Source organism: Pseudorca crassidens, chromosome 2 (genome assembly GCF_039906515.1).
Source record: "Pseudorca crassidens isolate mPseCra1 chromosome 2, mPseCra1.hap1, whole genome shotgun sequence".
NCBI classification, from domain to species: domain Eukaryota; kingdom Metazoa; phylum Chordata; class Mammalia; order Artiodactyla; family Delphinidae; genus Pseudorca; species Pseudorca crassidens.
Genome location: NC_090297.1, coordinates 107953775 through 108022016, shown reverse-complemented (window position 1 = coordinate 108022016; position 68242 = coordinate 107953775). Strand labels below are relative to the sequence as shown.

At 50.9% G+C, this 68242-nt stretch overlaps 4 protein-coding genes and 1 pseudogene across 20 annotated transcripts in view; all 5 read right to left on the bottom strand.

Moving 5' to 3' along the window:
- ADAMTSL4 (ADAMTS like 4) overlaps positions 1-18154 on the bottom strand; it is an 18632-nt gene extending 478 nt beyond the window's left edge. The window contains exons 1-19 of one of the 8 annotated variants that reach the window (XM_067727660.1): positions 18022-18154; positions 15464-15694; positions 15188-15245; positions 14529-14884; positions 13663-14344; positions 13319-13421; positions 12413-12549; positions 11850-12054; positions 11450-11622; positions 11185-11296; positions 10895-11080; positions 10570-10699; positions 10028-10232; positions 9518-9694; positions 8994-9200; positions 8722-8901; positions 8306-8450; positions 2160-2211; positions 1-876 (exon numbers count right to left, since the gene is read on the bottom strand). The exon at positions 1-876 is cut by the window's left edge and continues 478 nt beyond it. In XM_067727660.1, coding sequence (XP_067583761.1) covers positions 2186-2211; positions 8306-8450; positions 8722-8901; positions 8994-9200; positions 9518-9694; positions 10028-10232; positions 10570-10699; positions 10895-11080; positions 11185-11296; positions 11450-11622; positions 11850-12054; positions 12413-12549; positions 13319-13421; positions 13663-14344; positions 14529-14884; positions 15188-15245; positions 15464-15483 — 3102 coding nt within the window. In that variant the 5' untranslated portion in view covers positions 15484-15694; positions 18022-18154 and the 3' untranslated portion in view covers positions 1-876; positions 2160-2185. Of the gene's footprint in view, positions 2212-7271; positions 8156-8305; positions 8451-8721; positions 8902-8993; positions 9201-9517; positions 9695-10027; positions 10233-10569; positions 10700-10894; positions 11081-11184; positions 11297-11449; positions 11623-11849; positions 12055-12412; positions 12550-13318; positions 13422-13662; positions 14345-14528; positions 14885-15187; positions 15246-15463; positions 15695-18021 lie in introns of those variants that run through there. The other 7 variants (XM_067727661.1, XM_067727659.1, XM_067727654.1 and 4 more) reach the window with 7 other exon arrangements.
- LOC137219303 (uncharacterized) lies at positions 15702-17409 on the bottom strand. The gene is given in 5 exon segments (XM_067727664.1): positions 15702-16557; positions 16559-16662; positions 16665-16811; positions 16814-17076; positions 17079-17409. Coding segments are annotated over 5 exon segments (762 nt in total). The 5' UTR covers positions 17203-17409; the 3' UTR covers positions 15702-16433.
- A 22732-nt stretch (positions 18155-40886) lies between the features above and the next one.
- LOC137209146 (serine/threonine-protein phosphatase 6 regulatory subunit 2 pseudogene) lies at positions 40887-42630 on the bottom strand (annotated as a pseudogene).
- A 5751-nt stretch (positions 42631-48381) lies between these two features.
- On the bottom strand, positions 48382-54821 carry ECM1 (extracellular matrix protein 1). 3 transcript variants are annotated; one of them, XM_067727651.1, is made up of 10 exons: positions 54323-54706; positions 53003-53065; positions 52821-52922; positions 52638-52715; positions 52463-52543; positions 50767-51089; positions 50124-50498; positions 49389-49609; positions 49132-49219; positions 48382-48704 (listed from the first exon to the last, which is right to left on the bottom strand). In XM_067727651.1, the coding sequence occupies exons 1-10, from the start codon at positions 54390-54392 to the stop codon at positions 48474-48476; spliced, it is 1632 nt and encodes a 543-aa protein (XP_067583752.1). In that variant the 5' UTR covers positions 54393-54706; the 3' UTR covers positions 48382-48473. The 3 variants fall into 3 exon arrangements, with proteins under 3 accessions (XP_067583752.1, XP_067583753.1, XP_067583754.1); XM_067727652.1 differs by lacking the exon at positions 52463-52543 and having other exon boundaries at positions 54323-54821; XM_067727653.1 differs by lacking the exons at positions 52463-52543; positions 52638-52715 and having other exon boundaries at positions 54323-54821.
- Positions 54822-54975: 154 nt separating this feature from the next.
- Positions 54976-66378, bottom strand: TARS2 (threonyl-tRNA synthetase 2, mitochondrial). Of its 8 annotated transcripts, none has more exons than XM_067727644.1 (18): positions 66103-66371; positions 65576-65772; positions 65138-65261; positions 64336-64460; positions 63436-63643; positions 63253-63317; positions 62920-62998; positions 61595-61741; positions 61306-61404; positions 60785-61002; positions 60144-60306; positions 59789-59926; positions 59529-59606; positions 57508-57608; positions 57194-57295; positions 56947-57019; positions 56352-56466; positions 54976-55349 (listed from the first exon to the last, which is right to left on the bottom strand). In XM_067727644.1, the coding sequence occupies exons 1-18, from the start codon at positions 66166-66168 to the stop codon at positions 55201-55203; spliced, it is 2247 nt and encodes a 748-aa protein (XP_067583745.1). In that variant the 5' UTR covers positions 66169-66371; the 3' UTR covers positions 54976-55200. The 8 variants fall into 8 exon arrangements, 6 of the variants coding, with proteins under 6 accessions (XP_067583745.1, XP_067583746.1, XP_067583747.1 ...); XM_067727645.1 differs by having other exon boundaries at positions 63436-63553; positions 66103-66367; XM_067727646.1 differs by lacking the exon at positions 57194-57295 and having other exon boundaries at positions 66103-66372.
- Between the last annotated feature and the right edge of the window lie 1864 nt (positions 66379-68242).

Here is a 68242-nt window from a genome sequence, read left to right as displayed (position 1 = left end):
ATGTAAGCTTTTATGTATAGAATGGAAAAAAACAACAACCAGGGAACACTCAAAGAAACATGACAACTAAATGCAGGGTGATCTTTGATTGGATCCTGGATGAAAAAAGCTATAAAGGACTTGGGAACAATTGGGAAAATTTTAATATGGGCAATATGTTAGTACTGTATCAATGTTAAATTTCTTGAGTGTGTTAATTATATTGTGGTTATATAAGAAAATGTCCTCGTTTTTAGGAAATACATCTGAAGAATTTATGCATAACAAATCCATGGAAAGAAAGCAATTGTAGCACAAAGTTAAAGCTCACAGTCTAATAGGAGTGATAACAGACAAAAATAATTAGGATACAGTACACAAAATACTATAATAAAGATATTATAGGACAAGGGGTGGGACAACTTCTGGAAGTAGAAGGTGGTCAAGAAGGCTTCAAAATAAACATTTGAGGTTGGACCTTAACATGAGTAGGAAACATGCACAAAAGCATGGAGCTGAGAAGGAACCTCTGGTGGGGGGTAGGAGAAGGGGGAGATGTGTAGATAATCTTTTTTCTTCTCATTTCATCTTCCCTCCCTGCCTTCCTTCCCCTTCACCATACATGGCCAGTGAAGGTAGTGTCTCTTCAGTTTCTTCCATTTAGGGCCTTATATAAAAGTATTGGAAAACACTGGTAGGAAAAAAAAGATGTCTCTTTGGTCGTAGAAGTCTGAATTTGGTATAAATACAGCTGGGTGGACTGTTTATTTGGGAAGTAAAGAAGATAGACTGTATTGGCCGTTTCCTCTGTCTTGTTAAAGTGGTAGCCCTGAACACACACAACTTAAGGATCATAGCCATCACTGGATCCTGGTGTAGGAGCTGGCATTGGCAGACCTGCTTTGAATAAAGATGTCTTAAGAGCATCACCTAAGTTCGCTCACACATCTCACCAGCCATCTTCACCCACCCAAGTTCACATAGTCAGGGAAAGGAACCAGGTTTTTGAACATGGACCCGAGACTGCTATGCTCTCTGCAGAACAGAATTTAATAAAGAACAGCCCCCAAAAGTTATTTAACTGGACCCTAAGATACTGAATGATGGCTCCACTCTCCCTAATCCTGTTCCCGTGGGAGACTCAATTACAGCTATTCGCATCCTGGTTCAAAAAACTAGTTTGCTCTGACTGCCCAGACTTCCCCACAGGCTGCATTCTTGCCCATGAGCTCATTGTTTTGGCTTCTCTGCCTGTATAAGTCCACAGACTGGGCCCGAAGTCTCAGTCCCAGCCCCCTAGCTAGCTGGGGCTGCATTCCATTCAGAATTTCACCACCCCCACTTGGTCTCCCCTCCCCCCACCCTCTGTGGTCACATGTGTATGTTTATTGACGTTATTCTGGAACAAGGTGTGCGGGGGAAAGAGCCAAGGAAGCAGACAAGGAAAAGAGTATTTAACTGTTGGGTTTCTACCTGAATTAGATGAGTTTTCTACTTTATTTTGATTAAGAAACGCCTTCAATTCCGTGCCCCTAAAAACAGTTCGTTTTCTAGTCTAATAGGAGGAGCTGGTTGCAGAAATTTTCCTACACATTTCGTAGACACCCCTACAGGGCTGGTATGACTCAGGTGTTCAGATTTGGGGTCGGGGGGGAGGTAGGGGTTTTCCCTAAGAAACATTGGTTTCATAAACATTTTATTCCTGAATCTCTATGCCCAGATCTTTCATGCATTCCATCCTCAGTTCACACCTCTATTCCTGAGGTTGCCTGGAGTGGTTCCCACCCATCTCTAGACCCTGAACGCCCAGATCTAAGGTAAGGTGGGGCCCACTTTGGCCGAAGCGCTATGGGAAGGGCATTTTGCTTACTTTGTAAAGCTTTGGGTTAATACTGTATGCCCAGTGTACGCCTTTCCTGTCTCTCCTCTTCATCATACCAAAAAAAAAAAAAAAAAAAACCAAAAACAAAACTGCAGACTGTGACTGTGGGAGGTGATTTTTTCATTTCTCAGAAATCCTCCGTGAGGCAAAGTAGAGAAACAGAAAGAGGGAAACAACTTCGTGTCGAAATGAAATGAGGTTGTCTGTGTGTGTTTTGAAATGAGGTGGCTTGTTTTCAGCTTTAAGGAACAACAGCTGTACAGAGGAGCTTGGTAATGGTGGGGGAGTGGTTGGTTACCTGCTTCTTTGCCTCTTTCTCTCACTTCAAAGTTTGATAGTTGGGGTCAGGTCTGAAACAGGATAGAGGTTCTGTATCTTCCTTTCCTCCCTCATGAAGCATGATGGATAGATATGTCAATCCATCATGGTACTATTGAGTGAAAGAAAACCTCTAATACAAAAGAAGGATTTGGTAAGCAATCCCAGAAATAGGTTATTTTAAAAAGAAATGCAGCTGCATTGCTTTTAAGTCCAGAACATATTAATACACAACTTTGATAAAGTTTGTTCTAGGGAAAAAAACTGTGACTCAATTAGTAATATATAAGCTTATGTTTGTATGACAGTGTGTGTACCTTACACAAAGACCATGTATATTTATTTTAATTATTTCGTGGGGCCTAAACACTGAATATATTTGAAAGGATTTTTAATTCCTTGAAACTGTGAGTTGAAAAATGAAATTTAGACAGGATTTTCCTAAAATGCAGAGAAGTCACGAAAGACGTTTGAAAACAACAAAAACACTTGATCCCATCCAACTTCCAGATCACTGTGGCCCAAAGAACTCAGTATTTTGATAAAGGGTGCTCTGTGGGAATGAAATTGAATAGCAGATCAAAGGAATTAGAATTTAAAAAGTTAAAAGACTAGACTTAATTTTCTCCCCTGTAAACTGGATTTGTCTTCCCCCATCTTATTATTGAGAAGATTCAAAGAGAGAATATATACAAATGCTTTACCTTAAAGCACTAAACAAAGTGCTTTAAGGAATTTCGGGAAACGTCCCTTAAGGATTTACTCTATCAGCCATGTCCAAGTCATTGAATTCCCAGGGAGAAACCACTAAGAAGCCGATGTCAATAGATAGGATGTTAAATTAAAAGGGTCTACAGCTGTATTTTGAAGCAGAGGGGACACAAACAGGACTTTCCACAGCTGGGCATTGTGGGAGTTCAACCAGATGGAAGAAGTCCCAGGGGTAAGTAAACTCCCTGCCAGCCAAATCTGCCCTATTGCCTGTTTTTGTATGGCTCAAAAGCTAAGAATGGTTTTTGCATTTTTAAATGGTTGAAAAAAGATATTTGGTGACACCTTAAAGTTATGTGAAATTAAGATTTCAGTGTCATAAATAAAGTTTGGTTGCAACACAGCCATGCCCATTTGTTTACAAATTGTGTAGGGCTGCTTCTGTGCTACAGCAGTAGTCAAGTAGCTGCAACAGAGATTCTATGCCCTGCAAAGCCGAAAATATTTACGGCTGGTCCTTAAGAGAAAAAGGTTGCGCACTCCTCTGCTAGAGCTAAAAAGGCGTCTTATGATGTCATGAAAGAGGCAGGCAACCAAGAATCAGTAGTAGGTGAGGGGAGGGAGGAAGAGATGAAAGAGGGGGTCTGGTTCCAGAGCAGATTAACTCTGCCCCTCCCATCAAGGGCAGGGCCTCTTGCCTGTTAGCCTAGGGATCCCAGGGACACACACAGTCTTCTTTTTATGAGCAACCCCACCCTCTCACCCCTAGTTTCTTTTCCTCCTCACTCAAAGTTCTGTAGAGCTGTCTCTTAAAAAGATTCAGGCAAGGCTCAGAGGGGTACAACACATACACATACATCCTAACCCCAAGCTGGGACATTGCTGAAATTGAACCCCTCTCTCCTCTAATACTGAAGTTCTTTCCCAGGACATTCAAAGACAGCTGTCTGGTGCTCGCTGAGAAAGTGCTCTGATCTGGTTCCTAGCCATCCCTGCGCCTCCCCTTCAGCTGGTGTGGCTGATTGGTTTCCTAGCATCTGACTGCTATGGCTCATGCATACCTTGTTTTGGACTAATTTTGCACATTCCTCCCTCCAATCCTTTCTACCTTCTGACCTCAGCCATGAAACACCCCCCTCTAGAGCTTCCCCCAGTCTCCAGGGTCAAGGAGCCCAAAGTCAGATTGAAGATTTGTGCTGTCTAGTTTGGTTAACCCAAACTGTTTCTCTCTCTTGTTGACTGACTTAGTCTTAGGTACTTTCCAGAGGCTTTCTACTTCCTGTGGAAGGTGCCTCTCACCCTTTAAAGCAGACATCTCTTCATCATCTGCCTGTGACAGATAAGCCCCCTCCGCTCTAACTTCCCCACCCACCTGACTTCCAGAACCAGAGATGATGGATTTGAGGGATGCTGGTCGGAGAGAGGGTGGGAATGCAGGAACCCACGCCCCCACTCCACCTCCAAACTATTGAGGTACTCTTTAGCATGATTCCCCATGCTTCAAGGAGAGGAGAGGTCTCTGATTCAGTTTACTCTGGTGGGGGAAGGGTGTTAAGTTCAAATGAAGTCTCTGTAAAACTGGGGAGAAGGGGAAACAGGAAATGAAAGAGGATCTGGTTGGAGAGAATCTGGAAGGGACCTCCTTGCATTTTGTTCTCTCATCCCTCTGCCCTCCTGCCGCCCTCCAGGTCTATCTAGATCCTCCCCTAAAGGGCTCCTGAGGGAGGGTATCTTCAGGTTGAGACACTCATGCTGTAGGTCAGCACCTGGGGCCCTGTGCTCTGCTTCACTCCTAGTTAAGTTAACCACAGAGGTTGAATCTGGATGAGTGAAGAGTGTGGGTCTGGTCTCCTCAGACTCACCCCTGCAGCTGTGAGCACCTGCTTGCAGGGAGGCCCCTGGTTGGGGAAGTATAGAAGCTAAATTTAGTCTGAAGGCTGAAGCTTAATTGGGTGGTGATCACCCTGGGGAAACTGGGAGGGGGGAGGGGAGAGGAATTCTGACCCAGCTGAACTGAGACCTCACAAGTTCACCCCTAAGTCCACTGACACAGAACCACAATCGCCTTCCCCCAACAAACACTGAGAAACGAGAAGCCCTAGCAATTTGCTGGCCTTCTGCACGCTTGATCTCTCTTGTGCACATCAAGATTGTTCCTATCACCACCCCACCCCCACCTCAATTCTCAGGGGTCCAGTTCCTCTGAGTTCTTCCCTAAATTCCACCCAGGGCGCCAAACCTAAGGGCCCCTCCAGCACATCTCCCTGACCTTGGGTTGCAGCTTCCTCTCTCCCAGCCCTCCAGAGGGTTTCGGAGGTCATCAAAGAGGCATCTGGCCACACTACTCCCCTCTAAGGGGCCAGGAAAAGGGGTGCTTGGGGTCAGGTTTCCCTTCCTGAAGACTTTCACATTGACACCCCCCTCCCCAATACTGACTTCAGTGACCAGAGAAAAGAATCCTTAGGGGCTGCACTGAATCCTCGCTTTAAAATGAGGTGAAAGGGGGCAACCCCCCCAGATGAAAGCCCACATCCTGAGCAGTCAGAGGCTGGAGGCTATGAGGGAGCTGGAGGCTATCAGAAAGGGAAGGGTTTGTTGTGAAGCAGAAACTAACACACCATTGTAAAGCAATTATACTCCAATAAAGATGTTAAAAAAATAAAAAATAAAATGTTAAAATGTATCCTAAAAAAAAAAAAGAAAGAGAAGGGAGTTACTGAAGCTGGGGGAGCCCTTAGAGGGGCTGTGGCTGCATTCCCCACCTGTGATTGGTTCTCAGGCTCAGGCCAAACTCCAAACCTGCCCGGCAACAGCCCAGAGGCCCAAAGAGGGAGGAGGAACTTCGGGGAAGTCAGCTGAGCTGGGGCCACCGCCCAGCCTTCAGCTTCCAGGAATCACTGGGAGGGCCCCAGCTATTCACCACACCCCTCCCTCGGTCTCAGGGCTCCGCCTTCAGCCCTCAGTATCTACAGGGCGGGCTCAGGTCCCACTTCCCTGATCCCCCAGCGTCTTTGATCCCCTTAGGGGTTCACCAAAGAGAGGAACACATCTGACGCCTTCTCTTTACACTGAGCAGAGACACTAAGACTGGGCTTTCCTTGTACCCCCTTCCTCACTCCTCGCCCTGGACTAAAGTCAGTTTCTTTCCTTTACCCCCATTTTCTTTTGCCTCCTTCCTCATGCACTGTCCTCCCAAGATGTTGTCCGGAGTCTTCCTTCTCAGCCACTTCCAACCCAGGGAAAGCCTGCTTCCCAAGGCAACAGTATGATGTGAGGGAGCTGCCAGAGCAGAGACGGCCTGTCTCCTCAGGCAACTCTGGGGTCCTCCCCAGTGTCTGGGTGTCTGGGTGTGCATGCTCAGGAAACAGTAGTCACTGAGTTCAGCTGTTTCTGCAGGCCTTTATTTACGGTCTTACCCGGCCAGACTTGTAGAGGTGCAGGGATGGGAGAGGGATGCTTCTAATAGGGAGAGAAGCTCAATTCTATTGCACTTCCCCTCTTCCTAGGCATGGGGACCCCTGGGAAGTCTGGCTTCCACAAGTGGAGATCTGGACTCAGACCTCAGAATTGTAGGGGGTCAGGGAGAGGATCTGTGTTATGGAAAAGGCTGCCCACTCTCACACCACCTCTAGCAAGCTATTTACCTTGAGAGTGGACATGGGTGGGGGAGGGAGGAGGGAGGAGACTAGGGTGAGACATCTCTGAAGAATGTGTCTTTGGCAGGACATCCAGTACTTCCTTGACTCCACCCTCGACTCCACCCCCAAGTCCCCTAGAGCCGGGCCAGGCTCCTCCTCCGGCCGTTTCTGCTGAGGGAGAGGGGTGTGGGGTGTGGGGTGTGAATCATTTCCTTTCCTCCCACCCTATAAAAAGCAATAAACCAAGAGCTTAATAGGGAAATGGGTAATAGCAGAAAGGATGAGAGGGGCAGGAAGGCAGGGCCAAAGAAAGGGAACAGGAAAAAAGACCCCTGAAAAGGCAGCCGCCATTCAGCTCAGCCCCAGATGGGAAAAAAGTGCTACTAGATTACAAGAGACTTTACAGAAAGACTCAGCCTACCAAGAAACCCACCACAGGCCAAGCAGTTTCTTCTTCAGCTCTGGACCCAAGTGCCCAACTCCATACCTAAACTGGGAGAAGTGGTGACCTCTAGTGGTCAATGACCAACCTGCAGGGCCTGAGGTCGGCCAGGATCCTCTCCCTCTCTGACCAAGGCTCCCGGTCTCAGGTGACTGGGGCTCATTCATTAGCCTTTCTGGGCCCAAACTCTCTCCACCTGGGCTCCAAGTACTAGTCCCCTTCCCACCCTTCATTCTGATCTCACACTGCTTGCTTAGGTGGCCTGTATGGCTGGGTTCCCACGAGGACAATGAAGAGCCTGTTTCTCATTTGTCATAATCATCTTTAATAAAAAATAAATTAGTTCTGGGGTGGGAACTGTTTTAGGAGGTGGGGAGCGGGAGCAGGGGCTCGGTTGTCTTATTCTAACCTTTCTCTTTGCCATCTTCTGCCCAGCTGGTCCCTGCTCTGGGGAGATAGTCTCTCTTCCTGGGGAAAAGCAGGATTGGCAATGGCTCACCCCATCCCTAGCTAACTATGAGAGGGAGGGATAGAGAGACTAAGTAAGGGGAGAAAGGGTCAGAGGACAAAAGGATGGTTTAGATGATGTGTGGCCTGAACAGAAGAAATGAGGTTGAGGACACAAAGTTGGGATTAATGGGAAGGCCAGACTCTAAGTAGCTCGGATTCCCAAAGAGTTGCAAACTTGCTTTCCTTTCAGCCTAGAAAACTCTGACAGAAACAGGCATCGTCCCCTCTCCCAGTTCCTTCTCAGTCTGTGTAACTTCTTTTTGAGAAGTGATACAGGTTTATGGGCGCACACACATCCACACAGGCCCATATACACATCTGGGGGCATATGTGCACACACACCATCACACCACCGCACAGACCCAACCACACGTCTTGACAGTTACTGTCCGTCATCTTGCCACCTTCGACCACCCTGGGGGACGTCCCTAGTGAGACCAGGACAGGCTAGAGAGCCAGAGGGTACAGAGTGGGCTGATTGACAGGTGACTGATGGTGGCATGAAAAAACCACGAGGAGAGGGTCTCCTGGACCCATTTCAGGCGGGCTCCGGGGGAGACCGCTCCAAGACATGGGCGCAAGAGCGGCAACAGGTAGCTGTGTAGTAGGGATAGACGCAGAGCCGGGCCTGCACCACCAGGGGGCAATGTGGAGAGCTGTCCTTGCATTGATCATCTGGAGACAGAGGAGGCCATTGGGCACAAGAAGTCACCAAGATCCATCCTGCTGGAGGTGTGTTGCCCACTCCCACTTGTCCTTCCTAATCTCCACCCACACTTCAGCTGACCCCGCTCTGCTGGGGACTGGGGAGAGGGAGCTCTTTACCGGGGCGTTGGCTGCAGGGTTGGCTGTTACAGGATCGTTTCCTGGAGGGCCGCAGGTGAGGAGGACATCGGATGCTGAGGGTCTGGTTGGCAGTCAGGCACTGGACCTCCCTTGTCTGCATGCCCCCCTGGCAGGAGCGAGAACACTGGGGAGACCCCAGCTATCAAATCAGACCTTTGCTGTGCCCCAGGCTCCTCCTGAACCCCAGGCCTCCTCCTCCTCTGAAAAGAGTTGGGGGGCTATCCTGGAGCATTATGAAACCCCACGTGGAGGGGGCCCACCTGTCCTCCTGGTCTAGGAAATGAGACAAGTTAAACTGCCGCTGGCTTTAGCCTGGGGCAGAGGGAGGTACAAGGAGGGACGCCTCCCCTCCCCTGGAAGTCCATGCTGAGCGGGCAAGGGTGCCAGGCACTCACCGGACTCCAGGGTGTAGAAAACCATCGGTCTTGGCAGTCCTGCCCCTGACAGGGCTGCAGGGCAGGGGGCCTGGGCAGGTGGGAACAGTTGCTAGGAGAAGTCACATTGAACTCAGTCCCCAGTTTGGACACACAGATGATGTCTCTACGCTGCGTGCCAGAGCCACATTCTGAGGAGCACTGATGGAGAAGACGGGAAGGGAGAGCAGGATTACTCCGACCTCCCCCCAGGGAATCCCACCGACGGGCCCCCTCCCAGGCTCTCAGCTCACCTCTGCCCAGGGCCCCGTGTACCAGCACCACGTCACCTCACAGGGCCCCAAGCTGCAGGCACGCATGTCAGGGGGGCGGCTTCCTGGAGCACAGGTCTGCTCAGTGGCTCCTGCCCCTGCTTCCTCCTGGCCCTCCCCATGGGTCTCCCCACTCCCGAGGCAGATGACAGAACGTCGCTGGATTCCCGTCCCACACTCAGCTGAGCACTGTTGGGAAGCAGAGTGTGAAGGGAGGCTGGAGTGACAAGTAGAGGAAGGGGAGGGGGCTGAGGACAGACACATCCCGGATCCGGGAGTTAGGGAATGCCCCAGGGGTACCAGCCAGATATGGGGAAACTTTGCCAGGCAGGGGTCAGGATGTCAGCGTAAGTTTTTCTCTGAGTCCCCAGCATCAGCAGTGTCTAGCAGACGGCAGGTGCTTGCTCAATCAACGTTATGCAACTGTGCTGGAAAGGCCCCGGGAGGGTGTCCTGGGTGGGGGGTACCAGGGGCGTGGGGCTCGGCTGAGGGGGTGTGGGGCCCACCTTGGAGCTCCAGTCGCTGTGGAACCAGGCTGTGGTGCAGGGCCCCATGTCACAGGCCTCTCTGCTGGGGGGCCGCGGGGGGCCTGAGACGCACTCCTGCTCGCTCACTTCATCACCGTTGCTGCCGACGCAGCGGACCTGTCGGCTCCTCTGGCCGCGCCCGCACCGCACAGAGCACTGAGGGGACGAGGGGCATTCAGGCCTGGGCTTCCCCCGCTGCCTCACCAGCCTCCAGCTCTGGGGCCTCTGAACCAGGATGTGCCTTTGATGCCTGGCTCAGCGGTTACAGGGCTTCGTGGGCTGAGGAGCAGGCTGAGTATGGGGCTCTGGGCCCCCAAGCCCCGGTTCCGTCTCTTCGCAGACTTACAGATGGAGGTTCTACATGAGATCTCATTTGTAAAAGTTTCTGCTGATTAGAACGGAGTTGGAAAAACCACTGCTCTAGCTCACTGGTGCCCATGCCTCCAGGATCTTCCCGCTCCAAGAGCTTCCTTGCCTGGGACCACTCACCTGGCTCCAGGGGGAGCGGACCTCCCAGTGGCCGCAGAGGCGCAGCTGGCACGGCTGGGTGATGTTGGGCCGGGGCAGATGTCCGCAGCGCTCCAGGGGCACCGACGAGCCGCCGCCCCCAAACTCCTGCCGGCAGCGCAGCTGACGGTGCTGGGTGCCGGGGCCACAGGAGCGGCTGCAGGACGTCCACTCGCCGGCCTCCCAGCTATGGGCGTGGGCAGGGAGGGGAAGGGACAGAGACACAGAGGGCAAGAACAGAGATGTGTGGGGCTGCCATGTTTGGGGAAGGGGACGACAGACTGGGGGTGGGGACCCCTCAGAGGAGAGTGGGCATATTTGGAGTCTGGGATCCCTTGTGGGGCTCAGGGTTTCCTTGTTGTCTATGGAATGTCAGCCTTTCTCACTGAATAACATCTCTCTGAAGCCAGGAGATCTTGTGTTGAGTGCAGAGTCCAGGTGAGATCCTATGGGGGCGAGGATGTGTTTCCCCGGGGCAACCGTCGTGTCCCCAGGACCCTAACCCTCCCGTGGGGCGCACTCACTACGGTGGGCACGGGGGCCCGTGGCAGGGTTCCTGGGAGGCTGGGGGCCTGGTGCCCACGGCACAGCTGCGTTCATCCAGTTCCTCTCCTGACTCACGAGAAATGCAGAGGAAGACAGGGCGCCAGACACCTGAAAGGGATAAAAGGGAAGCCAGGGGAGGCAGGATAGCTCGGCATCCAGTGTCAGTGGGGTCCCAGGCACTGAAGTCCGATTCGGCACAGAGTCAAGGTGTGGACCCACAATCCAGGGTATGGGGTCAGGAGTGCCAAGCTGGGCATCTGGGCTGAGGGTGCCAGGAATACAGGCTGGTGGGTGAAGTCTCACCTTTTCCACAGGATGCCGAGCACTCAGAGTGTCCCACCCGTTTCCAGTATCCGGCTGGAGACCCCAGGGGTGTCCTGGGGTGGGGCGGGGCAGGCATCTGGGGGATCCGCACCTGACGCTGGAGGGTGCCTGGGGTGCGGGCAGGGCGGGGTACTGAAGCAGGTGGGGGCTCTCCCCTCAAAACCTCTGCGCAGGGAGAGTCGGGTAGACAAATTAGACGCATCCCCATTGCCTCGAGCTCCCCTCAGCCTCTCCCCACCTCCTTTTAGGTCTGGAGATCAAAGTCTTACCAGGCTGGAGTTGGGGGAGCCGGGGCTCTGGGGTGGGGTTCTCAAGGTTTGGAGGAGGTGAAGAGATGACATACTGGTAGAAAACACCTGGGTTTTCCTCCTGAAAGATCATCTGGGGAGAAAAAGAGAAGGTAATGAATGTTTGGGGGTGGCCAGGGGGGCATCCACTAGCCTTCTGCCCATCTTGAGACCCACAGCTTTCCCCTCAGAGGAGAGGCAGCGGGGCGGCCTCCACCTCCGGCCCAGGTGCAGGCCCCTCACTCACGTAGACATCCACAGGCTGGGTCGTGGGGCCTTCCGCAGACAGACTTTCCCCCACGCCCTCCTCTCGAGGAGGACGGCTGTACCGGAAGACAGTCCCGCCGGCAGCGTAGGACCCAGGGGGATCTACAGCCCAGTTTCCATTAATGATGGACCGGCCCCCAGGGCCACGAAGTGCTGGAGGTGGCAGATCAGGACATGCGAGGTTAGTCATACTGTCCCCCTCTCCCACCACTTCCCTGACAGCACAGAACCCCACATAGCCCGTGCCCTCGCGGGAGGGAGGAAGGGAGGCCTGACTTCCCGGGTGGCTCACTTGCCGTGCTGAATGGGGGCGTGAAGGGCAGAACCAATAGGCCAGGAATGGAACGGGGGACCAAGACTCGGGGAATCCAGGGACTCACCAAGGTAGTTGGAGCTGGGCCGGAGCTGGGCGATCCAGAGCCGGGAGGCTCCAGCAGGAATCAACAGGATTTTCTGATAGCCCAGAGGGCCCCCCCGGTCAGTGAGGTTCCCCGAGATGAGGCGACAGGTAGAATCATCACCCCCACAGACTCCACAGCCATCTGGACGCCTGCCCGAGCCGAGGATCCCATCACAGCCAGGGCTCTAGGGGAAAGCGGAGTGAGGCAGGGGCTGCCAGAAGCCAGACACCACCTCCAACCCTGGCCTGGTCGTCTTGGAGTCTTCGGCTCACCACGTGTCTTGACCTTTGCACTACAAGTGAGACTTGTAGTTTCTCTGTCAGCCCCACCATTCCCAGCCAGCCTCTGGGAAGCTTGGATGGGCTTAAGGAGTTCGACTCTTGACTCTGCTCAGCCCTGCTTGGCAGGTAAGAACTTTCCTCTCTGCAACCTGAGTCTGGTGTTTTGCCATTGTGATGATGAGCAAGGAGACTCTGTGTGTGTGCCTGTGGCAGTTATTAACATCACCTCTCTCCCCATGTGCACACCCCGTCCTCCCTCACCAGACAGCGTCCGGCCACACAGATGTCTGGGGCTCCAGGCTGACACAGGGTCCCGTCCTGGACCTTTTCGGTGTGACGGACATAGAAGCGGAAGCCACGGGGACGGCAGTTCAGTTCACAGCGCTGGGAACCCTGAACTAAGAGACAGGGTAGAAGGGTGGTTAGCTGGGGTCCCGGGCAGGAGGTTAACTGAGAAAGAACCCAGGGCCCTGAGAGCGGCTTGGCTTGCCTTATATTAGCAATAGGGCATCCTGAGGTTGCCGAGGTCACTGTGGATGAAGGGAACATGACAATTCTGTACTCTGAAAGGTCAGTTTGAGGGTCACACAAAAGTTGGGTCAGATCAATTGAGGTCACTAAGACCAGAAAAGGGGTTGTGAGCTCTGAGAGAGGACAGATACTTGAAACTATGATTATGTGAGTTCAGAGCTCATGAGGGCTTGTCTTGGTATCAAGGTGACACAGGCTGAAAATCAAACGGATGGTAACTTGGGAGAAAGTGATACAACACTGTCCAGGATCCATGGGGCACCTCCACTGAGCTGTCACCACTGGGCAGGATCTCTCTGACCATGCCCTGCTCATGTCACATCCATCCCACCTCCTGGGTTGGGCTTCTTCCCAGAGAAGACCAGCCAAAGGGCACCTCTGGACACATCCCTTCTCCTAGCCTGACCCCTCTGCTGACCATACACCGCCATCTGACAACTAGGGCTCTGTCTGAAACCCCCAGCCCTTTCTGGTCCTGTTCTGTCTCTCTCCCCAGCCCTGGGAAATAAGGAAGACAATATGACACAGAAGAAATACAAGAGCCTACAGAGAAGAAAAAGAGGGGCTGAGTGTCTCCCTCCCCATCATCCCCCAATCTCCAGCCACCCTGTCCAGGGAGTGGGCTAGAAACCTCACCTTCTGTGAAGGGCTCCCACTGGTACAGCTGACCCATGAACTCCTGGGAGTCAAAGGCTGCACACTGCAGGGCCCGGGGGTCTGGCTGCTCAGGGGGGCAGGGCTGAGGTGGGGGATACAGAGGAGTCAAAGCTGGGGAGGAAAATGGGGGTGTGGGTCAGGGCTGGATTGGGGGGATAAGGAGGCAGGTCAGGTCTATGGAAGAGCTCCAAGGTCCCTACCCTGAAGAGGTCAGATGCCAAGGCCCTTCTCCCTCAGGTCCAGATCTGACAGGCTGAGGACCCAGGCTCAGGGTCAGGGAAGCAGAATTGGAAGTCTGGGGAGGGGTCCAAGAAGGAACTCACCGCTTGGCTGCAGGCTCTCAGCTGCTCACTCTCCCCAGAACATCTTGGGACAGGGCTACTGGGAGCAAAGAGGCTCCAGAGGGGGCTGGAATGGGGGCCAGCACTCAGCAGAGGCAACCAGCCATCTGGGTAGTGAGGGGCAGACTCCGTGAGGGACCCGTGAAGATTCCCCCCAGGTCTCCAGTGCTCCTGGCTCTGCTGGCCTCGGCTCCGAGGGACAGAAAGGAAAGGATTAGGGTGTCTCTCTGCCAGCCAGGGACCGGCCCAACCCTGGGAACTTGGCCTTCTTGGCTGAGGGGACATGTGAAAGGAGCTACCTTCTCCTGGGGATGGAGGGAACAAGGAGGGCTCTGTGCCAGAGGCCTGGGCTCTGGGGTGGGGCCATGTGAGGGCAGGCCTGGTTCTAGAGGGCACCTCTGTCTGAGCAGCTTCGGGGCTTGGGGGTTCTCCTGGGGGGGACGGGGTGTGGGCAGACGGTTCAGTAGGAGGGAGTTCAGTTTGCGGGGTGTGGTTTGCAGAAGATGGCTCTGTTCTTGGAGTCAGGGATGGAAGATCTGAGGTCTGCGAGAGCTCAGAGCTGGGTGGTCTCCTGGGGTGCCTGCGGTTCCGATGGAGCGGCAAAGCAAAGGGCACTCTCCCATAACCAAACATTCCTGGCTTGATGGGGTCTCGAACCCGGGACCTGAGAAAGTGTAGCAGACGTGGGGTCACAGTGCTGGCTACTTCGGAGCCTGGCTCCCCAGGCGACTCCCCAGCACCAAAGATAAGCCTTTATAAACCCTGGATCCTTTGCTCCCCTTTCCTTCATCCCTAGCTCTGCCCCTTGCCCAAGGCCCCGCCTCTTCCCTCAAAGCCCCACCCCTCACCTCCTGGCTCCTTGAATCTCCTGGGCCTCCTCTCTCCCTAAATGAGAAGCAGGACCTCGAAGGGGGCCACCTCTTCCCCGAGGTGGTGGCCTGTACAGGGGAAGGGTTTCTCGGGAAGTATGAGGTCTGGTGCCTTGACCCCGGGGGAACAGGGCTTCTGGATGTCTTGGGGGCCGGGGTGGGAGGGGCAGGCCCTGGTGGAGTTGAGCTGTAGGGAGCTGACACGCCCGGCTCCTGCGCTGCACCCCAACCCCGCAGGGCTGGGAGCAAGAGGCCCACTGGTCCCAAGGACCCCAGACACCCTCAGGGCCCTGGTTCTCCTCGGGAGGTGTCTGAAGAGAGTGCCCAGACAACACCTGTGTAGACAAAAAGTTCAGCCAAAATTAGAATGATTTTCGACGGAACTGTACAGAATATCTAGTCCAACGCTGGAGGCTTGGGGCAGTAGTGACTGGCCCAAGGTCCCATTCAGTAGCAGAGGTGGGACTTGAAGTGATTTAGCGAGGAGTTAGGGAGTTAGGGAGGCTGGGAGGGCCAAGTGTGAGAGAAAGGGGCTGCGGCTTATCAGAGGCTGTGGAAAATGCAGACGCGGCCTGGAGATTGCGGGAAGCCGGGAGGCAGGGAGAGGAAAGGATCGTAGTCTCTAGTCCCTGGCTCACCTCCTGATCCAGGCAGAGCTGAGGGAGGAACAGAAGCAGCATCAGACACATCCGGGGCCTGCAAACCAAAGGCAGGAGTGAAGGTGTCAGACAGGAGCCGGAGGAGGTGTTACGACACAGCCCTCACCCCAAGGAGGCGCCGCACATCCTGATGCCAGCTGCTCAGAGATCAGAAGTTACTCATCACTTCCCCCAGCCTCCCCCAGAGCTCCTTTCTCTCCCTTCCAGAGACCGGAGACCCAGCCATCCCTCCTCCAGGGCCGCCCCACCTCTTACCTGCCCGCCCACTTCTCCATCTCTCCTCCCTTGATGGCCCCCAGGGCCAGGGAGGAGGGGACCGGAAGTCAACTCTACTCCGGCATCTGGGCGTGGGGTGGGGGATGCGCTCTGCAGGGACCGAAGCCTGGTCCAGTCTCCAGAAAGCTGGGGGTTGGGAGGGATGACTCCTCAGAAGGACACCTCAGAGTGAGAATGGATGGGTGAAGACTGGCCCACCCCTTTTTGATCCTGAGGGAGGGAGGGAGAAGGCACACTGCCCTTGTCCATCCGCCCAGGCTGGAGGGGTGGTGGTCTGCCTTCAGCCTCCCAACTCAGGCTCAGTCCCCCTCCTCAACTGTAGGAACTTCTCAGCTCCCTGTCCTAACTAGGAACTGTCTCTAGGCCAGCTCAGGCACACGCATCTTTCTTAAGATGGTTTTCATCTGGCTCTCCCTCCTGCCCTCCCAGAGGTCCTGGAAAGCTGAGGAGGGAGGCTCAGTGAGGACTTACCAGACACCCCCTCTGAGCTGCTGACTGGAAGCCCCTTGGGCTTTCCGTTTCCTACCTGATTCCCAGCTTTTTCTTCCCCTCTTAGCTAATAAAGCTCCTTCTGGAACGCTCAGGCACATCTCTGCCTGCCTCAAACACTTCCCAGTCAAGGGATAAACTAAATGGGCTGATGGTTTAATCTCTAGAGAAGCAGGTGATTTTTCCCACTGAGATTTAACCTCTCTCTAGGGGCCAGCGTCCAGCATTAGATCAATGAGGCCTTACTTCAGGCAAGACTCTGATGGGCTAGGGAAACCTGGGAAGGGGATATGCAGCTAGAGATGCCGTTGCTCCCCAATCATGCACGGTCTATCTTCTGAAGAGCCAGGAAGTCCTCCTGAAGGCTAAACTTGATCCTTGGGGAAGTGGAGCTTGGAACCCTCCCTTGGTCTAAGCCTGACTCTCCCATTGCTCCCCTTGCCCTCCAGCCCCTTCCTGCTCACAATGAGCCCTTCCCACCCCCACTCCTCATGCTGCTCGGAGTTCTGCTTTCCAGGAAAAAAAAAAAATGTTTCTGTTGGATCTGAAAGGCACCCGGGAGAGGAATCCAAGGAGCTAATGCCGAGGTGGGCCAGCTCAGGGGCAGGAAAATGACAGAGAGAAGGGCAGGAATGTGCTTGGGGGTAGCAACTCTCAGCCCCACTTCCCTCCCTGAGACCCCAGGACTTGGGAAGTTAAGGGAGGGATCACAGTGGTTGAGCCTGAGCTGCAGGGTCTCCTCAGCTGCTTGGGGTTGGGAAGGGGGTTGCTGATGGCAGCTCCTTCCCTTGGCTGGGCTGACCACTGAGGTCAGCAACTCCACCCTGATGGGGGGGGGGGGCGGGTAGGGGCTCCAGAGAAGGGCCAACGTTCCACCCAAAACTTCAGCTCTCTGCCTGACTCTGTTACTGGAGGTTGAAGGAAAGGAGAGATGGGGTGATGATCACTGCCACTTCTTGCTGCCGGGTCCGGGTCCCCTCTCTACTCCCTCTCTGCCTCTGCTTCTCTCTGCTACCTCTTTCTCCATGGGTCTACCCAGTACACATAATCCTGTCCTGAGCTGGGTTTGGCTTTGGCAGTTCCCTGGAGAAGTAAGGGGTGGGGTGGCGTGAGCTCTTGGGGCCAGGGCCAGGCCTGGCTCCCTCTCTGGAAAAGTCCTACCCCACCCCCTGCATAGCTGGGCAGGGGGCCGACACTCCCCCTCCACCCCTACAGAAACAGATACACATTTGTGGTTTTCACCCCTTCTCATGTTCCTCATCTGGTGTGTCTCACTGCCCAGGATGAAGAAAGGAGAGGTCAGAAGTGGTCACTCTTGGGCCAGGCTGACTCTGGTCTAGACAAACCTGGGCTCCTCCCGGCCACACCTCCACACTGGCCAGTGAAGATCAAGGAAGAGAGAGACCTGGGCAGAACTAACCCCTTCACCCCCAGGGGACCCACCTCTGGGAAATGGGTGGTGCTGCGGGGCAGGGCGCCCCACAGCAGGCTCCAGGGCTGGCTGGAGAGTCCCTATCTTGGATGAGAACTCCTTGGTCCTCCTTGTGCCCTCCACTCCTGGGTCCTGGAGGCCCATCCCAACAGGCATCTTTCCTTTCTAGTCGTCAGGCTGAGCTGGATCAAGGGCACCCACATGCGTCCCTCATAGTGTCCCTGTCCTCCAACTCCAGGACAGAAGAGAGTGGCGGGGTTGGGGGATGGGGGAAACACATCCTCCAGGAGCACCCATCTAGAGGAGGGCAGGAGGCGCCGGGCGTGTGCCGGGAGGTCCTGGCTACGTTTTCCAATTTTACTCTGTGACTTCGTAGGAATTTTGGCTGATTCTCCGCCCGAGTGATGGGGGCCAGAGTTCCAAGGAATCAGAACCCCCTCCCCAGGAATTCGACCCCAGGGACTTTCGAGGCTATAAGAGCTGGGGCTGGGGTCGTGGCTGGGGCGCGACCGCGGGGCGCAGGGAACGGGGACGGCGCGTGCGCGCAGGGCGGGGGGTCTAACGGGACCGGGGAGAGAGGGCGGCCGGGGCCGGGGGTCCCAGGGAAGATCTGTACCTGCTCTGCTCGGCCCCGGCGGCCCGTTAACCCCTCTGCGCCCGGGCGCTCTCTCCAGGCAGCCTTGCTCCGCGGCGGCCACGGCTGCCCCTGAGCCCGGCTCCGGACACTGCCGCCTCCGGCCGCGGCTCCGCCCTCGGCCCGCCCCCCGCTCCGCCCGCCCGCCCGCCACGCGCCCAGCCCGCGTCCCGAGCCGGCCCCCGGGTCCCGGCGGCCCACCCCGAACCCCTTGCCCGCCAGGGCCACCCACCCCGGGCTTTGGACCTTGGCCACCCCAGCCCGGCACCCGCCAACGGCTCGAGGGGGCGAAGCCGAGGGGGTCCCAGCCCGGTTCGGAGGGAGCCATCGCTCCCGGGCTGTCCCAAGGCCCGGCTGGGGCTCGGGACTCCCGGACCCCGGCCTCCAGACCGGCTCCGAGTGGGCGGTGCGAGCGCTGCGCCTGCCCAGGCCAGGCGGCCGCGAGTGGCGCCAAGGGGCTGGGTGGTGCCTGTACCCGAGCGGCGTGGACAAGCCCCGGGCCCCAGATCTGGTCGTTGCTGGGCCGAGATGGTCCCACCCGACCCCAGATCCGCGTTGGTCAAGGCCCTCTCCTCCACGCAGCCTCCCGTGCAAGCCCAGTCACCCCTGCCTCTCCCGAGGTGGGCTGTGAACCATGTGGTTCTGACTGCACAGGGACCTCTGTGAGCCTCGGTTTCTTCATCCATAAAATTTTACACACGGGGCATAGCGGAAGGAATGCGCTGATTTAGGAATCAGACGAGCTGGGTTTGAATCTCAGCTCGAGTACTTATCAGCTCTGTGGTCTTGGATGAATACTACAACTTTTCTGTGCTGCACTTTCCTCATCTGTAAAATGGAGCTAATCTGATATATACGAATAAGCTTGGAGATATGTCTGTCTATTCATTTATATCTGGAAGAATATACCCTAAACTCGGAATTGGGGGCAACACCCGGGCAGGGGCTGTGGGGTTGGGAGAGGAAAAAAATACAGCTTTCACTTTTTACTCTACATGCTTATATGTTGTTGAATTTTTAACCACAAGCGTTATCTATGTTTTTAGTTATGTTAAAGAAATAAATAATATACATGAAAGTGTATAACAAAGTAGATAATAAATGGTCACTACTATTTTTAAAGTTTTATTTGCCATTTATTCATGAACCACGGTCCTGTATTGCTGGGTCTACTCAGTATTTGAAAGGTTTTGGCTTTTTTTCAGTAACTTGTCAATATTTTATTTTATTTTTTTTTATTTTAACTTTTTGGCGGCACCGCCCGGCATGCAGGATCTTAGTTCCCCAACCAGGGATCCAAGCCACGCTCCGTGCCGTGGAAGTGCAGAGTCTTAACCACTGGACCACCAGGGAAGTCCCTTGTCAATATATTTTTTTAATATAAATTTATTTAATATTTGGCTGTGTTGTGTCTTCGTTGCTGCGCGCAGGCTTTCTCTAGTTGCTGCAGGCAGGGGCTGCCCTTCGTTGTGGTGCGCGGGCTTCTCATCGCGGTGGCTCCTCTTGCTGCGGAGCACGGGCTGGAGGCTCCCGGGCTTAGTTGCTCCGCGGTATATGGGATCTTCCCGGACCAGGGCTTGAACCCGTGTCCCCTGCATTAGCAGGCGGATTCTTAACCACTGCGCCACCAGGGAAGCCCTAAAATGCTTTGACGTGTAACAGGTATACCCTTATTTGAAGTTTAACATCCATATTTTGTTTTCTCAGTAAGTCCCTAAGTTTTTTCAACACAAGGAAAGAACTTTAGGCTACATTGTGTCATCTGTATTTTTTCATATTTTTTTATGGTTTTTTTTTTTTTTTTAGAGTTAAAAGAAATATTTGAATTGGAATGATATACAACAGACAAATGAGTCCCAGGTGCCCAGGCCTGCTTTCCAACTTTTTTACCCAAGCTCAGGCCCACAGGATGGTGGGTAAGCTGGCTGGGAACCCCTAAGACCCCTGTTACTTTGTGCGGGTGCAGGACAATGTTGCTAGAGCTTTGTTATTAAGTTTTTATTTTTTAAGAGACATTATAAAGCATCCTAGTTTTAAAATATTGACAAGTCACTAAAAAAACAACTTTAAGACATCAAGTACAACCTCCAAAACATGACTGTTGCTCAGACTTGTCTGCAGGCCTTAAGTCTGTGCCTCTTCTGAAAACGTCCTCAGTCTTGGTCTCATACTCCTAAAGAGCTTGGGAAGATAATGGGTTAAGGCCCCCTCCCGGTAGGGGTGGTTTATCTTGGGACTGTTGGTGACATGCAGTCCTAACCCAGAGGCATATTTATAGTTCTGGATTTGGAATGGGAAGCCCCTTTGCTCAGACCTCAGAGTACAATGCTGACGATGAGATGCCCAGTCCACAGGGACAGAGGAAGATATTTTAGGTCAGGGGCCTTTCAGTGCCCCCAAGTCACACCCCAGCAGCATTCACTTATCTACCAGGAGGCAAGCTGCAGGACCAGAAGGTGTGACCGAAGACAGCAGAGTGGGAAGGAAGCCTGGCCCGAGGGAAAGGTCCGCCTTTGACATTTGTCATGCTGTGAACTGAGGGTCAGATATAGTCCTTTCCATTAAGAAGTGGCTGTGAGCCAAAGAACTCACGAGATTTATTACAGCTATCACCTCCCATGACTTGGTGGTCTGAAAAGATTGTATAAGGAAAGGAATTTCCTATGCCTCGGCAGTGTGCAAAAGGCCAGATGAAATTTGTGGACACTGTCTCAAGGATAAAAAGAAATTTCTTAAAAGATTATGCAGTAAGTAGATGTTCACCCAAAAGTACCTGTAGGGCTAGGACAAATGAAGGACAAAAAGGGAACAGGCTAAGTATTCGTCTGACTTTGAGCTTAACATAGTGATTTAATAATAATAATAATATAGCTAACATGTATATAGCACTTACTCTGTGTGCAGACCTCATTGTAACGGATTTGGAAACAGACACAGGGAATTCCAGGGGTCTGGGTTTGATCCCTGGTCAGGAAACTAAGATCCAGCAAGCCTCACGGAGTGGCCAAAAAAAAAAGAAAGACACAAAGAAAAATTCGGTAATTTGCCCCAAACCTCACAGTGAGAAGCTATTACCTGTGTATGTTGGGGGCAAATGAAATGTTTGAGAAATTTAGCTAAGTTCACTTAATAATTCTTTTTTCTGGTAGTAGAATAAGGAAGTTTTATTTGTGTTGAACCGAATAACATTTTAAACTCATGTTTCCTGTGAGACGTTGTCCCTACTCCAACATAATGCTGATGCCGATACCAGTGTGCACAGGTGGGGCCCGGAAACTAGTGTGAAACTGTGTGTCTTTTGGTTTGTGGCCATAGCACCCATTTTCAGAAAGCCCAGTGTTTGCCTTCCTGCCTATGGGAATCGTGGTTTGCTCAGCTCCTTTGTTCCAGAAGAGCCACTCTATTCCCAGTTGCTACGCACCAGCCTGGTCTCCAGCCGTTGATTCTCAGTGTCCTGTCACGTTGTTCCGCACTTTCTGTCACTGATGCCATTCTGCTGACCATTGGCCTAGTTAGCTTACTCCCCACAACAGTTATGAGAACAGCCTCTGTGACCTGTTCTCTGCAAGGAACCTGGAGGGTGGGGGCCACCCGGCCATGTTTACCTTTGTGTCCTCCACCTCGCCTGGCATTTAATAAATGCTTGTGGGATAAGCCATGAACTAGAAATGGTGATCCCTGCCTCAGCTATGGTCACATTCCAGCACTTTCTGGTTGTTGTGTCAACCCATTTTGGCTGAGCTGGTTCTAGGATGATGAAATCATGAAGAAACAGGAAGTGGCCCGTTTGGTAAGATGAGGTGCAAGATGAGGATGGGATTTTTCTGGTCTCCCAGTCACTGCTCTGGAGACATTAAATTTGGTCAGAAACTTTTTTTTTTTTGGCTGCCTTGGGTCTTCTTTGCTGCCCATAGGCTTTCTCTAGTTGCAGTGAGTGGTGCGTGGGCTTCTCATTGCAGTGGCTTCTCTTGTTGCGGAGCACAGGCTCTAGGCGCACGGGCTTCAGTAGTTGTGGCTCGCAGGCTCTAGAGCACAGACTCAGTAGTTGTGGCACAGGGGTTTAGTTGCTCTGCGGCATGTGGGATCTTCCCGGACCAGGGCTCGAACCCGTGTCCCCTGCATTGGCAGGCGGATTCTTAACCACTGCGCCACCAGGGAAGTCCCAGGATTCTTTTAAATTTGATTACCATATTTCAATCTTCCAGGTCCTTTCAGGCAGGTCCTGGGGTCCTTGGTGACAGACTTTGCCTCAGTACCGCCCTGAGCCATGTGTCTGTCTGTCCATCGGCATTCGAAAAACAGGAAGTGCTCAGTAAATGTTTATGGAATTGAATGAATTGATCAAACATAACCTTGGCAGCCATTAAGTTTACAAAATCGTCAGTACTTTGACAACTATGTTAAGTGGTTTGAACTCATGTGCACATCTTCTTACATATGTGCTTGGGAAACATGGCCATAAGCTAGAGCTTCTGGATTAGGCCTCCAGAATGTTTGAGAATATTCATTGTTTGCTAAATTGGGAAGATTTTCAGATGATATTCTTCCTCTGTTATAGTCTCAATATAACCGATGTACAGATTTAATAAAATGGTACCCATCACCAGGCATGGGGAACAATTAGCCAGGACCCATTCCTCTGACACAAGCCTCCACTTAGTCCTGTCCTTAGGATCTTGGAGAACATTCTCAAGTAGCCACACTCCCCTTGCCTACTAGGGCCTGGGGAGCCCAGAGTGGTCGACCGTCCCATGCTGCCACTGCTGCTACTGCTGCTGCTGCAAGATCCAGCCCTGGGTCCTAAAGAGATTAAGTGCTGATCCAGATTCCATCCCAACTTTGCCATTCAGGGGCTGTGTGACCTTGGGCATGCTAAGCTTCAGGCTTCTCATCTCTAAAATTGGAGTAACAAGAGTTCTCAGTTTATCTACTTCATGGATTATTGCAATAGCCAAAATAAAAATAAGAGCAGGTGTGTGAAGCTGTAGAGTCATAGAGAAAAGTCAGTCAGCGTTATGATTAATGATGCATTTAAAATTTTATTTTAGTTGACGTGCCGCGTAGATCAAAACTCTGCACTGTGTAAAGACTTAGACCTGCCCCATCGCGATGCCCACGTTCTGTGCTGAGAATCCTCTCTCAGAGCCCAGCAAGATTCAACAAGGATTTGCCAGTGACAGAGCACATATTAAATGTGTTCTCACAGCAGGTTGACAACGGTGGCCCAGCCTCTGTGCCAGGGGTTGGGGAAAAAAGTTATGTTGCTGTCTGGGTAGAAGCGATCTTCCTTACTAAGAAATCTGGCAGCAGATTGGCCACCAGGACTGAGTTCTGTGATGTCTTCCCAGCTTGGCAGGCTCCTTGTGCCTTGGGGTTCGTGGGCCAGAAGGTGAGGTGCTCTGGGCTGGCACAGGTTCAGCAGCTGCTGAGGGCAAAGATGCACTGGGAAGACATTGTCCCAGAGTCACAGAAAAAAGGGCAGGCCCTGCTTGGTGGAGGTAGGGCGAGGGTTGAGGCCTCCAAGCATTTTGAGAAAACAGAGAAACTTATTGTTTTGTTCTTGAGTCTGGAATTGCACTTAATGTACTGGCCACACATAGTACTGTGACCAATTCCAAGATCAACTACAGATGTGAATTAAGAGCAGGAAAGAGTGCGTTTTGTCCCAAGTAAGGAAGGTGGCAGAAACCCATCTTTCCTCTCCAAAGGGGCTCCTACAGAGAGAATAAATGTCCGGTGATAACTGGGCCCAGTGTCCAACCCCTCACCTAATTCCAGAAGTAAATTAAGAATTTCTCCAAGCAGAGCAGAGGTATACAGAGAGGCAGGCTCTGGGGGTGATGTGGGCCCTGTTTGTGGTTTGAACAGGGCACCCCTTTCAGTTATAGAGCAGAGCGGGGAGATCAGCTGATGTGCTGGACTCTATGGGACAGAATCTGAGCAAGTTATTTCCACCACTTGAGCCTCAAGAAATGGCTTCTTTCTTTACTGGATTGCCGCTGGAGACAGAGGATTCTAACCTCAGGACTGCCCTAAGGAAAGGGCCATGGTAATTCTCCCCACATGAATCTTGCTCTCGTGCCTAGAAGTTTCCCTGACTTTCTACAGAAAGCCAGCTTGGTGTCAAATTAATTTTGACAAATTGTGCTGAAGGCCTAAGAAAGGCAGACATAAAAGGGTAGGAATCAGGGTACAAAACTCAAAACTGCAGCCAGAGAGGCGGGCAGGGCAGCCAAAGGAGAGGCAAGAATTTTGTACATACCAAGAACTTGAAGTCAGAAATGGAAGACTCAGAGCTTGCTCTGAAGGAAATGAGTCAAGGCAGGAGGTAGTGTGGGCTTGCCCCTCTGACCACAGGCCCAGGCTCATCTCAGAGACCTTGAGGGCCCTGTGTGGACAAGCAGGGGGCCACATCTGCTCCTGGTGCTGGAAAGGTCTCCCTTCTCTTGCTCACAGCCTTCCCTGCTCCTGGCAGCTTCAGGATCTAGTCCAGCTCTTAGCGTGGCATTCAAAGCCTTGCCCTCCTGGCCACAGCCTGCCCCTCCGGCTTCACCACCCCAAACAGGCAGAGCCCCCAGCCAGGGCCTGTGTGCCTCCTTGCCTGAAATGCCCACCCCCATCTGTCTCCTCTGAGGTTGGAACCTTCCATGCCCCAGCACATTCTCTCTATCAGTGAGCCCCTCACCTCCCAGGACCACCTCTGTCCCTCTCTCTCCTTGGCCCAAAGCCCTGGCCCTGGCAGCTCTCTAGGCCCAGGAGTCTCTCACTTAGGTGTGTCTGACAATTGCCTGCGAGGATATTAAAATACAGCTGCCTGGTCCCCAATCTGGGTGATCTCGTTCCTGAGCTCCACGGGGGTCCTGTGCACACCTACAGGGGAGGTCCACTGGTCTAAGCCACTCCTTGGGAAGTTTGCCTGTGAACCAGGTACCCATTTGGGTCCTCCAACCCAGGTATGCAGGAACCACACTTCATTTCTCAATAACAGCCACATTTCTGATTCAAGCCCCCCTTCCCCCGGCGGGGATGGAAACTTAATTGTCAGTTTAGGGGCTTCCCAGCCTCACCTGTGGGCCCTGGGCAGCCACACATTTCCTAGCAAGATTGTGTTGGTGATGGAGAAGGTGTTTATTCACAGAGGAGAAGCTGACAAACCTCCTGGAGCAAAGGCCAGGTCCTCTTCCGTACTCTGGCCTTGATGCAGCGGGGTCACGCTCTCCCAGGGGAGGGAAGCAGCGGATGCCAGGCGAGACTAAGAACAGATCTGCCTGTGGCAGTGGGGACCAGAACCCAGTGGAAGGAAGGGTCACGGAGAGGTTACACTCAAATTCATGTAAAACTGACATCCTCTCCCCAAACCGTGCTTCCTCTCCTCACTTCTCCTGACCTCCTGTTTTGGGGACTCTTTTTCAAAATCCTAGAGTCATCTTTATTCCTTTCTCTCCTTTAATTCCAGAATAGTACGGAAATTTAGAGGTTATTTTGCCCAGTCCCTCCATTTTCCAGGTGAAGAGATTGTGGCAATTTCTGGCAAACCCAGAATTAGATCCCAGATCCTGTCATGGACATGAAGTCCAGTCCTCTTAGCCCAGAGACTTCCTGTCCTTCACATAGTTATGTGTCCTCGTCCCTTCTGTGGCCACCACCCGACAAAGCTCTCCTCACCTCCTGCGTGGATCACGGTGACAGTGACCAATACGAATGTGTGACACTTTGCTCCTGGTGTCCATGGAATGCCTTCTCTCCTTCCCATACCTTACACCCTACTCATCCTCCAAGGTCAGCTCAAATGCCACCTCTTCCAAAATCAGGTGTTGGCCCGATGTGTCCTCTCCCCCTCCAGCTGCATTTAGCACCGCGCCCCAACGGCTCCCGGCAGGTGAGACGGTAGGCAGGCTGCACCTGTACGCTATTCAGTTTTCCGTAATTAGATGAGAAATTCCTAAGAGCAGGGACTTGCCTTACACTTCTTGGTTTCCCCTACAGGGCCTGGCATCGAGGACTACATGATAAAATTGCAGTTGCTGCTTGTGTGGTGTATGCTAAGAGGGGAAACTTTAGCAAAATGCTTAGAGGTGGCCACTAAGCCGCTGGCCCAAGTGAACCGGGAACACAAACTGAGAAGGAAATGTTTAATTTCTGGGGTAAGCAAGCTCCAAGAGTGGCTGAGGGTGACGGAAAGAACTGATACAGTCCAGCAGGCGTCTTCTTCCAGGACAAGAGGAAAGGCTCTACATACCAAGGACCTGACGTCAGAAATGGGAGGGTGGAGGCCTGCTGCAGGGGGGGACGCGGGGGAGGTGCAGGTGGAGGCAGGAGGTAACCAGCTTGCCTCTCAGACCGCAGGTCCAGGGTCACCTGCCCCCAGATGCACGGATGTGCCTGGACTCTGGCTGAGCCACTGGCCCCAGCTGGACTTCTGGGGCTCTAAGGTGACCACTGCTCTTCCTGGGGCCGAGAAGCGTAAGGGTCCCTGCTCTGTGGCCTCACGTTCAGTCTGGGACTGCAGCCTGGCTCCCCAGCTTCCCTAGTTTGGCTTCAGCCGCTGCTCCCACTTGATTCTCTTCAGTCCACGCTCCCGGACAGGCCCCACACGGTCCCTCGGCTCTGCTGGCTCAGTCAGTGCGCAGGAGACTCCGAGACTCACCCGCCGGGCATCCACCTGGGGCACTTGGGAGCTCACTGTTTTCCAGTGTCTGGTACCTGGTAGGTGCTCAATTACATTGATTAACGAGTGACTCATCATTCTGGGGTTCAGCTCCCTGAGCCTCCCCTTTGAAGCCCTGACAGTCAGCCCAGGGTCAGCATCAGAAAGAAAATCCCTGTTTCTGAGTCCTTGTGTCTTCTCCTCACCTCAGCCCCCTGCTGTCTCGCTGTCCTCTCACCATGGGGAGGGGCTGCTGCCCCAGGAGAGGGCGCCTGGAAGGCAGGGCGACCTTGGTGGAGGGTGAGGGGCAGTTATACCCAGCACTGCCTGCCTGTCTCTCACTTCAGGGCCTGTCCTCATCTCGGAAACTCCAGGATGCAGAGGGTAAGAGACCTGCCTTGGCCCCAATTCTTCACTGTGCACAGAACCTCCAGTCTCCAAGGGCTTTTTATTTTTTTTCTTTTTCTTTTTTGGCCATGCCATGCAGTTTTCGGGATCTTAGTTCCTGACCAGGGATCAAACCCGTGTCCCCTGCAGTGGAAGCACAGAGTCCTAACCACTGGACCACCAGGGAATTCCCTCCAAGGGCTTTTTTAGATTCATCATCTCATTTTATCTTCTCCCCAAACCTTATAAAGTGGGGGTGGGCCTGTGGACATTACTTCCATTTATCAGATGAGAAAAATGAGGCAGGAGAGGATGCCAAGTGCTTGACTTAGGAAGCAGAACTGGAGCCAGAACCCAGGTCCCCCCACCCCCGGCCCAGCAGCTTCCCGGCACCGTTCTGAGCCGCTGGGGCAAGGAGAAGTGTTGGCAGGCCTGGTAGTGGTTTTCCCAGCAGGAGGAGCTCACACTTTTCTGGGAAGTAATGTGCCGCCTTTCAGAGCTGGGAGCGCTGGAGCAGTACAGGCTGTCCCCTTATTTTACAGAGGAAACGGCAGCCTGGGGCCCCTGACTCCAGGCCAGCAGCCGGTATCCCCACTGCGTGCTTGTGTGCAACAGTCAGGACCCTCAAGTTTGTTCTCTGATTACTGGGCCCGGATTGCATCCCATTTGATGCAAGACTGTGGGGCCCTTCTGCGAACCGCTTTATTTTTATTGATGCAGCTATAGGCACAGTGTTCCCAGGCTGCCTGGGTTCACATGCCACCTCCTTGACCAACTGGCTGCGTGACAGGGGGACGTGACCATGCCACTACCTCGGGGCTCAGTGGGTTTCTTTTGTGTGTGTGTTTTTAAATTTTTGGCTGCGTTGGGCCTTCATTGCTGTGCACGGGCTTTCTCTAGTTGTGGTGAGCGGGGGTACTCTTTGTTGCGGTGCGTTAGCTTCTCATTGTGGTGGCTTAGGCTCTAGGCACTTGGGCTTCAGTAGTTGTGGCTCGCGAGCTCCAGAGCGCAGGCTCAGTACTTGTGGCGCACGGGCTTAGTTGCTCCGCGGCATGTGGGATCTTCCCGGAGCAGGGCTCAAACCCGTGTGCCCTGAACTGGTAGGCGGATTCTTAACCACTGCACCACCAGGGAAGTCCCTCAGTGGGGTTTAAATGGGATGATACATGTAGTCTTTAACTAAATAGCACCTGATCCATAGTAACTAAGTAAGTAAATATTGGATGGTATTATTATTTAATTTAGAGTTACAAGACCTAGTGGTAAAATTCTATTAGGCTACACAATTATAAATGCCTGTGCTGACACCACAGAGGTGGCCCCAGGAGGAAGCTATTGAAAGGTCTGAATTTTTCCCCAGCAGGAGAGCAGCTCTGCGGTTTAATTGGCCTGCACAAAGCCACCCTGATCCCCTCCCCCAGTGCGGACAAGGAGGCCCTGGCCTGCTCTGCACCCTGCCAGGAACCTGTCATCAGCAGCTGATTCCACTCCCCAGCTCGTGGACCGGGATTGCTGCGGATCTGAACACCCTAGGGAGGCAAGTCCCTGCCCACTTACTGATCATTGAGAACAGGTGGGTGCTGAAGGTCGGGCCAGACCTATTTGTGGGGAGGCAAAGCACGAGGTTCTGGAGAGAATTAAGAGAAAACACTCCCGTCTCAGCCTCCATCTGCCTGGCTAGGGCTGGCATGGATGTCAGGCAGAGCAAGGGAACTTTTACTCAAAGCAAAATGACCAACAAAGATCATTTGTTGGGGATGGATCCCTCATAAAAGCAGCTGAGAGATGCATTCAGATCTGAGCCCAAGGCTCCTGGTGGGGTCGGCAGTGTGTCGTGCTCCGGAAGCCCCGGCTTCTCTTGGTGAAGTTGCAGGGCTCAGAGGAGCCTGGGGCTCAGGCAGAGGACATTGGCCTCAGGTCCTGAGCAAGGGCATCTCAAGGGGATCTATTCTGACTGAGGCAGGAGACAGATGGGCCCCCGGGGCAAACAGTTTGAGTTCGTTCCTTGTGGACCGATACTCCATGGAGACGGGAATAACAGGACAGTTGAGAGAGGAGGCTGGGCCCTGCCCAGATAGAAGATAAGAGAGCACATATTCCTCATTCTCGAAGTCAGGAGACCTCCCCGACTACACATGCACAGAAAGGCTCCTTGGAGGTCAAAAGGGGTGTGATGCCAACTAATGCTCACTTACCTATAGGCCTCTTCGGTAGAATCCATCTTGGCTAAGAGATGTGAGTGCACACATGGGAAAATCCTGAGCTATACCAAATTCAGACTTTGAACCAGGCAAATCAAAATGATTGGCCAAAGGAAACCTGGAAAAATTGCCCCATATAAGTGATTCAAACTGTCACGAGGGCGCGACTCTTTCTGCGCCCGCCTGTGTGTCTATCCACACGTACTGTACTTTTTTCTCCTAATAAATACTTGTTTCACCACTTTCCATCTCTGTGGGAATTCTTTTCTGCAAAGCCATAGGGCCCGGGCCTTGTCACTGACCACTGATCTAGTGCCTAGGATTCGGTGCTCTCACTGCCGCGACCCGACCTCAATCACTGGCCGGGAACCGAAATCCTGCTTCAAGCCGCTGCAGGCCGAGGCCACCCGAGACCACGACCACTCTCCCAAAGCAGTGCAGTGGGTGCTCGCTGGGCAGCCGAGCCCTCCTCCACAGACCCACATCTCTGGGACAAGCTCTTCAGAGTTGAGGGCTGTGAGCACAGGTTAGCGGTGGGGTGGGTCAAGTTAGGACCAGCAGGTACGTCACCGCCCTGCCCTGGCCACAACCAAGACTTTTGCACCTTCCTCCTCACCCTATCCATTCTCCTCTGGCTTCAGTCCTTTACACTGAAGTGGATTTTTAAACATAGGTAAAGCAGTTGGTGATCATTTTGTAATGTATAAAAATATTGAATCACTATGTTGTACGCCTGAAACTAATATAACGTTTTAAGTCAATTATACTTCACTTAAAAAAAAATAAAAATAGGTAAAGCACATGGTGCACAGTACAACGCATCTCCCTGCTTTCCCCCCCTACCCCTGCCCCTCGCTGGCCACATCCGTGGGTCCTTACTAAGATGGCATACGCGTACGCAAGCATACAAGTCAGTAGCCTCCTTTTCTATCTTCTTTTGGTTACAGAGACTCCTCTGAGAATCTGACAAAGCCTGGGTTCTTCCCTAAAACAGGGTACACACATGCACAAAATTAGCGTACAACTTCAGGGGTTCACACACTCTCTGTGGACCATTTTGTCCTCCTGAACAAGAGATTCTGGTTGTGATGTAAAGCAACTGGGCCTGAGCCACCTCCTATCTCCTCAGTGCCATCCCCCCACATACACACATCCCCCGACTACCAGGATCTTGACAAAATCTCAACAAGGGAGCTCTTTTAAGGCTTTGACAAAACGGCTGAGGCAGGCAAGGAGTTTAGTGCCTTCTCTCAATAGCTTCCTATTATATTTAGAATAAAATAAAATCTAAACTCTTAACATGGCCTCGAAAGCCCTCCTTTCATGCCTGGTCTGACTTGAGCTTCCTTTCCTGGTCTCATCCCACCACTAGTACCCTCCCCTCACGCTGCTCTAGCCAAACCCACCTTCCTTCTGTTCCACCTTCTTTCTGTTCCATATTGAACTTATCAAACCCAGTCCCAATTCAGGGCCTTTGCTTAAGCTGCTCCCTCTGCCTGGAAAACAACTTCCTCTGGGAGAATTACTGCTGGTTCCTTCTGGTGTCAGTGCAAATGTCATTTCTCAGAGAAGTCTTCCCCAACCACATTTCCGTACGCTGCGCTGCCAACCCCAGAACCCCTTCTCTCTGTCCAACATCCTATTTTATTTTCCTCAGGGCACTTACCACTTCTGAAATTATATATATATTTTAAAATTATATATATATATATATATATTTTTTTTTTAGTCATTTATTGTCTGTCTTCCCCCACTAGCGTGTGAGCTCCATGAAGTCGGTGGCCATGCCTGGTACACACTACGCACTCAGCAAATATCTGTGTTTTGGATAAAGGATTTTGGTGGAGGTTAGAAAAGAATTTTGACTCAACTCTCCATCCCACCCAAGCAGTTCCAGGCAATCCCTGCTCTGGTTCTAGGCAAGATTCCTGCCTTTCCCTCATTTCTCTATTCCCAGTTGTCCTATCCTTTTCCCAGATCTTTGGAGCCTCTCCCTCCCAATCAGCATCTAACAAAAACTCTTTTGTGATTTTTATGCCTGGGGGATTTAATCTGAGTCAATTTGGCCTCCCCAGCTCTCCCTCAGTTGAGTCCAAAGGTCTGCTCAGCATTTCCAGTGGATCAGCCAGCAGCTCTGCTGTTTGAGGGCTCAGAGCTCCACCCCAGGGGAAACCAGGGAACTGACAGAGGTCTGGGTCTCTGCTCCCTGTGCTTTCATTCCGGGGTCTCATGGAAATAACCAGCCAAATGAGAAAAGCACAGGTGGGCTATGTATTCTGTCCTTGCTATAGCAAGGGAGTCAGCCAAGGTCACTTGTGTTTTAGGAGAGAATCAAAGGCAGGCAGAGGAATGGGAAAGCTTCATAGCGGATAAAAGGGAAGGTTTCAGGTGTGCCCTGATTGAGGCTTTTGGCATGGGGAAGCTTGTAGGCGGGCTAACTAGAAATGGGGCATCCTGGGGCATGACTGCTTAGGGGTACATATTTGGCTTTCTATGGTTGCTCCCACATTGGAAGTGGGGACCAAATTTAGGCAAGTTGTCAGTTATTAATCAAGTCCTGGCCTTTTTGATCCAATTGTTATAGAAGTTATTGGGTTTTTTGTTTGTTTGTTTTTGGCTGCATCGGGTCTTAGTTGAGGCACATGGGATCTTTGTTGAGGTATGCGGGATCTTTTTCATTAGGGCGCGCTGTCTGTTCAGGTTTCTCTCTAGTTGCAGGGCATGGCCTTCTCTCTCATTGAGGCGTGCGAGCTCAATAGTTGTGGTACACAGGCAGGCTTAGTTGCCCCGTGGCATGTGGGATCTTAGTTCCCTTGACCAGGGATGGAACCCGTGTCCCCTGCACTGTAAGGCAGATTCTTTACCACTGCGCCACCAGGGAAGTCCCTAGAAGTTATTGTTTATCTTCCCGGATTGTTGCTAGAGATAGTCTAACTTCCTACAAATCTGATTTATAGACTTCCTGGTTGGTTTACTGTAGATAAGGGGTTGGTTTCCTGGGCAGCTTTCAGAAGGTTGTGGGTGAGTTCTCTTTTTCCATACGATCTGGCCACTGTTTATGTGCTCAGTCTCTTGGTCTACAGGGAAGATCAGCATTTCAGTGTCTCTTCCTCCCTTCCCTTAGACATGTGAATACCTTGGAATAGTAGAATCATCAAGATTTAATTTCCTTCACTCAGCAGCTCTCTAGAGAAGGCATTTTCTGTCCAAAGAGCGGTGATAGGTGCAATAAAAGGAGTAGGACAGGGCCTGGGAGTCTGCAGCTTAGTGGGGAGGCGAGCCGTGAGGTCAGTGCAGAACTGTGAGCAGGCCATGAAGTTGGTTCCAAACAGGGATTCTGATTAGGGGAACCAGAAAGGCTTTGTAGTCGGTGTGGGATTTCACAAGTGGGATTGCTGTAGATGGAAACCAGGGAGAGGAAGGGATGCCATGAGGAAGGGGGCAGGTAGAGGGGCCTTAGGTTTAGTCCCTTACTCTCTTTGGGTCTCGAGTCTTCACCTCAATGAGCTGCTGTGAGGTAGACACGGTACGTGTGAGGTGCTTTGTGAGTTGTGAAGGTTTCAGTGTGAGGGAAGGCTTGGGAGCCAGCTGCAAAGAGCTGCTCTCATCAAAATGAGGAGCCTGAATATTCCAAGGCAGTAATAATAATATTAATAATAATAATAATACCAACATTTAGTGAGTTGGACTCACTGCTCTGAGCCCATATAGAAGACCTACAACAATCTTATGAGGTAGTTACTATTACTAACTCCATATTACAGATAAGACAACTGAGGCACAGACCAGTTAAGGAACTTGCCCCAGATCACACAGTAAGTATCAGGGAGAAGAGACTGCTCCCCCAAATGATGCCTCCTGATTCAACCTCTTTGTCCTGAATGTGGGTCCTGACGTATCACTAACCATTAGGTATAATAAAAACCAGCTCTTGGGGCTTCCCTGGTGGCGCAGTGGTTGAGAGTCCGCCTGCCGATGCAGGGGACACGGGTTCGTGCCCTGGTCCGGGAAGATCCCACGTGCCGCGGGACGGCTGGGCCCGTGAGCCATGGCTGCTGAGCCTGCGCGTCCGGAGCCTGTGCTCTGCAATGGGAGAGGCCGCAACAGTGAGAGGCCCGCGTACCGCAAAAAAAAAAACAAAACAGCTCTTACTAAGTGCCAGGCATGGTCCTAAGCACTTACATGTACTAACTCATTTAATCTTTGCAACAGCTCTCTGAGATAAGGAACTGTGATTATCATTCCCATTTGATAAGAAACTGAGGAGCTAAGTGGCATAGCCCAGGCCTCTGACCCTGGAGTCTACACATCGACCACTGTGCCATGCCACCTCTCGTTAATAAGCAGGGCTGTGACCACCCATCAGTCAAGCCCTGATTGTCACAGTGGATCCACACAGTGGCTCACGGCTAGGAGCTAACCCCAAGTCAGTGCTTCTTGCCTTTCTGGATCACAGACCCTTTTGAGAATCTGGTGGAAACTATAGACACTCACCCCAGAAAAATGCACAAGCGCACACACACACACACACACACACTTTAGGAAATTCACACATCCCCCTCATAAGCCTTTCCATGGCAAGTGGGAGATGGGGGCAGACCTCTGCAGTGAGTGCTTCAGCCAAGGGATATTCTCCAGTCTGGAATGAAAGGGCAGGCCTTTTGAGTTCTACAAGGTTTAATCTATTGAGAGATTAAATAAATGAAATAAAATTCCATATCTACTTTTACTTACTTTACCAGAGACCAGAACAGAAGGCAGCCTGTCCTGAGAGCCCCCATCTTTGGATCAATCTAATTACCCAACTTCTTTCCCACACCCAGACAGCTGACCACTGCTGGAAGAAATCTCGTAATTCTGCCGACTGATGCCAATGCACATACACGGTTTCTAATCCCAGCTGGGTCTTTAACACTACTTGGCAACTCTTATTTTTCCCAGATGAACATTCATACCCAGTTCTCACGATGGTCATTCCAACCCTTGTGTAATGATTTTTTCTTTTCTTTTTTTTTTTTTTATTCCTGGCTGTGTCGCGGGCTTTCTCTAGTTGCGGTGAGCAGGGGCTACTCTTCATGGCAGTGTGCGGGCTTCTCATTGCGGTGGCTTCTCTTGTTGCGGAGCACAGGCTGTAGGCATGCGGGCTTCAGTAGTTGCAGGATGCGGGCTCAGTAGTTGTGGCTTGCAGGCTCTAGAGCGCAGGCTCAGTAGTTGTGGCGCACGGGCTTAGTTGCTCTGCGGCATGTGGGATCTTCCCGGGCCAGGGCTTGAACCCGTGTCCCCTGCATTGGCAGGCGGATTCTTAACCACTGCGCCACCAGGGAAGCCCTGTATTGATTCTTTGAGCTTTGAGAGTTTTCGTCTGTTAGAAGCTGCACAGTTGCACAAATTTAAATTCACATCCTCCAGGGTTTTTATCTAGTTTCTCCCTCCACTTGTGCTCTTGATGCTTTTATTTGTCTATTTGGGTAGTTATTTATTTATAAGAGGCTGCCATGCCTGGCACTGGGCTGGACTCTACCCAGCCATGGACCTACCATGGTCTCTGTTCTCATAGAGCTTACAGCCCAGAGAGAGACTATCAATCATTCAACAGATATTAGAAATATGATGAGGGGCACTAAAGGGAAAGTAGAGTGTATTATTCAATGTATTGATCTGGAGGTTTCAGAAAGGCTTCCCTGAGGAAATGTTATTTAAAGCTGAGTCTTGAAGGATGATATGTCAATTAGGAACACTTTGGACTGCATATAACAGAAAACCTGACTAACAGTGAAACCATAAGAATATTTCAGAAGCTTGGAAGCAAAGGGTTCCAGGATTTTTAAGTGGCTCCACAATATAAAACACCATGAGTTGACACTTCTGCAATTTTCTTGGCTTTTCCCTCATTTATGAGGGGTGCCACAGACTCAAGTGTGACTTTCTTCCATAACGTCACCCCAAAGCACAATAAAGAGAAAAGGCTCTGGTTCCCGATCAGCTCTCTTTTAAAAGGGCACAAAAATTCATCCACAAGTTCTCAGGAATTTTCCTCTTGTGTCTTTTTTTTCCCTCAGAAGTGTGTCATATGCCCACCTCAGGCATAGAAGGGGGTTACCATGATGGACCTAGCCCAATTATGATTCATCCTATAGCACAGTGAAGATATCGCTGCCTATTGGATCCCTCAAATGAGGGTCAAAGGGACCAACAGTTCTGGACATGGAAGCCTAGATAGTTCAGACAAACCCTCATACCAATAAAACCAAACCAAACCAAAACAAAAACTTTAAAAAGTCATCTTAAAAGCATCGGAGAAATAAGGAGATTTGAAGAATTGCTGAATTGAGATGCTGAGATACTGAAGAGCATGAGAAAGTGAAATGAAACCTTCCCTAAAGGCTGCTTATGCCTTGGGGTTCTTGTTTTGGAAAAGGCTGAGCTGCAATACTGGCAGCCTCAAGGGGCTAGGGTGAAAATTTCAGACTTATGTGGCTCCAGATTGCTAGTGCCCTCAGGAGCTGGCAAAATAAGTTCTGTTTAGTGGAGATATTATCTTGAGCCTCAAGGAATTTCTATAAATAATTTATCAAAAACAGTGTCCAGCACACAGATATAACCCAAGGGTATAAAACAGCATAAATAAGAACAACAGGGGGACTTCCCTGGTTGTCCAGTGGTAAAGAATCTGCCTTACAATGCAGGGGACGTGGGTTCCATCCCTGGCTAGGGAACTAAGATTCCACATGCCGTGGGGCAACTAAGCCTGCGTGCCGCACCTATTGAGCTCACGCGCCACCACTAGAGCCCGTGTGCCGCAAACTACAGAGCCCACACGCCACAACGCCTGGAACCTGTGTGCCACAACTAAAGAAGAGAAAAACCCGCATGCCATAACTAGAGAGAAGCCCGCGCGTCACAATGAAGAGCCCGTGCACTGCAACTAAGACCTGACACAGCCAAAAATAAATAAAATAAATAAATAATAAATAAAATCTAAAAAAAAAAAATAGAACAATAGGTACCATAGATAATAGAGAGGCAGATGCCACTACATCTTTCACTTCCTAGCCTCAGAAGTGACATACCATCACTTCTGCCATGTTTGATTGGTCACATAAACAACATGAGAGAGGGACTACACTAGGGTGTGAACACCAGTAGGCAAGGGTCAGTGGGGACCATCCTGGAGGCTGCCTGCCACAATCAAGAACCACACAAGGTCAGGATGTCCTCAATCTCTGCTTCCCATCAGTGTTCTTTCGAAGTCTATCCAGGGGAGTAAAAAAGAAAAAGAAATAAAAGACAAGAGGATTAGAAGGAAGAAACAAAACTATTGATACTCATAGTGGTTGTGATTGCGTGCATAGAAAATCCCAAAGACTCTACAGTTAAGGCACATCTTCTTTCCCTCCCACGGTCACCTCTGGGATGCCAGCGCCTAAGACCACATCCTGCAGTTCACAAGCCAGTTCCACTGCCAGTTCCACTGAAGGGGAGTTAGAATCCACAGCAGATGTACAAGGTTGACCCGAAAAAGTTGAAGCCAATCAAAAGAGACAGGAAAGGATAAATCTCCAGATTTCTTTTTTTTAAAAGTCTAAACAATATAAAAAATGAGGAAAAGCAAAAGAGAGAGTTAAATAAGAAAAAAAAAAACTACAGAGTGAAGTAAGTCAGAAAGAGAAAGACAAATACCGTATGCTAACACATATATATGGAATTTAAGAAAAAAAAATGTTATGAAGAACCTAGGGGTAAGACAGGAATAAAGACACAGACCTACTAGAGAATGGACTTGAGGACAGAGGGAGGGGGAAGGGTAAGCTGTGACAAAGTGAGAGAGTGGCATGGACATATATACACTACCAAATGTAAAATAGATAGCTAGTGGGAAGCAGCCGCATAGCACAGGGAGATCAGCTCGGTGGTTTGTGACCACCTAGAGGGGTGGGATAGGGAGGGTGGGAGGGAGGGAGACACAAGAGGGAAGAAATATGGGAACATATGTATATGTATAACTGATTCACTTTGTTATAAAGCAGAAACTAACACACCATTGTAAAGCAATTATAGTCCAATAAAGATACAAAAAAATGACATGGTAATAATAAAGCTGTATATGATATTTCAAAAAAAAAAAACCAAGAATGGTATGTAAAGAATACCTTAAAGAAAAGGGAGGAGGAGGAGGAAGAGAGGAAGACTTACTAGAGAAAACGAGGAGGGTTTTGGTGCAGCCTTGGGTGCACAGGAGATAGGAAGTCACGTCTGGGACATTTTACATCAGGTTTATCAGTGGTCCTTGTATCAATACTAACCCTCAAAATAGTTTGTAAATGACTTTGTAAATGTATATTTTCAGTAGCCCTGGAAACATTAGGTTTTTTAGTAGCTAAAAACAAATTTTCAGGAGGGAGGAAATTCTACCTCACCTCATTATTTTTTACAAATTTAGGTAAATGTAAATGCATGTGTGTGTGTTTTAAATGAGGCTGTTGATATTTCTGCACAACCATAAATTAGTGGCATATCAAATTAAGGGAGACATATCACTTTGAGTGCAAACTTAACATTCCATAGGCAGGGAAGGGGAGTAGTTTCTATAGTGGATAAATACATGTTGGTGAAATACAAAGCATAAATCAATGGCAATTTGGAATCATAATTATGTATTTAACATGTCTTAAGTATTTTAAATGGTCTATCTTCTATACCCATGTTTAAAAAAATAACTTTAGGGACTTCCTTGGTGGTGCAATGGTTAAGAATCCACCTGTCAATGCAGGGGACACAGGTTCGAGCCCTGGCCCGGGAAGATCCCACAGGCCGCGGAGGAACTAAGCCCGTGTGCCACAACTATTGAGCCTGCGCTCGAGAGCCCGCGAGCCACAACTACTGAAGCCCGCGCTCTCTAGGGCCTGCATGCCACAGTTGCTGAGCCGGCGTGCTGCAACTACTGAAGCCCCTGTGCCTAGAGCCTGTGCTCCAGAACGAGAAGCCACCACAATGAGAAGCCCACGCACCGCAACGAAGACCCAATGCAGCCCAACTAAATAATAAATTAAAAAAATAACTTTATTAAAGCCTATTCTGCATATCATTTAATTCACCTTTTTCAAGTGTACAATTCAATGACATTTTTAAAAGTTTACTAAGTTGGGTAACCACCACCATAAATCAGTTTAAAAATATTTTCGGGAATTCCCTGGTGGTCCAGTGCTTAGGACTCTGTGCTTTCACTGCTGAGGGCCTGGGTTCAACCCCTGGCTGGGGAACTAAGATTCCACAAGCCATGTGGTGTGGCCAAAAAAAATTTTTTTTTCATCACTCTAATAGGATCCCTCATGGCACATTTACTCTTAATCCTGTTCTCCCGCTCCTTCCCCAGGCAACCACTAATCTACTCTTTGTCTCTATAGCTTTGCCTTCTCTGGATAGTTCCCATACATAGAATCATACAATATGAGGTCTCCTGTGTTTGACTTCTTTCACTGAGCATGCTCTTTGATGTTCATCCAAGCCATAACATGTATTTTGTTCCTTTTAATTGTTGAATTGTATTCCATTGTATGGACATACCAGATTTTATCTATCCATTCTCCAGTTGATGGACATTTAGGATGTTTCCAATTTGGTTTCCTTTTTGGCTATTATATTATGGAATAATATTGCTAGGAACATTTGTGTGCAAGTTCTTATGTGGATATATATGTTTTCATAGCTCTTGGGAAGACACCAAAGAGTGGAATTGCTGGGTCATATGGTAAATATATTTCAACCTTTTGAGAAACTTCCAGTTTTCTGAAGTGACTGTACCATTTTTTATTCCCATCAGGAATATCTAAGGCTTCCTGTTTTACCACAACCTTGCCAACATTTGTTTTTATCTGTCTTTTGTTTTGGTATTTGTTTTCTTTGGCCGACGCGCGGGCACGAGGGATCTTAGTTCCCCTACCAGGGATCAAACCCCGCCCCCTGCAGTGGAAGCGCGGAGTCTTAACCACTGGACCACCAGGGAAGTCCTTCTGTCTTTTTTTTTTTTTTAATGAATTTATTTATTTATTATTTATTTATTTATGGCTGTGTTGGGCCTTCGTTGCTGCGTGTCGGCTTTCTCTAGGTGCAGCGAGCAGGGGTCACTCTTCGTTGCGGTGCAAGGGCTTCTCATTGCGGTGGCTTCTCTTGTTGCAGAGCACGGGCTCTAGGCACAAGGGCTTCAGTAGTTGTGGCTTGCGGGCTCTAGAGTGCAGGCTCAGTAGTTGTGGCGCACGGGCTTAGTTGCTCCGTGGCATGTGGGATATTCCTGGACCAGGGATCGAACCAGTGTCCCCTGCAATGGCAGGCAGATTCTTTTTTTTTTTTTTTTGCGGTACGCGGGCCTCTCACTGTTGTGGCCTCTCCCGTTGCAAAGCACAGGCTCCAGACGCGCAGGCTCAGCAGCCATGGCTCACAGGCCCAGCCGCTCCGCGGCATGTGGGATCCTCCCGGACCGGGGCACGAACCCACGTCCCCCGCATTGGCAGGCGGACTCTCAACCACTGCGCCACCAGGGAAGCCCCTGCAGGCAGATTCTTAACCACTGCACCACCAGGGAAGTCTCTTTTTGATTATAGCCATTTTAGTGGGTGTGAAATGGTACCTCACTGTGGTTCTGATTTGCATGTCCCTAATCACGAATGATATTGAGCATCTTGTCATATGCTTATTAACAATTTTTGTATCTTCCTATGCGAAATGTCTATTCAAATCTTTTGCCCATAGTTTTATTGGATTGTTTATTTTCTTAGTACTGAGCTGTAAGAGTTTGGCTATTCTCTTCTGGATATACACCATGCTGTTCTTTTTTTTTTTTTTAATTAATATCTTTTTCGGTGAGAATAACAACTTTTATTGGGAGTTGTGGGATCTGGGTGCCCTGTCAGATTATCAGAACAGTAACATGAGATAACTCTGCACACCCCCAGGACAGCTCGTTCCCACCCTCCACAGCAGTTGCAGGGTTAGCCCCCCACCCCTGGGCACTGCTGGGCCCTCTGCACCCCGTCCTGCAGCCCGTGGCCAGCTCCTGCCAGGCGCCCCACTGCCCACTGCGGCGGGAAGCCTGGGACACCCTGCCAGGCTGCGGGGGGCTCGTTTTATTTTTAAGTCAGTCAAGTTTGCAGCCTGGCTCAAGGCCAGCTCCCAGGGCCACCAGGCAGCTAAAACCCTGTCTGGCCAACCCAGCTCCAGACCCACACTTGTCCCCAGAGCCTCGGAGACCCTCTCCTGCGCTGGATAAAAAGTGCAAACATGTGGCTCTATCTGCGTTTGTTAAATAATGGATAAAAACAGGCTCAGAGCCTGTGGCGCCCAGCCCAGACCTCGGTCCTTGCGGCGTCTGGAGTCACGGCCCCCGCAGGCAGAGCCCCTGTCTGAGGCCTTATTGCTGTGCGTGGGGCTGGACCCTCGAGGCCCACCCGGAGTCAGGCAGGAGAAATGCAGGCTGGGCTGTCCGACTGGTTCCAACTGCCAGCTTTACCAATGCAGCATTTATTTTTAAATTAAATTTAATTTAATTTAAAAACACGAAATGCGTCACCAGGTAGTTTTCTTGGCTGGGGCGCCAAAGCTGGGTGGCAGCAGCAGCATCACATGAGGCCACTTAAGGCAGCTCCTGCAGGCAGCGGCCCGTCTGTCTGCCTGTCCTTTGTCACCATCCCTAGGGCGGCCGCCATGGAGACAGCTGGGCCAGCTGGGGCTGCAGTGGTGACGGCCACAGCCAGCATAGGAGAGACTGCCAGGGTGGCCAGGGAGGGGCCGGTGTTGCTCAGTACTGTGGTGGCCGCCATGGCAGCCTCGGGAAGGACGGCCACGACTGGGGCAGAGGTCACTTCCACAGGTGCAAGGGAGGCCAGGTCTGGAGGCGTGCTGGTGGCACACTCAGCCCACTCTGTGGGCCACACGGGCCCAGGGCCCTTCCCTGGACACCTTGCAGGCCACGTCTGTCCACAACACTCCCGCCCACACCTGGGGACTGACACGGGCGGCGGGGGGCGGCCTCCTGACCAGGACCCACACTAACAGCCTCCGAGGCAACAGCCGCCATCAGCTTGTCCTCACGGCTCCTGGAGGCCACCAGGGGCGCCTTCCTGGTAACACATGTGTTCCAGGCACCCGGAGTGGCCGGGCCAAGGGTTCTCTCTGGGCCCTGGTTCAGGCCACCCTGGGCATCGCCATGACCTCTCTCCACTGGGGAGCTGCACCTGGGCCCTGACTCAGAGCAGCAGAAAGGCTGGAAGCCAGCGAACTTGGCCCAGCCTTTCTCCTCTGGAGCCAAGGCACTGGAGGAGCTGGCCACCCACACACTGGAACCCACGCCCATCGCCACTGCCGGGGCTGGGCCCGAGGCCATGGAATTCTCCGGCTCATCAAACACCGTCCACGGGGCACCTGCTTCTGAGCCACCCTAACACGAGGACCTTCCTTCTGGGCGGCAGCCCAAGGGGCGCCCGCCCGCCCGAGCCGTGTCCCCATCTGCTCTCGAGCTCTCCTCCCTGCCCTGGCCTCGGCGCTCCGGGCTGTCCTTCCGGCAGCTCTCTGAAGCATGAGGGCCCCCGAACCTGGCTCTGGTCACTTGGGCCACACGGACGTCCTCCCAGAGGTCGTCGTCCTTGTCGAAGGGCTGGATGTGGTCACTGCAGCAGGCCTCAAACAGAGCGGCACCGGGGCTGTCGACGCTGAAGTTGATCTCCACGATCCTGTCAAATGGGGCGTTGACGCTGTTATCCTGCTCAGCAAACTCCTCGTTGCTGAAGCCAAACTGGTCCACGAAGGTGGCTGTCATCTGCTGGACCTGGTACCCGGAGAAAGCCTGCTGAAGGGCCAGCTCATTAGGGAAAATGCCCCCCACGTCCTCTTCCTCACTTGAGGGGTGAAGATGGCGGGTGCTAACCAGGTCCACCGCGTTCCTGCGGTTGGCCTCCACCAGCGTCTCCTCCGCAAAGCTCTCCCAGCGCCCGCGGCAGTCCCAGGGGAGCCCTCGGATGACCTCGCTGAGCTGGGTCTGCATGGGGCCCCCCTCCAGGTTCTGCACCACCGTGTTGGCGATCAGGTGAGGTGCCCCATGTTCCCGTGCCTCATGCCACCCACTGCCTGTGTGTGGTCACTGGCTTCCCAGGCCTCCAGGATTCTCTGGACCAGGCAACACTTCTGGAACAGGTGGGCCGCCACCATCGTGCTCTCGGGGCGGCTGGCGGCAGGCTGGGGGGTCGCAGAGCAACTAAGCCCGTGCGGTGGCTTCTCATCGCGGTGGCTTCTGTTGCTGCGGATCACGGCCTCTAGGCGCAGGGGCTTCAGTAGTCGTGGCACGCGGGCTCTAGAGAGCAGGCTCAGTAGTTGTGGTGCTCAGGCTTAGTTGCTCCGCGACATGTGGGATCTTCCCGGACCAGGGATCGAACCCGTGTCCCCTGCTTTGGCAGGCGATTCTCAACCACTGTGCCACCAGGGAAGCCCCGAATGCATGCTTTAAAAGCCAGACATAACAAAGAATATATTCTGTCCTGTTCCATTCTCATAAAATTAAAAAATGGGCAAAATTAAATGATTGTGCATTATTCACAACAGCCAAAAGATGGAAACAACTGAAGTGTCCATCAACAGATGTATGGGGGACTTCCCATACATCTGTTACCAGGGGCTGCGGAGAGGTGGAAATGGGGCGTAATTGCTTAATGGTCACAGAGTTTCTATTTGGGGTGATAAAAATGTTTTGGAAATTATATGGTAGTGATGTTTGCACAACATTGTGAATGTAATTAATGGCACTGAATTGTACACTCAAAAATGGTTAAAATGACAAATTTCATGTTTATATATTTTACCACAATCTTAAAAAGTTAATAATGGAATATATTGAAAACCATTGCATTGTACTTTAATTGGGTGAATTGTATGGTATGTGAATTATATCCCAATAAAGGTTTTTTGAAAACCTAAATGATTGTTTTTAGGATTCATATTTAGGTGGTAAAACAATAAAGAAAAAGCAAGTAAGTGGTTACGATAAATATCAGGACAGTAGAACAGTGGTTACTTTGGGAGGGTTGAAGGAGTCTATGACCAGCAAGCAGTATTATGGGGGATTTCTGGGGTGAAGGCAATGTCCTTTTTCTTGAACTGGGTTGCTGTTGCAGGGGGGGTTCATTTTATAATAATCCATTGAAATATACATTTATGTTTAGTGCATTTTAAATATGTGGATTATTTTTCACAATGTTTTTTTCTAAATTTAAAATTCAGCAAGGGGATTTCCCTGGCAGTCCAGCAGTTAAGACTCCATGCTTCCAATGCAGGGGACACGAGTCTGATCCCTGGTCGGGGATCCCGCATGCTGCGTGGCCAAAAAATAAAGATAAATTAAGAAGTTTAAAATAATAAAATTTAGCAAGAACAAAGTATTGGGGGGTTGAGGTGGATGGTTCGTTGAGTAGATAAGAAGTGTTTGTTAACCAGTTGAGCAGAGGGGGTAAGAGAGTTCTATGCGGACAGAGCAGCATGGGAAAGTCCCTGAAGCACAAAAGAGTATGGTGAACCTGAGGAACAGAAAGCCCAATTCTGACAGGGCTTAGAGAACAAGAGGAAAGAGGTGTGTGTGACATGAAGTCCAGAGACTGGGCAGAGGCCAGATGGCAGAAGGCTGGGGCAGCCATATGGGGGTGTTTTAAACGTTGTCCTAAGGGACCAGTGGGATGTCATTGAGGGGTTTTAAAGCAGCAAAGTGACCTGCTCAAATCAGTCAGCAGGTCAATCTGCCTGGAGTGTAGGGCATGGATTGGACAGGCTCTGGGGAAGGAGCCAGGAGACTAGTTGGGAAGCTGTTTCAATAATCCTGGGGGTTGATGGAAGCTTGGATTAGGGTAGAGGCAGTGAAGAGGTGAGAAATGCAGCATCCTTGTGCCCTGTGTACATTTAACTTTTTTTTTTTTTTTTTTTTAACATCAACAGGTTTATTGAAATACAAGAGCAGAGACCCTCCTCTCCCGCTGAGGTCCTGGCAGTGTTGGCCTCAGGCTCTGTGCTTCCACGTGTCCTGCAGCTGGAGAGAGCGCTATCTCATTTTTGTATGTAGTTGAAAATACTTTAATGTTATATTGTATAACCTATTATATACTGTACATTACTATACACTGGCTTATACATACATACTTGCACATACATTTTGTTTACAGAGTTGTGCACACAAAACCATGGCTGCTGTATTTTTTTTTTTTTTTTAACTTTTGGCCCCACGGTGCGGCATGAGGAATCTTAGTTCCCCAACCAGGGATTCAACCTGTGCCCCCTGCAGTGGAAGTGCCAAGTCTTAACCACTGGACCGCCAGGGAAGTCCCATGACTGCTGTATTTTATGAGTGATTTAAGGGATTTCCAAAAGTTATGTTGACTATGTAACTTTTGCCTTATGTACTGACTTTAGAACCTAACCTTGGTATAAGGTGCAACTCCATTGTTGCTGGATGTAAGAGATATTTAGGAGATTTGGTGACTGATTGGAATAGAAGGGAGAAGGAGAGGGACTAATTAAATGACACTCCCAGGTCTGTTGCCTAAATAACTGAGTAGATGGTGGTTCTGTTTATTGAGATGGGGTTCACAGGGGTAGGGATAGTTGGAGGGTAGAGATGATAAGCTCATGTCAAAAATGAAGAAAAAGGTTGACAGATTGAATAGTGAACACCCATATGCCCACCACCCAGATTCTACAGGTCACTTATTGCTACATTTTCTTTTTCACATCTCCCCATATATCCAGAGGAATTCATTTTTGAACAAGCTGAACCTGTGCTACCTAAGGGACTTCCAAGTGTCGTGTTTAGAAGGACATTCAAAGAGCAGGCTACACATGCTGCCTCCTCTTTTTCACCTCCCATTCACAATCAATTCCCTAGAATTTGGCTTTTGACATCTTCCTCCTGAAGGTGCTTTTCACTAAGGACACTGACTACTGAGGACTCCAAAACTGAACACTCATCATCGTCCTGTAAAACTTGCTCCTCACCCTGCATATCCTTACCCAAACCTCAAACTTGGGAGTCTTCCTAGACATCTCCTGTAGCGAACAGCTTCTGTCAATCCCATCTCCTAAATGTCTTTAAAAGATGTCCCTTCCCTTTTCATCCTCTCTACCATTAACAAAGTTCTGGATATCAGAGTTTCTCAGTTTTATTGATATTGAAGAATTACAATTTCAACCTCTGAACAGGTTCGGGTCTCTACCCTCTCTCCAGCTCATCTACTCCTATCCACTTGTCTGTCCATCTAATGTATCTTTTTTAAAAATAAATTTGTTCACATCACTTTTCTTTTACAACCCTTTATAGGTTGCTTATCCCCAAGTTGGCGTGACTTCTATAGTGCTTCAAGATCTTCCAGAAAGCCTGAAATTTCCAACCTCATGCCTAGCTACTCCCCCACAGTATTTTTACTACTTAGTGGCTCTTCAAATATACCAACCACACTTCCTGCTTTATTTCCTCCTCCAGAAGACCTACCTGAAAGCCAGGCTAGGTGGCTCCCGAAGAATCCTGAGAATATCTATCATTAGATATTCAGGTCTCCATAGAGCTAAAAATCCTTGAGGACGATTTTTTAATATTCTTTATAGCCAGAATACTTAGCACTCTGTTTAACACAAACATACACTCTGTTTACTTTAGCTGAACTTTGCATACACCCAGTGCTTTGTTCATCCTCCCTTTCCCTTCCAGCAAAATCCTACTCAAGCTTGCATCCCTCCATAAAGCTTTCCCCGGCCCCTCCAAGTAGTTAGGGTCTCTGACTCCTTTATCTGAACTTAGTACATTTTATTTTACTTATTTTTTTCCTCCAGTTTTATTGAGATATAATTGACATACAACACTGTATTGAATTTAATATATTTTAAGTTTTTCTATACAACGAACTGCCATAAGTGTTAACAGGTTCACCATATGGTAACTAACAGCAATCCTATCCATGCTTCGGGGCTCTGTGGAAAGCCACCTCCTCCATTTAACAGTACCCCGATTCCTACAGATAATTACTTCTTTTAACTCAGTTCTCGATGCTTATATCTATTTAGCACTTGATATTCTTTCATGATAGCTGCTTACTATTGCTTTCCTGGTTTCCTTCCTCTCCTCCCCGGTAGACTGTCAACTCCTCGGGGCTGGGACTGTGGTCCAACTCGTCTCGGACTCCCTCTCCAGACCTGGCGGGGCGCTTTGCAAATGCAGTAAGAATGCATCTCCGGGAAGCTCCTGGAGGGACAGAGCCCGTTAGTGGTGCCTCTGCCGGCGGAGCTGCCCGCCCGTCCGTCCACCGGCCGGGGCTCCGCCCCGCGAGCTGGTTTGGACCAGTACACCGAGGGCGGACGACCCTGCCTCTGCCAGCCCGGTCTCTGACGCCCAGAGGCGATCAGAATGGGCCCAGGGCTTCCCTGGTGGCACAGTGGTTGAGAGTCCGCCTGCCGATGCAGGGGACACAGGTTCGTGCCCCGGTCCGGAAGGATCCCACGTGCCGCGGAGCGGCTAGGCCCGTGAGCCATGGCCGCTGAGCCTGCGCGTCCGGAGCCTGTGCTCCGCAACGCAACGGGAGAGGCCACAACAGTGAGAGGCCCGCCTACCGAGAAAAAAAAAAAAAAAAAAAGAATGGGCCCAGACGTCCGCGCATAGAAGCTGACGCCCTACGAGAGCGCTACCCGAGCGCGCGGCCAGGGTCGAGCAGGCCCGCGCTGGCCGGGTTGCAGTCGCAGGGGCGGGGCACGGAGTGTCTCTCGCCCGCTCATTGGCCCTCGTGCTGACGGACAGGCGAAGGAGCTGCTAAGACGCTGATGGGTTAAAAACTGCTATGCGGGCAAAGTGTAAGTAAATAAATAAAAGGCGGTGGAGGAGCGGAGGGAATGGCGGGTGTCAGTTTTAGAGCTGCTGGGGCTTATCTAGTCCCCGGCTGGGGAAGGACGGCAGTCCCTGTTTCACCCTCTTCCTCCATAAGCTGGGCCGGGGACGTCCTGCTTTCTGTAAAGTCGTCCAGGCAGCAGAATCACAGAGGACGGGTCCCACGGGACTAAGCCTTCATTCCAGTTCTTTCAGCTCCAGCCTGGAGGCTCCGGTTTCCTGTGGTCAACCTCGAAGGGCCGCAGGGTCCCGCCACCCTGTGGTCAAGCTCCGGTCTGGGTGCTACGGCGCCCTCCCCTCAGGCATTGGCACGACACTGTCCGAACTGGCCTCCCAGGTTCCTGCCTGGCTGGCTGCCGACTAGACATCCTAAAAGGCAAATGTGAACACATATTCTGCTTGAAACCACCGGTGCCCTAGCGGGCCGGTGCCTAGCGGGCAGAGGTGCCAAGAGGCCCTTTAAGCCGGGCAGATGAGTCATTCGTGATGAGCTCCTGCTCATCTTTCCAGACTCATCTGGGAGGAACAACCACCGTCAGGTCCTTTCAGCCTTTGTGCTTCTGCATGAGTCGCCCCTTCGCCTGGTCCGTACCTGCCTCTTGTACCCTCTACTTCTCCTGGAGAAGCTCCGACCTCACCCCTGCAGAGGCCTTCCCTGGTGCACCCCTACTGCCCCCAGCCCTACTCCCAGCTCTGGCCCGGTTATCAAGTGCTCTGAGCATACTGGCGCTCTGGCAGCCCTGTACCACAACACTAATCACACCTGCTAGGTTCCTGGAATGTGAGCAACCTGAAGGAAGGAACTGTATGGTTTCCGAATGTGTATCCCGCAGTCTAGCACGGTGCACGTCGACGGTTCAATCAATGTACACGGAATGAATAAACACATGGACTCCACGGATCAGAGTGAAGATTAAAAGTGTCAGGCAGGACTGTGCATTTCGGGGGCTCACCAAAGACATGAATCATATCTTTTTCACTTCTGAATCCTGATAGCCAGCTAACAAAGTGACATTCCTTTTAAATGTGTGAATAAATTCAAGATGACAAATACTGAAGTTAAACCATTTAGTTTTGGTCCCGACAAAGCCTGTGGAAAGACTTCAGCTCAGTTAGTGGGGGTGGGGCAGTGGGCCTCAGGGGCCAGACACTGAAGAAAATCGGGCAGGCTTAGGAGGGTGTGTTTGTGTGAGACAACAGACACAATGAGGCCAAATCCAAGAGGTGTTTACTGTAACGAGTATTCCAGGAGGGTGGGATGGGGTCCCCCAAACTGATCCTCCAAGGCTCTGTCTGCGGTGGCTCACTCTTCCTTGGGCTCAGAGGTGGGGCTGATATTTGTTCCCCAAGTTGGGCCCTGCTCCCTCTGGTCCTTGGCACCCCTAATGTCTCCAGCCACTAGAGCCACATTCCTCAGATAATTAGTGTTGAAGCAGTTGATCTGTTCATCCCCAGGACTCAGTTTACAGCAGAAGGCAGAGTCTCGCCAGAAGTTACGTCGGGGACCACACAGGTCATCAATAAAGGCTGATTTCTGATGAAGGAGCAAAGCAGACATGATAGGGGAGGAAGGTTGTCAGAGGTCAGGCCTGGTTACTTGGATGTCCGAAGTCCCCCTTCCCTCAGTTTCTACTGCTCTCTCCCTAGATCCCTTCTGGGGCTCAGAGAGAGTACAAGGCTGCCTTCCACAGCTAGACTCCTTGTGATGGACAGATGTGAACATCTGGAAATGCCAGAAGCTAGAGGCCCAGAGAAGGCATAATAGGCACTTAGAGATGGGGAGCAGGTCAGGTCAGGAGTGAAGACTCCTGGAACCAAGAAAAAAGATCTCCCCAGTAGTCCTCATTATTTCTGTGGGCTGGTTTGAGGTACTAAAAGAAGGGGTATCCTGCAGTTCCAGCCCTCTCTCTCCCCTCCTCTGCGTTCCTCTGGAGACTATGACCCCCTGCCCTCACACTCACCTCCTCCTCAGCACAGCAGGCCTGCTCTGGAAACGGCAGGTCACAGCAGCGGGCAGTCACTTTCTGGATCAGCCCAGGAATCTGCTTACTATGTTGGTGGGAAACAGGTAGGGGTCAGGGTCTTTGGGTGTCTCCAGGCATCAAAATGGTGCTTGCAGACCATGATTTTGCTTTTCCCAAGAGTGCCCCAGAGGGTGCCCCAAAAGGGAGGTTTTGGAGAAGGGAAAAGAGTTGGGGAAGAACTGGGCAAGACTCACTGCTTGGTGAAAACCCTTTGATTTCCACAGAGATGACTCATGAAGTTGGGGGTGATTCGGCTGAGGTCCAGGGTCAAGATGTCCCGGTCATAGTTGGGATAGGGAGCCTGCCGGGCAAAGCACTCATCTCGGGCAGGGCTAGGAGGGTAGTGGCAACACGAGTAGTGGTGGGTATTTGTAGCCTTTTCCTGATCACAGTAGCCATCAAGGGTATCCTTCCACTGTGGGCCAGAGAAAGGAAAATCAGAAGCCTGGACACTTGGCCCTCCTGACCCGCTGCTTCCCTCACTGCCCTACGCTATGAGATGAGGGACTTTCAGCCCCAGGTGCCAAAAGGGAAGGGCAAAGAACCAGAGGGCAAGGAGGCAGCTGTGGATGTATGGGATTGGGAAGGTGGAAGGGTAGAAGAACAGATGAGGTTCGGAGCTGGCCACAGGAGATGTGCTGGAATGGTAGACAGAGAGGGTCAGGTGAGGCCAGAGCTGGACAGATGGATGGCAGACAGGTACATGTGTAGGGTATTGGGTGGACGAGGCCAGGAGTGCAGGATGAAAGTGCACGATGAACAAACTCAGACAAAGAACACAGTGGATGCACGGACATTCACAAGCAGATGAATGGGCAGACATGCTCACAGGGGGTAGGTACATGGATGACAAATAGGCTGGTGGGATCAGAGGTCAGAGACAGGAGGGCAGGCAGACAGGCTCTCAGGATGCTGGGATGCCCACTTACGGCCTTCCATGTACAGGTGTGGTTGTTCCCCTGCCGGCAGCAGTGCTGGAACTCCCCCTCCAGCTGGGTCAGAGCCTGCAGCTGCCTTTGGATGGGGTCAGTAGCTGGGAGGTTGCGTGGCACACAGCAGAAGCGTCTTAGGTGGCAGATGTTCTTGATATTGTCCAGTGTGGGTAGCCCAGGGGGAAAAGGCAGCTCAGGACCCGAGGAAATACCAGGCTGGTGGCTGGGGCAGGCCTGGAGCTGGTAGTGTGGCCGGGGAGCTTCGTCTTGGAAGCAGGAGAATCGAGCCTCCCCCTGACGTTTGCAGCACAAATGGGGTCGGGTCTTAACAGAAAACTCGGCCTCACAGAACCGGGTCATTGCGTCCTCCCACTAGAGCAAGAGGAGTAGATCAGCCTGGTAGCCCACTCTCCACATACCTGTTTTCCTCCCAGACTCCAAAAAGGACCCTGGGTATGCAGATAATAAAGAGGCAGAGGCTGTCCTCTGCTCTTCTGGCACAATGAGGAGGCCCAAGGTAGGGCCAATGAAAGGGACCTGAGGTTCCTGCATACCCAGGCCTAGGCCTCTAGTCCTTGAAACACACACATACTGTCTGGGGGTTAAAGGACATCCCCAGGATCAAGAGCCCAACCCTTACCGTGACTTTCGCACAGTCCAAGCGGTTTGTGTAGCTGTGACAGCGGCAGCAGCGGGAATATCCAGTCTCCAGGAAATTGAGGGTCTCACCCTGACGAACAAGGTGGGAAAAGCCAGTCTGTGGCAGGTTCCAAGGGCCGTACACCACATGCTGACGATTAGGAAGGCAGATCTGGTCCAGATTGTCCGGAGAAGGCCGCCCAGGGGGGAAGCCATCCAGCCGGTGGCCCCAGCCACCTTGGTGTCGGCCCTGTTGGCAGCGCTGGGCTGGATTCGAAGACTCAGGCTCTGGGGGGCTGTGGTCCATGAAGGGAGCCAGCTTTTCTAGAATGGGGAGAACAGAGTGGGAAGGGGGAACATGCAGAGGGATAGAGAAAGGCTGGATTGAGTTGGGAGGATTGAAAGAAGTTGGGGTTGAGGAGAAAGTGTTGGGAGGATATAGAGGAAAAGGGGACAAATGAATTCGTGGCTCTTAACTTCAGAATGACTGACCAAAAGGAAGAGACCTGAGTCATGAAAGGTGTCACCCTTATAGCTCCCTGACCCCGAATCACGCCTGCTCCCTTTGCTGCTTCCCAAGGCTCAGAATACCTGCTCCCCCACCCCACTACCCCGACCAGGGTCTGAGCATTAAAGCTGGGGGATGAACAGACTAAAGCAGTCACTCACTCACTCTCTGCTTAGATTGGAAGGTCATCTCCTCTTGATAAAGGAAAGATGGGTCTACTGGGGTAGAAGGAGATGCGTAAAACAACATTCATGTTGGGACGGGCATCTCTAGAAGACAGGCCAGTTCCCATTCATAAAAAGTAACTCAATAGGGCTTCCCTGGTGGCGCAGCGGTTGAGAGTCTGCCTGCCGATGCAGCGGACACGGGTTCGTGCCCCGGTCCGGGAAGATCCCACATGCCGCGGAGCGGCTGGGCCCATGAGCCATGGCCGCTGAGCCTGCGCGTCCGGAGCCTGTGCTCCACAATGGGAGAGGCCACAACAGTGAGAGGCCCACTTCAAATAAAATAAATAAATAAATTAATTAATTAAAAAAAATAAAATAAAAAAAGTAACTCAATAGAGGGACTTTCCTGGTGGTCCAGTGGTAAAGAATCCGCCTTCCAATGCAGGGGACGCGGGTTCGATCCCTGGTCAGGGAACTAAGATCCCACATGCCACAGGGCAACTAAACCTGCATGCCACAACTACTGAGCTCGCACACCTCAACTAGAGAGCCCACGCATTCTGGAACCTGCGCACCACAACTACAGAGCCCATGTGCCCTGGAGCCTATGCGCCACAACTAGAAAAGAGAAAAAAACCCGCATGCCACAACTAGAGAGAAACCTGCATGCTGCAACGAAAGATCCCGCATGCCTCAACAGAGATCCTGCGTGCCGCAACAATGACCCAACGCAGCCCAAAAATCAATCAATAAATAAAATTTTAAAAAAAAGAAATAGCATATGCTTTAAAAAAAAAAAGGAACTCAATAGAGAAGTGAAAATAAATGCTACTTTTGTGTCATGTAATCTTATAATTTTATAAAATAGGTAGTATTTCCCCAATTTTACAAATAAAGAAACTAAGGCTTAGAGAGGTAACTTACCCAAGGTTATTACACAGCTAGTAAGTGGCAGAAGCCCCAAAGCCCATGCTGTCAGCCACGGGTAGGCAGGAGGGTAAAGAGGGGAAGGAGTCACTTACCTTCCTTCTGTTCAATGGGGACCTGGGGAGGGGACAGCTCTTCTTGTAGGGGGACGGCCTCTTGAGGGAGAGGTGGATCCCCTGCAAGATAGGGGTGAGGACACAAAAGAGCAAGGCTCAGGCTGATGTCAGCAAGATGTAGTGGGTGGGAGTGAGGGAAAGGGCAAGCACTCACCTTTCTTTTCCACAGGGAGTTGGGGAGGGGGCAGCTCCTCTTGGACAGGGATGGCTTTCTGAGATGGAGATGGCTGTACTACAGAAAGCGGAGTGTGTAAGTAGCCCACTCCTTCTTCCCCTCCCATTCTGAAGATCAGGAAGTAAGTCAGACTAGAAACCTAGAGGTGCAACTGAGACTTACCTTCACTCTGTCCTTCAAAGTGAGGGCTATGCTGAGAGGTGTCGGGGTGATCCATGGGGAGAGCTCTGGTCAGAGGTGGGGAAGGGGGTGCAGCATAGCCAACTACCGGCAAGAAGGGAGATGGTCAGAGCCTACATTTCCTCCTGGAACCCCAATCTCATGCCACTCCCCCAAACTCTTACCTTCTTGAAAGGGGTGGGTGAGGTGCACTGGCCCCAGCTCCCTCTGCCCTGAAGCCTTGCCGCCTGGAAGAGGAAGGGTGAGTCAGGGGTGGTTTCCCTTTCCTGGCCCTGAGCATGGGAAGGGGAGGCAGTAGAGGTTAAGAGTTTAGAAAAGATGACCAAGACACCAGAAGCCTCTCTGTACTGCTCCTGCCCCATGTCCCCTAAGCCACCCCCCAAACACACCTGGTCAAGGCCGATTGGGTGTGATAATCTGACAGCCTCACCTCTACCATGCTCAAAGCCTTGGGTCTCCCAAGTCCAGGCCTAAAGGGAGTGTGACACATGGGGCTGGGGAGGAAGGCCTTAATCTTGTGTCAGTGTCTTTCCCTTACAGCTTCTGGGCTCTCTCCACAGTCCAGACCTTGAACTGGCTGGAGCCTCACCTGCCCATCTCCTCCACCCTCCTGCCTACCACAGGCCCTTTAAACATCTTTGGGCCTTCTGGTAAGGAGCCCACGCAGAAGTTGAAGTGCCTCCCCTTCAGCCAGTCTCAGATCCCCCTTAGTTCAGGTCTCAATTTAGGACCTGGGAAACTGGGATGGTTCAGGACTCCTGAGGCAATATGGAGAGCCCACACATTCTGGAACCTGCACACCACAACTACAGAGCCCATGTGCCCTGGAGCCTATGCGCCACAACTAGAAAAGAGAAAGGCATGTAAGAGAAAGCCACAGGGAAAGTAATCACCTGTAGCTGATCTGCAGTCACAAAAGACCAGGACCTGGGAAGAACAAGACAGGGCCTTCCAGATAGATTAGATCTATGACCCTCATGCAATAGTTTCCCACAGTAATGTTTTGTTTGGCATCCAAGCAGATAACGTGTGTGTGAGCTAGAGAGTGGCTGTGCCTGGTCCCCTGTAGATGGATGATGCCCTCTCTTCTCCTAACCAGGTAGGGAGCCAGTCAAGGCTCTCTGGGTCAGTAGACTGGTTTTGAGCAGCCTGGGAGCTCCTCCTCTTCTCACTTCTGGCTAATAGGTGCCACATATACATCAGGCCCCTCACTCTGTGAATCCATCCATCCCCGCAGTTGTCCGTTTGACTCCAATATGTGTTTCTTGGCAGCGATCTCTAGCAACTCCTTTCTTTCTGTACCCCTGCTCCCCTCCCTGGTTAAAGGCTCCAGTGCCTAGGCTCACCACAGGCCTGCTCAGAAAAAGGCAGCCAAATGGGGCATCCTTTTGCTGGTGGTGAGCCATCTGGGATGGCTGGACCCAGGCCCCAGGCCCATGCTGGCCAGGCCCCCTTTCCAAGTGCTGGCTCTGACCCCAACTCACCTCCCTTAGAGGCTGCAGAAGCAACAGCTAAACAGGCCAAGACCAAGGCTGCTCTGGACGTGGTCCCCATCCTGGGGCAAGGACTGGTCAGCGGCCACCCAAGTAGGTCCTCTCAGGCAGATCTGATTTGAAGAGCTGGGCTTCTGGAAACCTGCTTCTCCAGTTGCTGTCACTGCTGTTGTGAACTTCAGGGCTGGTCCCTTCTCCTCTTTATAGTCTATCTGGGGATAGCTACCGCCCTCCTCAGCATCCGGCCATGACTCAGTCCCAGCTGCTCCTCCTCTGGCAGACACTCCTCCCACACACCCTGAAGGCTCCTGACAGGATTGAGAACAATGGTGAACCCAACCCCAAGAGAAACTGATTCTGAGAATCCTGGAGCAAGAGAGGTCTGAGACTTTGTTTTGTGCCTCAATTTCTCCATTTGGCCTTCTTTGGAGAATGGATCTGACAACCTGCTGAATTGGGGCTGGGGAAACAGGGCACTGAGGAGTTTAGACAGGGGAACAGGACAGCTATCCCAGGGAGCTCCCCGACCAGTGAGAGCCATGGGCTGCCCCTTTTCAATTACCCCAACCCCCTAGGACAAAAGAGTGGGAGACAGAGTCAAACTCCCTTTTATGTCCCCATCAGGAGTCAGAGATGAAGACACATTCCCAGTAGCTTCAAGTTTATTATTTTTAGTTTCACTCTCTTCACATCCAAACAGCTACAGCTTCCCCCAGACCAAATCTCTTTTCATGAGAGCAGATTCATGCCTCCACACGAGTTCTGAGGGGTCTGGGGGACTTCAGACTCTTGGCAGTTAGGTTGGGCCCCTCCGTGTTAAGGGGGCCTGATAGCTCCTACAGGTCTTTGCCACATCTATACACAAAAGCTCAGAAAATTTCTTCAGCATTTGGGACCCTGGTGTTCTGTAGCTCCAGTAGCCGCTGTACAGCCTCGGCCAAGTCCCATTCCCCAAGTCGACGATTATCTCGAGTCCGAATGTTCACTGTTCTCTTACTCTGCTCTTTCTGGCCAACCACTGCAGAAAGAGGGGAGGTTTGCGAATCTCAGGGCAAATTTATCCAGAGGATATCTCCTTTTGCTATGCAGAAATTTAAGAGACCGAAATCTTTAGGAAGAGCAGAGCTCAGACATGGTTCCGGGAAAGGATATATTTAGCTATCTCTTGCTCTCCAGTTCCCTGGTCATCCTGAGGAGATAAAGAAATATTCCAGACATTCTCTTACATGCCTTATCACTTCCACTCAGGATCCCAGGGGTCAGAGATAGTAGGGTCAGCCAAAGAAAGACAAACAGATCAAGAAGCAGATCCAGAGAGAGAGAGAAAAAGAGAGAAAGAGAGAGAGAGAGAGAGAGAGAGAGAGAGAGAGAGAGAGAGAGAGAGCACGCACGTGTGTGTGTGTGTGTGTGTGTGTGTGTGTGTGTGTGTGCGTGCTTTAGAGAAAGGGGAGGGTGGCAGGGTGGATGACACACGTGCAAGTCCAAGGGATCACGGGCAGCTTGCTCCAAGGCTGGCAGGATGAGTGGATGTGTAAAACTAGAGAACCAGGTAATCTGGCTGAGACATTCCTACTCCTTGTCTTCAAGACAGAGCTCTGAACCTTGGAAAATGAAAAAAAGGAGCAAGGTAGGCCTAGACTATTTTTCTTAAGGCCTTTCTCCTCATCCCTTAGGGCTGACTCTATCTAGGTCTAGAATAAGCAAAGCTAACTAATTAACGCCTTCTTAACCCTTCCTGTTCCTTTCTGATGCTCCCTTGGCTAATTACTAACAGACACCAAGAGCTAGGGCGGGGGTCAGAAGAAAACTGTTCTGAGGGTCAGAGGTGCTGGTCAGGGGGTGAAGGAGCCTAGAGTCCAAATGGCTCAGGAGTTCTGAATCCTGGCTCCTGCCCAGCTCAGGTAATGAGCTGCAATTTACCCAAATATGCGGATGACCAAACGTAGTAGACAGGGAAGAACAACATACAGGCCGAGTGGAAGAGTGCAAGGCTCTGAGGGCTGTGCTAACCCGGTCTTACCGAACTGAAAATTGTAGTGGGCAAGCTGAGCCCGGCGGATCCTCCGGCCGAGGGTCAGTCCGGAGTCAGCATCCAGGTCGCCAACCAGTCCTGCAGCTTGCAGGCTCCGCTGTGCCTGGGGTAGAGGATCATTGACAGGAACCTGATTTAACGGAAGGCTGAGGAGCTAGAACAGTCTGATGCCAGTTTTCCCCAAGCTCCCCCATCTGCCCCTCCTTCCTTTGCCTCAAGGCTCTCCAGTTCTCAGGGACAAACCCTCCTCACTCTCTACACTGAGGCCTCTCCCCAGCCCCACAGCCTCCTTGTCGGCCTCCTCCTGGAGCCAGGCCTCCCTGGACGCTGCCTGTTTCTAGACACCACTCTACCCAACCAGCTGCTCGACTCTGGTACTGTCCATATCCTTACTTCTCTCTAGAAAGGAAAAATAAAACAAACATTTCTCCAAGGCCCCTTTTGTGCCAAGTGCTCAGTTGTCAGCAATCAACATTTATTATTTGAGTGCAGTCTTGTGATTCCAAGTGCCATGCCCCTTTCACTACCCCATGTGGCCTCTGCTACCCACTGCTCGTCCCCATCCTCACCCCCAACTCCTCACCTCCCTGGCATATTCCTCTTGCTCAGTCCCCACAGGTATGACCACCACCTGGAATGGTGACAGCCATAGTGGCCTGATTGAGAGAACAGAGGAAGGCAAATTATTTATCCTGGCTCAGACCCCAAGTGTGGATGCAGGGAGCAGATTCTAGAAGGAAACAGAAGTGGAGTCTGAAGGGAGCCAGGATGTGGAGCACGCACTACCTGGCTTGAGGGCCAGAACAGGAACCGGGAGTCAGAGGTCTCACCATTTTCCCCCGCAGCTTTCCGCCAGCACTCCCAACATCCTTTCCACAGAACCTAGCACTGCTCGATGAATGAGGACTGGACGCTCCAGGGCCCCCGCCTGCCTTGGAGGGAAAGGGGGGGGGGAATGGATGGAATGGAAAAGTGTCACACAATGTGCACCCAAGATCACCTTCCAGTTTCCAAGAATCTTCAGCCCTGGCAAGGGAAGGTGTGGAGGATGTGGTTTAGTTTTTAGGGTCAAAGGCAGAAGGGGAAGTTGTTCTCCACCTATTCCACGGGCCAAGGGAAAAGGGGACAGGACAAGGTTCTGTACCCCTTGTACTGGAGGTCAAATCTCAGGGGCAGCTGGAAGTCAAGCTGGATTGTCCCACACTGATGGGGCCGACCCAGGGCATCGCGGAGGTGCACGTCAATCTGGAGGAGACAGAAGGGAGGACATGAAAGAAACCAGAACCAGTATCCTCCATTATGCGTGCCACCTCCTTCTACCTAGCCACATCCCAGGCTGTGTGGAGAGACGTGTCACCCAGCTGCATCGTGCTGCAGACTCTGGCGGTGGCTCTTTCCACTTAATAGTGGTATATTATTAGGGAACATCAACATTCACATGAACGGCCCACCCTCACCCTGGCCTCTCAATTCCCTGAGTTCCTCATCTCAGAGACCTTCATCCGCACCCACACTATGGCTACATCCTTCATGTTGTCATCGCCCAGAATGGCTGCACCTCTGAAACAGTCCATCAGACACCTGCTCTGATTACTATCTCTTGTCCTTCCAGCTCTGACAATTATTCCTATTAATGGCTCTTCAATCTCTCGGCTCCTTAACTCCTCATTTTTCTTCCCATTCACAGGCCTCTCAGCCTCTCCCACCCCTGTTTCTTTCCCCATGCAGCTGTAACCACTCTCCCTGGTTCCCTGGTATCACTGTTCTTCTGTCACATCCACATGACAAAACCCCACCCTGGTGGCACCCTAGCATCCCACCTCCTTGGCCCTGGAACAGAAATGCCCAGTGCTGCCCAACACGCCACACACCACACAGACGCAAAAACAGCAACTGATGCAAGTCGCTGTTGTGAACCTCAATTGAACCCTTGCTGCTGCCTGCAATCCTCTGGCTGCCCTAATCAGCTCTGCATCCTGTTCTCCTCAAGGATTTTCAAGCTTTCTCCTCTCTTCCCATCTTCAACCCCCACACCGACAACTCTTCTATTCTCCACTCCTATCTCAGCAAATGATCCCGCCTCCCATCTCATGGAGAATTCTGATAGTTGGTATCATGAGATGGGAAAATGTCTCAACTTCTGTCACCACACCTATAAATATCCTGGCACCTACCCCCAAGCCTTTCCTTCTACCCCCTAAACAACAGCACAGGTGCTTCTTTCTGTGAAGGGCTCTGGATCCCAACCCTCAAGACTCCCCAGAAACTTTCCTCTACTGAAACCCCTTCTACAACTTCGACTTCTCCCTGACCCAAACAGGCTCCCTCTCATCACGGCATTTAAACGTTCTCAAGTCTCTCCCTTCATCAACATCTCTTTGGATCTGCCAGCTACTCTCCTTTGCCTTTATAAGAGCCAATGTTCTTGGAAGTGTTAGGTTCATTCATTCACTTCTGACTCCACATCCAGTCCCCACTTTACTGAAAAATGGACCCTCAAAACCTAACAGCCTTTTCACTAAATCCAGCGGACACTTTACAGTCCTTTTTCCCCGACTTCTTTCACCTCTTCCAATTTGCCATGTGAGTTTTTACTCTTCGCCCCAGCCTCTGCCTACAACGTTCCCTCCCTTTTTTTTTTTTTTCCTGTACGCGGGCCTCTCACTGTTGTGGCCTCTCCCGTTGCGGAGCACAGGCTCTGGACGCGCAGGCTCAGTGGCCATGGCTCACGGGCCTAGCCGCTCTGCGGCATGTGGGATCTTCCCGGACCGGGGCACAAACCCGTGTCCCCTGCATCGGCAGGCGGACTCTCAACCACTGCGCCACCAGGGAAGCCCCCAACATTCCCTCCTGAAGCACCTTTTTACTTGGCCAACGATTACCTTTCAGATCGGAAAGAGATTCCTATGGGAAGCCTTTTCTGACCCTCCTGAGTAACGTGCCCCCTTAGTACCTACACAGCACTGATCCCCCGGTGCTGAAACACCCTATTTACCTCTCAGAGCCCTCACCAGACCTAAGTTCCATGAGAGCGGGAGATGTACTGCTCTTCTTTATATCTTACACAAATTTAAAAACATTCCTTCGTATCTATTAAACAGTTAATAAAACAAAACAAAACAAAAAAAGGAATAAATAAGACTCTAACCACGGTCCCCAGCTTACCTTAGGCCCATAGAAGGCACCATCTCCAGGGTTGAGGTCCCAGGGTTCTCCAAATTCTTCTAGGGCCTGTTGAAGGACCTTTAGAGGAAAGGATACAAGAGAGGAATATGTCATCTTAAACTTTATGAGCAACAGATCCCTCTAGTCCCCAACAGTGACCCTCTCAGCATACGCCTCTACCAGGGACCCTGATTCCCATCTCCCCTCTCCTTCCATCAGAGACTGGTTTATCTGCCTCTGCTTCCCTACCACCTGCTCACCTGCTCAGCCTGGTCCCAAAGGCAAGGCTCTCCCAGGAAGCCAGATGGCCGGGTAGACAGTGCCAAGCGGAAGGAGAACCCAAGGACAGTGTAGACAGAGCGGAGGAAATCAAGACAGCCTTGGATCTCTGCTTCCAGCTGGGGGAATAAGGGCAGATGAGCTGTGTGCTAGCTAGAGCTCTGGGGTGGTGGTAGTTTGGGGAAAAGAGGGCAAAAACATAAAGGAAAGGTTGCGATAGAATGTAGCTAAATTATCATATATAAAGAGGGCAACTGAGAGTCAGGAATGTTGGCAGTTCACAAGGAGAATGAAAGGCGGCTTAGAAAGGCTTTGGTGGAGCTGGGGAAGGGCCACCTGATCAGGTGCACAGAAGATGTGAGCGTCATCTTGCTGGAAGCGCCGTAGCCGGGTCAGTCCCCCCAGACTGCCAGAGGCCTCGGCCCGGTGCAAGGCCCCGAAGTCGGCCAGTCGCAGGGGCAGCTCTCGCCAGGATCTGGGCCGGTGGGCGAACATCAGGCTGAGGTTGGGGTGGGGAGGAGTCAGGGCCGCAGGGAAAACTAGCCCCTGAAGACTTCTCCTCCGCCCAGGCTGCTTGCTTCCCTTCTCTGCACCATCAGCTAACGTGCTCTCCAGCCTCGGCATGCCTGAGTCCTGTCAATCCCACTCATCACAATCTGGGCCCTGCCTGGTTCAAAAGTGAATCGCAGTAACAACAATAACAGACATCACTTACTGTGCCCCTGTTCTGTGATAGGCACTGAACTGAAAGAAGAACCTCAGGCAGCAACTCCAAACCCTTGATATTACACATGAGGAGACTGAGGCTTAGGGAGGTGCAATGATTTTTCCAAATTCACATAGGGAGCTAGAGGGCAGATTCAAGACTCAAATCAAGTGTTCCAATACGATTCCAAGTTTTCTACAACTTAGTACTTAGTAACCAGGTGCCTAGCCCTAGCCCTGGGAGGACCCAGGTCTCCTGGATCCCAGCTCACCAGTGCGCAGGGCAGTTCATGGGCTTGAGGGCAAGCGTGCCTGTGGGATGGCTGGTAGAGTGGTCACTCTGGGAGCCGGCATGGCTGTCAGAGCCTGGGGGCTGCAGGGCAAACATGTCTTCCCGGTAATGCTCCCAGTGCCCTGACAGTTCCCAGAGTTTCGTAGAAAACAGCGTGGGGGTTTTCACTTCTGAGAAACCACGGCGGGTGTACTCGGCCTAGAGAGGAGGGTACAGACATGGAAGGCCAGAGTGACTAGGGGGAGAGGAAGCAGGATGGCAGCTGTGTGATTCTTCTGGGCTCTCAGGTCATGCTGAACACAGCTACAACCTAGTAAGCACCATCCTCCCTCACTATGCTCCTCACTGTAGACCACACATTTCTAGGCCCTTGATAAAAGTCACTAGCACTTCACAATATTTATGTTTAAACTTCTAATCCCCCTCTTTTAAACACATGGCTTCTTCTAGGCCCTCAGTCCCTCCCCAGTCTTCCTTCCCCTGAACATGGGTCCTCCTTACCCTGATAAAAGCCACGAGTACATTATACACCCTTGTCCCTCGAGGCAGGAAGAAGCAGCTCCCGGGGCTCAGTTCATGGAAGAAGAAGAGCTCCTGTTCCTGGAGTCGGGAACGGCAACGGTCACTTCAACGGGGAAGCGGGGGCTTGGGAACCCAGAAGAGATAACTGACCAAGCTGCTCAGTCTGCGGGATTCCGAATCTGCTCTCAACTTCACAGTCAGGTTCCTTCATCTCTCTCCAACCCTCATCATCACCCCCACCCTGCCCCCATTTTCCCAGTCTCTGTACCTTCCCAATGCGCCGGTGGTCCCGTAACTCTGCTTCCTCCCTCCACTCTTCCCAGGCCCTCAGCTCCTCTGCAGTGGGGAAGGAAATCCCTGACACTCTCTGCAGTGTCTCTGGGGTGCCGGAAAACCTCCATAAGGATGATGAGTTCTGTGGGAGGACAAAGGGAGTCAAAGGGAAGATGAGGACAACCCCTCTTTCAATCCTCATATGATACTCTGAGCATAAGCATCACAGGTATGACAACGATCCCATCTCATCTCTGTCTCTACTCTTCCCACCATCACCACCAGGAGGATGGCCCCTGCCACCCTCCAGACACCCCCTGTCATGTATATCACCCCGGAGGTGCCTGAGCCTTGATTTCTACATATGTCCTGCTGAATTCTAACCTTACCCTGCCACCTCTTTTTGTCCCCATTCTCACTACCACTGCCCTACCAGCACCCGTGTACTTTGTTCCTTTCCCTTCTAATCAATGACTGCTCAGGGAAGTAACCCTAAGTTCTGGTCAAATATTAGTCTATCCATCCCCTTATCAATCTCCCATACCGCTGCTAGAAAACTCAGTCTCCCACACTAGGTCCTGTTCCTGGATCCATGAAATTCAAATGCCTCTGCTTGTTCTTTCCTTGAACAATTGTATGGTACTAATAAGAAACAGCCTGCATTTTATAGCACTTTTAACTTTTCCTCAAACACTTTCTCGTGCGTTAGTTGGTTTTGTCTCTATGATGTGGATTTACTGGTAGGACAGGAATCAACAGCTTCATTTTATAGATGGGGAAAATGGGTAAAGAAATTTACCCAAGGCCGTATACTTCATCAGTGGCAGAGACAGGACTAAGAACAGATGCCTAAGTTTTCAGTCCAGGGCGTTTTGCTCTGCACATCTGCCTCTCCCCTCTCTCTCTGCTCCTATTCCGACTAATAGCTCACCTTGCCCAGGAGCAATATTTTCAGAAAGGGCAGGCCTTTGACTTAAGAGTATTCTCTCTGTGGCTGTCAAATGGTGTTCCACACTGGCTCTCTCCACAGGCGCCTTCCCTACATGACCGTGTCCAGCCTGTTCATGCCCTCCCTCGCCATCTCCCTTAGTGCTAATGTCTGACTATGGACTCGGAATTGGCTTCTGGGCCCTGGCAGGGTGTCCAGTATCTGTCATCAGATGGAGATTTCTAAAAGGCAGGGACAAAGTTTCTATTTCTGGATTGCCCCCCTTAGCTATCAGAGCAGAAAAGGGGTTGACAGAGAGGATCACCTTCCCATTCCCCAGCTCACTCCAGGGAAAACAGTAATCTCAACCTAACCCAGCCCTCACAACTGACCGATAGCAGCTTCAGGCCTCCAATCTGTCCAGTATGCCGAAGGTGGGGGCCTCTGCACAGATCAACCAACATACCACACCTGGGAGAAAGAAGGGGACAGTTAGTGACTTCCAGATTCTTGAGCTTCTAGGATTCTCCCTCTAGGGTGTTTAGCTGACAGAAAGAGACATAAAGAACTATTCCACAGAGAAAACAATGGGAGATAAAAATCAATTCCCATTTCTTTTTTGGGAGCAACAGATTACCTTCTATCTTCTTTCCCTTATCCCATTTCTGGCCTTCTTTAGTGCATCCCCACCTCTCCCTGTTTTCCTCAATCTTGACAGCTCTCACCCATATACTGTTGCCGTTGGACCTGTCACTTTCTCCTCGATCAGGTTAAGCTTAAAGGGGTTATCCTGGAAGAAGGGAAGAGTGAAGACAAGTCTTTATTCCCACGAATAAGTCCTGAGCGAGAGCCATTCCTTCCCTCACGTCTCTAGATTATCCTCCTAAACTTGTGTGTCTCCACTCCACCTTGAAGAGCTGCCGAAGCTGATCCTGGGAAGCCTCTAGTCTCCGGAAGGGCTGAGCAGCAGCTGCAAGTTCCTGACAAATCCGTTCCAAAACAGGCAGCTCTGAGCCCTTGATTGTCCTGGAAAGATGAGGGTTGGTTGGCTTCCATCCTCTAAGGAGCATCACCTGGGTGTTGGTCATGGGATGAAATCCTGCCTTCCAAAAACATCTAAAATTATTGGCAAAGACAAACAGACTAGGGGAAAACAAATAGGAAATCAGGTACAAAGTTTACAGCTGGAGCAAAAGCTCTTTGTACGAAATTAAATGTTGTGTGCAGGCAATCTGGATAAAGAAAACTAGAGCAACAGTAATGAGGGATGAAGTAAAAGTTGAAGAATTCATAAAAGCTAGAGAAGGTAAGTTTCAAGCTGATTTAGAAAAGGAAAGACATGGACTAGTGGAGAAAGTGGTACCTATGTCACAGTTGAGGCATGGAGGGACCCGCCCCTAGCTTTCTTTCTCCTCCAAACTGAACATGCCTGAGGCCCCAGAAAAAGGCCTCAGAAAACACCCCAGGAAAGAGGTACAAACTTTCAGTTATAAGATGAATAAGGTCTGAAAAACTAACGTATAGCATGGTGACTATAGTCGATAAATTCTGTATTGCATAAGTGAAATTTGCTAAGAGCCCACCTTAAGCATTCTCACACACACACAAAGAAGCATGTGATAATTAACTCGATTGTGGGAATCCTTTCACAATGTATACATGCATCAAATCACCATGTGTACACTTTATATTACAATTTTATTTATCAACTATAGCTCAAAAAAACAGAAAAATAAAGTAAAATATGGTGAAATCTTTGAAAAAGAAACCACCCCAGAATCATTCTCCTCCTTCCTTGCACTACTCACCGTTCCTTTCCAAGGAAGAAATCATGGTAAAAGCCACATCCTGTGCTTGGACCTTGACAGAGAACAGCACCTAGAAGTTGTTCAGCTGCTGCCCCCAGGACATGGGTACTAGAGTGCCAGAATACCTGGGTTCACAAGAAAGGAGTTCATGAGTTCATAACCTTCTCCTTTAGCCCCTAGCTCTCGGATCCTCTCCTCAGAGAAGCTGGCATGAAACTAGTATGAATAACTATCACAAAATGGGGAACCTGACTTTGGGGTGACCACTAAATAGTAAAAAGTAAAATGAAAACAAAAACAACTGAATAGAAAAGAAAGAAGGCCACTAGAAGCAACGCACAGAAGAGAGTAAGCCTCACTCCTCAGTGCTTCCGGTTCTAGAGCATAGTAGGAGGCTAGTCAGTTTTCATGCCATCCAAGCTGACATGAAAAAGTGGAGAGGAGGCCAGGTGATGTGCTCGGTTGTGCAAGCCACATTAAAATTAAATACATGCTACAGATGACTTATAATGCATGTCTCAAGAGTTGGAGGGCTAACGTGGCATATTATCCTCTATTTTCAACTTTATATCTCTCCCTTTCACTAGCACAATGATCACTGCTTAACAGATCCAGGCTAAGTAAAAACTTTCACCCTAAGTTTCCAGCTTAGCCAGGAATAATCAAGACAAGCAATCTGCGGTAGGCCTCCCTCCCAACTGCAAATGGAGAAACTGAGGCAAAAGAAATAAATGCTAGAAGTGCCCACTTAAACATCTCTTCGTTTAGTAGCCACTGTATCCCTGATAAGGAAGAAACTTACTGCTTTCCCCTCTGCAGAATCGAACGTCAGAAATCTGAGGTCAGAATCTGTCTCTAAGGGCCGCTCCAGATCATAAGGTTCTCCATTCACTTGAGCAGCCACTGCAGTATCTGCCAGTTTAGAACTTCAGCAGTGGGGGATGGGGAAAAAGAGAAAAACAAGGTTACCATCCAAAGGGGTAGAGAGGGACTAATCTCTTAGCAACTCCAAACTTGAAAGGGGAAATGTGTTACCAGAGCAACAGAACCTATCGTTGTTTTCCCCCATGCATAATAGAGGAAGGGCAGAGACTATGAAACTAATGCAGATTAAAAGGGATCAGCAGGAAAAGCTGTCTTGATGGGAATGGAATAAACATACAGAGCTCTTTCCCTGCTCAAATCGAGAAAGTACAGAGATAGAAGGATTATCCTGGTACGTACAGAATGGGCCTGATACCTGATCTGCTGGGCTAGTTGGTAAGGGGTTGTGTTCCATGCCACAGCATCCACTTTCTGGCCTCCAGGAAGTGATATCTTGATAGTCCGGTGTTCCTTCTGTGCCAGGCTTGCTAACCTCTTTACCTGAGCAGTCCATAGCTGCTCAAAAAGGCCAAGCCGCTCTACCAACCAGTGTGGTGGGGTCGGCACAGCTGCCTGGAGGGAAAGATGTTAGGAGGTAACACATGTCCCACCATTCCTTCCTGGGATTGGGGACAGTGGGAAATTAGAACATTTATGTGGCCGTGGTCCTAATCTCTAGTATTTAAAAGGACTGGGTGATAACGGGTCCTAGGCTGGGAGCCCTAGGCCCCGCCGCAGGCTGCTGACCCTAGGAAAAAGATGGCGCATCTAAGGGCTACAGTAGCCGGGTCTGGAGACGCAGGGCGGGAGTAGAGGGGGGTCAGGCTGGGTTGAGAGCCTACACTTTGGGGTTCCGCTGGGCTGGGTCTAATGTGGTTCGGAATCTTTGGGTACCTCACGCACCATGTGCAGCCCGCAGGCTTGTAACCCTGGGATCCGAAGCCGCCGCCACCTCTGACACAGCCCCATTTTCCTTCAGACCCGTCCTACATCCTCAAATAAATGATCGCCGCTTCTCCATCGCCAGATTCCTCATTGGCTTCCGGCCCAGCAATGTCCATGCCTATTGGTTATTACAGCCGCCACTCCAGTCTGGGACCACCTCCAGGAACTCCGAAGAGGTACACCCCACACAGCGAGAGCAGCGTTGCGGCTGGTTCCGGCTGACCGGAAGACCTAAACTGTTACACATATGGGCAATTCAGAGACCTGCAGTTTCAGACCAAAGTAGCAATAAGATATCCTGCGGCTTTGAGGGCAGGGGCAGGAAAATTCTCCAGAGTGCGAGCGGGAGAAAACAGATTAGAAAGGGTAGTTATTTTCTTTTAACCATTTTCTTTTACGTAGTCTCCACTGGCAGGTAGGTAACAGGTAAAAGCATAGACTTTGGGACAAGACAGACCTAGTGTAAATCCTGGATCGCTATGTAATTTTGGGTAAATTAATTTCTAATAAGCTTCAATTTTCTTATCCATAAAATGGGAATAATAATAGTTATCATTCTGAATTGTTGAGGTTAATTTTATGTAAATCGCCTAATACACTACATGGTACACAGTAATGGGCAACAATAGCTACAAGCTATGAGAACAAATGAATATAACCACTTTGGGGCTAGAGCGAAAAATCTGCAGAGGGCACTCCTTGGAGTCCCTTCATACTCATCGTGCTTAAATAGGGACCTTAGAAACCTCTTAATCTTACAGATGAGGAATTTAAGGTCAGAGAAGGTAAGTGGTTTAAGGCCAAACAGTAAGCACTGACGCTGGATTCTGAATCCACATCTTGTATTCTTCTACCACACCAGACTTTCTCTGGTAATAGAGTTTACTCCAATGCAACTCCCTCTTCACTTCAGAAAGAAGTGCCTGACCCTAGAATCTTAGCTCTCTGCTTCCTACACAAGACCTTTGCCACTCATTCCCATCCTAGCTCTCAACTTCCTTTATCCCTTCTCTTCCCTCTCCCTGCTATATCCAGAACACAGTACTAGGTATATTTGATTTGTTTTACACAATAAAAATTGAAACACAACCAGATATGTAGTAAAGTATGAGGGGAAATGGATTTGGGGACAGCTGTGAGTTTCTCAGTAATTCCCATTAGTCCCCTCACCTGGGGGTGGGGCTGGTTGGAGTTGGTTCTCAAGTTTCCAATGGTGATGTTATCAAGGATTGTGGAGGAAAAGCTGTCAGAGAAAGATGTTTAATCTAAGTTTCCAGAGGTTCTGAGAGAGGCAGCAGTTGATCTGAGTCACAGGCACCACCCTGGATCTTGGCTCCGTCTTCTGGTATGTTACACACCCTGAAATACAAAAAGAAATAAACAAGACTATGGAAGAGGAAGATTACTTTGTGTGTGTGTGTGTGGTTGGGAAAAGGTAGGGAGAATTTTTAAATGGCATTCAGAAAGTGTGACAAACTTTACCCATGGCTCTGCACCAAAAGGGACAGGGGAGTGTTACATTGCAGGCAACAAATTGGTAGCTGCTCAATAAATAATTATTGACTTAAGAATACACCAATCACTGTACTGACTCAAAAGTCCAAAGTATTCATATACTGATACACACCTTCTTCAATCATTCTACTTTGTAAGGATAGTAGAGGGATGGTGGAATAAGTAGATTACAGTTATGGTAGCTCCCAGCACTCATCTCTCAAACATTTACTGACTGCTTACTGTGTGCAATGCACTGAGCTGAGTGCTCAGGAGGTGCCAATGAATCAACTACTATATCATCACGTATGTAACCTGTTTTGCAGTGGAGGGAGGAAGGAAGGGATGTCAAGTTATTCCATTCCTCCCTGTGTGGCAAGCAAGCCAGCAAGCAAGCAGGCAAAAGCAAGCTAGCTAAGGCCAACGCATTAAGCACTGGTCCTTCACAGTGATTCTGATCTATGACTAGCATGTCTCAGCCTCGGAATTTTACTATGTGCGAAGTACCATGCTTCACTATCTCATTGAACTCCTAGAACCCCGACAAGTAGTAGCTCTTCTTACGCTCCCTTTAAAACATTGAAAATGACTCTCAGGCAAGTCA

Bases quoted from the DNA above. Each gene is read 5' to 3' on its own strand.
- ECM1 (XM_067727651.1), bottom strand. From the start codon at position 54,392: ATGGGGACCACGTCCAGAGCAGCCTTGGTCTTGGCCTGTTTAGCTGTT. The intron at 53,066-54,322 runs GTGAGTTGGGGT...TTCCTCTTCCAG, and splicing joins TTCTGCAGCCTCTAAGGGAG to GCGGCAAGGCTTCAGGGCAG. The intron at 49,610-50,123 runs GTAAGTGGGCAT...TCTGGCCCACAG, and splicing joins ACACCTGTACATGGAAGGCC to TGGAAGGATACCCTTGATGG.
- TARS2 (XM_067727644.1), bottom strand. From the start codon at position 66,168: ATGGGGCTGTGTCAGAGGTGGCGGCGGCTTCGGATCCCAGGGTTACAA. The intron at 64,461-65,137 runs GTAAGTTTCTTC...TTGTGAACCCAG, and splicing joins ATTCTGCAGAGGGGAAAGCA to GTATTCTGGCACTCTAGTAC. The intron at 55,350-56,351 runs GTAAGACCGGGT...CTCTTTCTGCAG, and splicing joins CCACTACAATTTTCAGTTCG to TGGTTGGCCAGAAAGAGCAG.